This window comes from Bombina bombina, chromosome 6 (assembly GCF_027579735.1).
Source record: "Bombina bombina isolate aBomBom1 chromosome 6, aBomBom1.pri, whole genome shotgun sequence".
Taxonomy (NCBI): Eukaryota; Metazoa; Chordata; class Amphibia; order Anura; family Bombinatoridae; genus Bombina; species Bombina bombina.
The window spans coordinates 421,039,018-421,111,106 of NC_069504.1; positions in this window are offsets into that span (position 1 = coordinate 421,039,018).

Here is a 72,089-nt window from a genome sequence, read left to right on the forward strand (position 1 = left end):
AAACATATTCATTTTTTATCTTTCCTGATTTTTCTTAGAAACAAATCACATATTCTTCCTTTCCAGTGAGTCTGGAGTGTACCCTACTACAGGGTAGATTACACTATATATAAGTGGTGTGCTAACAGCAAGTGCAAAGTTGTTTATCCTGGCTCTTTGTGCGTATTACAAGTTAAAAGTAAATTTGTTCGCTTGAATTTAATTGAATTTAAAATGCATCGGGATAGTAAGACTTCAGCGCTCTGGTTAACTGTTACGCTCAACAAATAGGTTACAAAAATACATCAAGAATACATTTAAAAGTGCAGTTACACTCAGAATAACACTATCTAATAAAAAATATTTTAAAAAATGGCATAAAAAAAGTTATGAGGCATGGAAAGGGCTTTAACATAGAGATACATACATATACATGTCTAAATATGTATATGTATGTGTGTATCTGTATCTAGTGTCAGAGGAAGAGAGTGTTTGTGTCCCGAAACGTCACAATAAAGAACACAATTTTTGTCACAGTTAGCTGAAGTCCAGTGAGTGCTTATTTCAATATAATATTATGGAGTTTTACAGCACCCTGGCTGTTGTGGATTGATGGTGAGAGGGCACTATATTTATGTATGTATCTATGTATATGTGAAAAACATTAGAATGTGAAATACTTACAGTACAAACACAGTACTTACAGTACTTACAGTACAAACACTTTATTAAATACTGTATGAATATTGATAAATATGATATTTCATGTTTTCAGCTACTTGACTGCAAAGGGCTCCAATGCACTTATAGATGTATATATGTGTACACATATATATTTATGTATTTATATGTTTTTTTTTTTTGTTTGTTTTTTGTTTTTTTTTTAAATTATTTATTGAGGTTATTAAATGATACAGCGTTGAAAATTGCACATAGTTTGTAGGTCAAAAATTAAGAACAAATATAACAACATCCCAGATAAAGATGCTAAGGCACAGGTTACAGCACGTTATGCAAATCAAAAAATACAACATACTGAGGAATAGGAGAACTAACAATCTAAATTGAGTAACAATTCACTAATAATGAATCGTTCATATACCTGTAACAAACTTCATAGTTCTCCAATACACAAACAGCAGTAAGGCGTAAATAAGGACTATCTGTATATACAAAAAATAGGGAATCAGACCTGCTATATGATTATAAGTAACTAACTGAGAAAGGGATAATATTATCAGAAGGACTAAACAAACTCAATTGGAACCTCTTTTTCTCTTAGGGGGTATTGGGGGAGGAAAGCAGTGGGCAAAAGCCACTCGAGTAAGGGAGAAGAGGGGAAGATAAAGTAAAATGTTTTCAAATTGGGCTAGTGAGTAAACTATGACATGGAGGGGGAGCTGAGTATATTCATGTAGAGAGAGTAGTATATGCCTAGGATATGTATATATATGTATTCTTAAATAGGTCAGGGTACAGATGTAAAAAAAGGTCAATTGTAGACATAATGGATTATGCTAAAAGAGAGCTGGGAGTGGCTAAGGGCCTAAGTAACAAGAATTAAGACAAAAAATAAATAAAAATAAACAAATGTGAGGTGACTATAAGCTAGGAGTGGGTAAGGTAAAGACCCCAGCCCTCACAGCCAAGAAGGGAACCTTTAACGAAAGTTATAACAGTTATCTGCTTCAAGGAAATATTGCTCCTTGCATCTATCGCGTATTACTTAGCATATCTATCAAATAGGTGCAAAGGAGGGGAACATAATCCTAAGCATCTAGCAGCAACAGCTATTATGATATGTCATCACCTTCCAACTGTAATGCAGCATGTATCCTCTCTATATGCTAGACTGGAGATTCAACAATAAATGTTATACATTTTATACATCAACTTTAAGTGTAAAACAATTAGCAAAGTTATTCACTCTAAATCAAAACAATGGCTGGGGAGATAAATGAGCAATGTCAGCAGTTAGGAGTGTCAACATGAGCAATGAATGGAGCATTAAACTCGGAAGTGTAAAAACATGCATACAGATAGGAATTAGTATCAACAAGTATGGCTCAGAAGCATAAACATGTAAAAGAGGGGATTGCAAGTTAGAGCAATAATGTCCAGTACTTCACATGGGAAAGTGGGTCCTAATGATTAACCCACTCCACTCCTAAAGAATTGGTCTGGATCAGGACAGTTACTTCTGAACAGATCAGCATCCCCATTTGGAGGCCGAGTAAATGGCAAACTTGGATAGATCTGGACTTGAGATGTGAGAAATTGTGCGCTACTTGTGACGGTATTCACTTCATAACCCATTCCGCTGGGTCGCCACTCACCGCTCCGCTGCTTATTTGTTAAGGAGAACTGTGACCCTGAGGCCCCATCGTCCCTCCGGAGGCCGGCCGCACCATCCAAAGAGACGACTAAGGGGAGTCCGGTGGTATTCTTCGGCTGATAGCGATGAGTGCAGAAAACGGCTCCAGGCGAAAAGTCGAGCTCAATGTTACTCAGAGCCCGAATGTTCCCCGGTTTCTCCATACCGTCACCAGTCTGGAAGTCACAGTAAGCTGTAGCAAGAGGATAAGTACTGGCTCCGACCAGTAGCGGTATGTTTCCTCGTGTATAGAAGGCCCCCTGCGGGGCTATTAGCTCCTCCATTTTCTGACCAGGCTGAGGATCGGAAGTAAGATTTAGTGAGCGGTTTTGCCCATCTATGTTAGATGTCTCCTGCTGCATAGCGATCCCCATTACTTGTGTCGCTCCAGATGACTCGTGATCATTCTTACCCCTGGCAGATCGCAGGGTACGGTGTAAGTCCCCAAAGTTGCGGAGCATCTGTAGCTCCAGCCCCTCCAGCATTAGCTGTAGCTGCATCTTAATATCCCCCTCCATATCAAAATACGAGGTGTCGAAAGAAAGTTAAGGCACTCACTAGCATTAGGCTATTATACCCGGATGTTAACAAACCGGGGGGGGGATGGCTGAATATAAAATAAGTATGAGGCCGCAGCCGTCGCTCTTTGGAACCTCAGAGTATCTTTGCCGCCGATGGAAACAGGGAAATCTGTAGCCTCAAACAACTCCTTGGTTTTTCCTCTATTAAGTTCACAATTTATGTGAGGTTATAGCTGGTTAGCAAAGAAATAGCTGTCAAAATGTGGAGTTATAGAGGGAGCTTCTCCATCTTGCGACTTCTCCCGGCTGCGGCTAGGACACGCCCCCCTGTATTTATATGTTTAAATATGTATTTTACAAAAAAAAAAAACATTTTATATATATAGAAATATTTATTTTTGAATAAATAGAACATATTCTTCTATGTCAAGAATATTGGAATGTGAAATATTAATATTTCATGTCCGGTTAGTGCACTTGAAAAAATGCGATTGGGTTTGTGTAAGGGAGTTTTCTTTTTCACATTTTGTGCTCCATTGAAGTCTAGGGGGAATACGTTTAAAAAGTCTATGGGGGAATATGATCGCGATATTCGAAGTTCGGCTTTTAGCATGCAAGCAAAATCTTTTTACTATCAACTTGTAATATGTGCACTACCCGACAAGCGTAAAAAGCCTTTGTCTAGAAAAGTTAATGCAAGAGAAGGAGCGCAAACTACTGCTCAACTCTTAATCTAGCCCTATATATTACACAGTGAATGGTAGTCTCACAAACTCATTTACTTTTGAGGTTAATATTCCTTTAACTTGTTTATTATTCATCTTTATTAGAGACCACAGCTTCAATGAAAGCACTGGTCAAAAACACTTTATTTTCTGTTATTAATAGAGAAATAACACCAAAGGTAGAAGTTAAAAATAGGTAATCCATCTATGCATACATTATTAACTGCTGTGAGCAACAATATATCATGATTGCTCACTGCAGAAAATCAGTGACTGACTATTCAATACTTTGCTATACCCTACCCCAGAGGTTGAATAATCTGGAAAGTGCATATGAAGTATAAACAACAGGCTGTTTCACATTGAATGTAGCAAAAACATTTTTAATATGCATTTTTATTATAACATTTAGCTAGTACACTATTAAATATGACTACAGCACAGTACAACAATACATACACACACACAGAAAACACTTTTTCTTATAAATCACATTTTTTTCAAAGCTTTTGAATGTTTCACAAAGGGTTTCATTGTAAACATTTATGAGTTTGCTTTGCATATATAGGGCTAGATTATAAGTGGAATGCAAATTAGTGCTCCGGCTTGCACGTTAACTTTGCTAAACAGAGGCTTTTTTGCACGCATCGGGTTGCACTTTTATTACAAGTTGAAGTAAAAGGTTTTCAAGTGAGCTAAACCCTGACGTGTTATCGCATTAACTTCTCCCATAGAACTCAAGAAAACTCGAAAAATGGAAAAAAAAATAACACATACTCACGCACTAACCTGACTGCGTATATTGAAGAGCTCTAAACCCAATATAAAAAAATAATATTTCACATTCCAATGTTCTTCATAGCAGAATATATCATTTTTATTCTTATATATATATATATATATATATATATATATATATATATATATATATATATATACAGTATCTCAGTACAACCCTCACATTTTTGTAAATATTTTATTATATCTTTTCATGTGAAAACACTGAAGAAATGACACTTTGCTACAATGTAAACTAGTGAGTGTACAGCCTGTATGACAGTGTAAATTTGCTGCCCCCTCAAAATAACTCAACACACAGCCATTAATGTCTAAACCATTGACAACAACTTATACCTTTAAGTAGAAATGTCCAAATTGGGCCCAATTAGCCATTTTCCCTTCCCGCTGTCATGTGACTTGTTAGTGTTACAAGGTCTCAGGTGTGACTGGGGAGCAGGTGTGTTAAATTTGGTGTTATCACTCTCACACTCTCTCATACTGGTCACTGGAAGTTCAACATGGCACCTCATGGCAAAGAATTCTCTGAGGAACTCTGAGGATCTGAAAAAAATATTTGTTGCTCTACATAAAGATAGCCTAGGCTATAAGAAGATTGCCAAGACCCTGAAACTGAGCTGCAGCACAGTGGGCAAGACCATACAGTGGTTTCACAGGACAGGTTCCACTCAGAACAGGCCTTTCCATGGTCAACCAAAGAGGTTGACTGCACGTGCTTAGCGTCATATCCAGAGGTTGCCTTTGGGAAATAGACATATGAGTGCTGCCAGCATTGCTGCAGAAGTTGAAAGGGTCAGCCAGTCAGTGCTCAGATCATACGCTGCACACAGCATCAAATTGGTATGCATGGCTGTCGTCCAAGAAGGAAGCCTTTTCTAAAGATGATGCACAAGAAAGCCTGCAAATAGTTTGCTGAAGACAAGCAGACTAAGGACATGGATTACTGGAACCATGTCCTGTGGTCTGATGAAACCAAGATAAACTTTTTTGATTCAGATGGTGTCAAGCATGTGTGGTGGCAACCAGGTGAGGAGTACAAAGACAAGTGTGTCTTGCCTAAAGTCAAGCATGGTGGTGGGAGTGTCATGGTCTGGGCCTGCATGAGTGCTGCTGGCACTTGGGAGCTACAGTTCATTGAGTGAACCATGAATGCCAACATGTAATGTGACATTCTGAAGCAGAACATGATCCCCTCCCTTCAGAGACTGGGCCGCAGGGCAGTATTCCAACATGATAACAACCCCAAACACACCTCCAAGATGACCACTGCCTTGCTAAAGAAGCTAAGGGTAAAGGTGATGGACTGGCCAAGCATGTCTCCAGACCTAAATCCTATTAAGCATCTGTGGGGCATCCTCAAACAGAAGGTGGGGGAGCACAAGGTCTCTAACATCCACCAGCTCTGTGATGTTGTCATGGAGGAGGAGACTCTAGTGGCAACCTGTGAAGCTCTGGTGAATTCCATGCCCAAGGGTGTTAAGGCAGTGCTGGAAAATAATGTTGGCCACACAAAATATTGACACGTAGGGCCCAATTTGGACATTTCCACTTAGGGGTGTACTCACTTTTGTTGCCAACGATTTAGACATTAATGGCTGTGTGTTGAATTATTTTGAGGGGACAGCAAATTTACACTGTTAAAAAGGCTGTACACTCACTACTTTACATTGTAGCAAATTATCATTTCTTAAGTGTTGTCACATGAAAAGATATAAAATACATATTTACAAAAATGTGAAGGGTGTACTCACTTTTGTGAGATACTGTATATATACACATATATATGTATATATATATATATATATATATACTGTATATATATATATATATATATATATATAATAAAACTATTAACCCCTAAACCACCATCCCCCACATCGCAAAGTATCTAAATAAAACTATTAACCCCTAAACTGCCATCCCCCCACATCGCAAAGTATCTAAATAAAACTATTAACTTCTAAACTGCCATCTCCCCACAATGCAAAGTGTTAAACTAATAACTAAACCCCCCAACCTAACACCCGCTAACTTAACCCCAATTAAAATACACATAAATTAAGTTAAAATTATACTAACTTTAAAAAAAAACATGTGTAGAAGAAAATAAAAACCTAAGCTTAAGAATAAAAAACCTAACATTACTTAAAAAAAACTAATTACAAAAAATAAAAAACCTACATTACAAAAAAATAACCCATTACAAAAAATAAAAAACTGTACCCTTACAAAAAATAACAAACAAAACTATCCAAAATAAAAAAATATTCCTATTCTAAAACTAAAAAATACCCAACCCAAAATAAAAAAACATCTAGGCCTCCATTACATATGCAGTGTCGCCCGCAAAAGCCAGCGACGCCGGTTTTTGCGCTGTTTTGGTATCACATATACGGCATAGCATACAAGTTACGCCCGTATATTTCACCCGTCGCTCGCAATTTTTACTCCCATAGGCTAAACATGGGACCGCGTCGTAAATCGGTATCCAATATCCAGCGCAAGGCCTTACGTGGCAAAAATGGAGAAATCTTACTCCATTTTTACCTCACCGTAAAAGGCAGCCGTAGCAGGCCTTGCGCTGAGTATGGGAGCACCGTAACTCTCGAAAATGCCTGGAAAAATAAACTAACACCTAACGCATGCGCAATGTCTATCTACCTGTCCACCACAATGCCCCACCGCAATAACTAATAAAGTGTATTAACCCCTAAACCGCCATAGCCCACATAGCCTATTAAATGTATTAACCCCAAATCTGCTGCGGCCAACGTCGCCGCCACTATAATAAAGTTATTAACCCCTAAGTCTAACCCTAACCCTAATACCCCCATAACTTAAATATTATTTAAATAAATCTAAATAATATTACTATTATTAACTAAATTATTCCTATTTAAAACTAAATACTTACCTATAAAATAAACCCTAAGATAGCTACAATATAATTAATAATTACATTGAAGCTATTTTAGGATTTTGATGCAATCAGCCAATAGGATTGAGCTTGCATTCTATTGGCTGATTGGAACAGCCAATAGAATGCAAGGTCAATCCTATTGGCTGATTGTATCAGCCAATCGGATTGAACTTCAATCCGATTGGCTGATTGCATCAGCCAATAGGATTTTTCCATATGTTAATTCCGATTGGCTGATAGAATTCTATCAGTCAATCGGAATTGAAGGGACTCCATCTTGGATGACGTCATTTAATCGAACCTTCATTCGTCGTGTAGTCGTCGGCCAGGAAGGATGCTCTGCGTCGGATGTCTTCAAGATGGAGCCGCTCCTCCTCGGATGGAAGAAGATAGAAGATGCCGCTTGGATGAAGACTTCTGCCCAGCTGGAGGACCTCTTCTGCCCGGATCCGATGAAGACTTCTGCCCGGCTGGAGGACCTCTTCTGCCCGGATTGGATGAAGACTTCTGCCCGGCTGGGTAAAGAAGGCTCAAGGTAGGGTGATCTTCAAGGGGTTAGTGTTAGGTTTTTTTAAGGGGGGATTGGGTGGGTTTTAGAGTAAGGTTGGGTGTGTGGGTGGTGGGTTTTAATGTTGGGAGGGTTGTATTTCTTTTTTACAGGTAAAAGAGCTGATTACTTTGGGGCAATGCCCCGCAAAAAGCTCTTTTAAGGGCTATTTGTAATTTAGTGTAGGGTAGGGAATTTTATTATTTTGGGGGGCTTTTTTATTTTATTAGGGGGCTTAGATTAGGTGTAATTAGTTTAAAATTATTTTATTATTTTCTGTAATTTAGTGTGTTTTTTTTGTACTATATTTTATTTTATTTAATTGTATTTAATTTTAGGTAATTGTAGTTAATTAATTTAATTTATTTAATGATAGTGTAGTGTTAGGTGTAATTGTAACTTAGGTTAGGATTTATTTTACAGGTAAATTTGTATTTATTTTAACTAGGTAGCTATTAAATAGTTAACTATTTAATAGCTATTGTACCTAGTTAAAATAAATACAAACTTGCCTGTAAAATAAAAATAAACCCTAAAATAGCTACAATGTAATTGTTAATTATATTGAAGCTATCTTAGGGTTTATTTTATAGGTAAGTATTTAGTTTTAAATAGGAATAATTTAGTTAATAATAGTAATATTATTTAGATTTATTTAAATAATATTTAAGTTAGGGGGTGTTAGGGTTAGGGTTAGACTTAGGTTTAGGGGTTAATACTTGAATAGGTTAATTGCGTTGTGGGCTATGGTGGTTTAGGGGTTAATAATTTAGTTATTACTTGCGGTGTGGGTTTGATGGCGGATATAGGGGTTAATAGTTTAAATAGGCATATTGCGTTGTGGGGGTTGTCGGTCTAGGGGTTAATACATTTAATATTAGTAATGAGAGGGGGGGATTGCGGATATAGGGGTTTTACGTGTCAGGCTTATTTTTGGGAGATGTGTTAGACTTTTACGGGAGGTTTGTTATTTTCTTTACTTTTCTTAGGCGCCGGCAGTTTATAAAGTGCCGTAAGTCACTAGAGACTCCAGAAATTTGTATTTACGCTTATTGATCATGCCCCACATCTACAAATAAACTACCAATAGCCGGGGTCAGTCGTTCACGACGTAGTGTGACGTCAGTGTGGGAGTGCACGCCCTGTAGCAGTGGTGGAGATCGGATGAGTAGCAGCACAGATACAATGTGCAGACTTAGAGAGCCTCACCCGATGCCGGCATGGAGAATGCTAGGAGAACCACCACAGATGGCTGTAAGACTGCAGGACAGCAGTAAAGAGGCGGACGGTGGTGTGGGTGGTTAAAGTGCAGCGGCCACGCCACACACAGGCTTCGTAGTCTCTGTGGGAAACAGAGGCGGAAGAAACTCCTGTGAAAGGAGGAAAAGGCTCAAGTTATAAAGAGACCATTTTTTTTTTACCAGGACCCCCAGAAAGGCTAACAAGAAGGCACAAGTAATCAGATATTTAACTACACTTTACTGTACTTAGTGCCTTAGCCTGTAAGGAGGAAGAGATAGAAGAAGGAGGAGGGGGACGGAGGGAGCAAGTAAGATTTACCAGCTGTACTTGGGATATCTAACAGCAACTATAAAGGCAGAGTAACCCTCTCCTGCCATTTTTTATGCTCTCTTTCTTATTTTTTCTACTAACTCACTTGAATTTAAGTAAGCAGCTATAATTTTGAGGGGAGGACTATAAAAGCAAGCTAATTTAAGCACATAACACCCCCCTCTTTCTCAGTATATGGCACTTGTCACCCAGAGACAGAACTCATAAGAACTCATAAGAAGCTTCCCTTTTTTAATTAACCATCTTTCAAAATATACAAACACAAAGTGCAATATAAAAATTAAAGGACATAATCAAGGTACTTAAGCTGATATAGAGTTGATGTTTTTCCTTGTCACAACCCGTCTCTCCCTTATTTTATGCGGCCACATTCAAGCAGTAACATAAAAGTACCGAAAGGCCTTATAACAAAAGGAAAGGGTTAAAAACCCAATGGATAAATATCTAAGGCCTCAGAAAATGTTACCAAAAATTAAACTGAGTGAAAAGAAAAATGCTAAAAATACTAGTCTGATTGGAAACCCAGCTGAAGAAGGGACAGCAGGGGAAAAGTTGGAGGATAGAAGCGAAGCAAATCTCATAGCCTCCCAAGTTTGTGCCTTAATCTTACCCAAAATTGAGGAAATGAACCTAAGGCTGACCATAGTAATTGAGGAGCTCAAAATTCAGAGCACAAGGTTAACAGCCTTAGAGCAAAGATTGTCAGACTGTGAAGACACTCAGGCAGTTTTGGAACCCAAGCTGGAGTCTGTAATAAAATCAAATCTATTGCTAGTCAACAGAATGGAGTAGATAGAAAACAGGAGCAGGCGTAATAATTTAAGGGTGATTGGCTTACCAGAACTTGTAAAACCGGAAAATCTAATACAATATGCTGAAGAAAGCATGCCACAAATATTAAATATGGAAGGGAAAAGAGAACTATTCACCGTGGAAAGAGCCCACAGACTAGGAAGAGGATTCATCTACCTCAAAAGATAACAGACCACGTCCAGTGATTATTAAGTACCTGAACTATCGAGCCAAGATGGAGATATTAAGAGCATACAGGAAAAAACAACAACTATATTTCAAGGAATCCAAAATTCTGCTTTTCCAGGACTTTTCCTTTGAAACATCATCAAAAAGGAGACTTTTTTCGGGAATCTGTACAGATTTAATGAAAGAGGGCAGATTTTTTTTTCTCTGCTATATCCTGCTAAGCTGAAAATTAAATCAGGAAATGATTTTGTTGTTTTTGACTCACCCGAACAGGCTCGCAGTTTCTTAGAGAAAGAGAAAGAAGCGTAAATTAAATGAATAAGATGCTCCCTAGACCTATTTTTGATATCTCCTTGAGGGAGTAATTTTTTTTCTTTTTTTTTTCTTTATACTATAGCAATTTAGGAAATATTAATGTGCTTTAGAACTTAAGCTCAGTACTATCACGATTTATTTCTATGCTAAATAGACATTATAATAACTAATAGACATCAAAGTGTACTAGGTATTAAAAATAAACAATAACAATTAGCTTAATTTTAGAGGTGTTAGGATGGACACCATGGTGTTAAAGAGATTATTGATGTGTCACAGACACTATAGAATCTAGGTTTGGAATTAATATTGTTTTTGTACGGGGCAATAGAAGATATCAGTATACATATAGTTCAGAATTTATTAATGTGTTTTAGAATTTAGGCTCAGTACTATCACGATTCATCTATATGATAAATAGATATTATAAGAGTTAGTTGATCACGGAATTTGTATTTTTGGACACTAATGAGTTAAAGCAGTCATTAACATTTTAGAATTTGAGTTTGGAATCAACACTGTTTTGTTTTTGTATGGGGTGATAGAAGGTATTACTTTTCTTTTTTTTTTCTTTTTTTTTCTCTCTCTCTACTTTTTGTGTGATAGGTATTACAGCATATAGTGCATAAGGACATAGGACCTAATGACCTAAGTTTTGAGAAGCCATCAATCATGTGTGTCAATTATGTATTACAATATTGCTGATATGTACTAACCATGTACTATAACACAATTGGGTATTGTGATGGATGTCACTGTATCAATGATGGTATTAAGATGTTTTATATATGGAATGCACTTCCCTTTTTTTTTTCTTCACTTTATGTGTGATAGGTATTACAGCGTATAGTGCATAAGGACATAGGACCTAATGACTAAGGTTTGAGAAACCATCAATCATGTGTGTCAAATATGCATTATAATACTGCTGATGTGTACTAACCAGGTACTATAACACAATTAGGTATTTTTTTATTTTTTTTTCTTCACTTTATGTGTGATAAATATTACAGCGTATAGTACATAAGGACATAGGATTTAATGACTTAAATATTGAGAAACCATCAACCATGTGTGTCAACTATGCACTATAATAATGCCGATGCGTATTAACTATGCACTATAACACCATCAGTATTATGATGGATATCACTATATTAATGATGATATTGTATGACCTAAGGTTTGAGAAACCATCAATCATGTGTGTAAAATATGTATTAAAATATTACTGATGCATACTAACCATGTACTATAACACAATTAGGTAGTATTATTATTATTATTTTTTATTATTATTATTTTTTTTATTTTTTTTCCGCTCTCCCTCACCATTAAGAGGTAGAAATTGTAGTTATATAGGATAGAAGGAGCTCTTTTTTTTCTCTTTTCTGTGTTTCTTAAGAAGTAAGAAAGTAAGAAATGGTTTTGAATGAGTTTTTCTCAATAATATGTATGTAAGGAAAATAAAGGGGTTTTTACAATTGGCCAGGATTGCCAAGGATGGAAATTTTAATAAGTGTTATGTATTTTTTTTTTTGTTTGTTTCTTTCCTATCCTTCTCCTCTTTGCAGGTTCTGTTCTACCTTTTTTGCCCCCCCCCCACCCTCCCAATTGCCAAACCCAGGGGAGGAAATTATCCAGGATGTTAGCATGATCAATGGTTAGAATCATTTCCTGGAATGTAGGGGGGATACATTCTCCAATAAATAGGAAAGCCATATTAAATTATTTAAATAAAAAGAACCAAGATATAGCGTGTCTGCAGGAGACACACCTCTCTGAAATTGAACATCTTAAACTTAGAGCAAAATGGGTGGGGGAAGTTGTTTCAGTATCGTATACTAGAGCTGCAAGAGGGGTAGCTTTTTTACTTAATAAACATTTAGATTTCACATTAAAACAAATAATAAAAGATAAGGATGGTAGATTTCAATTTCTTAACATGACAATAAATGAGAAATATCTCCTGTTAGGGAATATTTATGGGCCTAACAACCAGGATTGTAAATTCTGGAGGAAGGTAAATAAAATACTGGCAAAACAACTAGAAATTGATACTATATTAGTGGATGACTTTAACGCCAATGGTTTCTTAGATAGGAGAAGGTTGCTCGCTAATAATAAATCCAGTAAAATAAGACAAGCACAAATCAAATATGAATCAAAAATATTCTCTACTCTACATTTCAAATTTGAACTGGTCGATGTCTGGAGACTGCTTAATTCAAACTCCTTGGAGTATACGTGCCTTTCTAAAACCCATGGTACACTATCCAGATTGGATCTATATTTACTGTCAGATCGAATGATCCAGAGAGTTAAAGATTCCAGGATTTTGGATTTCTCAATGTCGGACCACGCTCCGGTTGATAAACACATTAAAACCAATTATACTACCTTTTTTTCCCAAATATCTGCAACATTCAGCCAAATTTAAAGCTTATCTAGAAAATAGCTGGGAGGAATATTGTTCAAATAACAAAGAGCACCAGAATAAATCTATAACTTTCTAGGAGGCAGCGAAAGTTACTTTAAAGGCAGATATTAACATTTATGTTAAAAACTTTAAAAAGAGCAACAGGAGAGTGACAAAGAATGATCCCATAATTTATCATTAGCTGACTCTGCCTTTAGGAACACTCCAAATAGCAACAATAGAGATAAGTACTTTGCTTGCAAAAAAGAAAGGGAACTCTTTTTACTGAATCTAGCACAAGAAGATATTTACAAAAATACAACTTAATTCAGGAGATTTGGTAATAAAGTTGGTAACTACCTGTCGAGACTATTCAAAAAATGTAATAAAAGGAAACTAATTACAGTGCTAAAAAATGGAGACAGAATTACCAACAAGACTGAGGAAATTTTGGAGCTATTCCAACAATATTATAGGAGTTTATACACCTCTCAGAAACCATTAAGAACTGATACAATAGAATTTTTTAAAGATATGAATTTGGTGAACATATCAAAAGAAGATTTAAACTTCTTAAATGAACCTATTTCAAATCAAGAGATAATTAAAGTTATTAAATCTATGCCCAAAGGAAAAGCTCCTAGCCCAGATGGCCTACCAATAGAATTTTATGATATGTTGAAGGAGAAGATTATACCTTCCCTAAAAACTTTATACGATCAATATTACTGTCACAATACAAAAATCACAGAACAATTTAAGAGTGCAAATATAATATCAATTCCTAAGGAAGGAAAAGACCCAGAGGAAGTTACTTCTTTTAGGCCAATTTCATTATTGGACTTGGACTATAAGATTTTAATGAAGATAAAGGCAGACAGATTCAAAAATATTCTCCCTAAATTAGTCCATTTGGATCAAGTGGGCTTTGTTAAAGGGAGAGCGTCTGAAATCAACATTAGAAAAATCCAACATGTCATCTGCCATTATAACGAGATGATGACCAGGGGAGACACCGCTGCTTTGCCGGAGGCCTTTCTCTTGTCATTAGACACGGAGAAAGCCTTTGACAGAGTCGAATGGGATTTTTTGCAACAGACTTTGATAAATTTAGGATTTAGGGGCAACTTTTTAGATCCAATCTCTAATATATAGTCAGATGCTAAAGCAACTCTTTTGATAAATAACAACATTTCATCATCTTTCCCATTATTCAGAGGGACAAGGCAAGGATGCCCCATGTCACCATTATTCTTTGATTTAGTATTGGAACCACTAGCTTTGAAACTTAGGAGTAATTTGATGGGCTGCAAGATGGATAAGGACATTTTCCAGATGTCCCTATTTGCAGATGACCTCCTATTATGTGTATCGACGCCAAATACTCAGATCAAGGAGGTGGTCACCCAGCTAGAGTTATACGGGAAGGTCTCAGGGTACAAAATTAACTTCTCTAAATCAAGCATATTGTGGCTAAAGAAGTCCAAATTTAAAATAGCTCATCCATTCTCAGAAACAGGAACATTAAAATATCTAGGTATATACCTATCCTCCTCTCCAGAAAGTTGGTATAAAGATAATATAGTAAATACTTTAAATAAATGTATTGACAACTTAAAAAGCTGGTCTAACTTTCCACTTTCTCTTTCAGGTAGGGTAGCAGCCTATAAGATGTTTATCCTCCCAAAGATAATATACACTTTACGCATGTTTCCTTTACTAATTAAACATCAAGACCTTAAAAACTTTACGAAAGCTCTACGGCAATATATTTGGCAGGGAAGAAAACCTAGGATTAAGTTAAGTAAACTATATCTTCCCTACACTAGATGGGGTTTAGCATTAGCCAATCTACTACTTTACAACTATGCCACTTTATTGTGATTCTTGTTAGATTGGATATTCCACTTCTTTAAATATACAAAATGTTCTTTAGATGAAAGTCTGTGTAGACCTCTTGCACTAGAATTTGTTCTGTATGCATCTAATAGGGAAGGAAATATACCAACATCCTATGCTGAAAGATATTCTTAAGGCATGGGGAGCCTCCATGAGATTGTTATCAGTAAAAAAAAAAGCAAATTCTAAATGGTTACCTTTAGTAGGGAATACTCGATTCCCACCAGGCTTAAACTATAAAACATTTCAGCAATGGAGAGAACATAAGCTAATTCATTTAGGACACCTTTGTAATTGGAGAACTAAACAAATTTTTAAAGTTAAAGTTTTTACTTCACACAAGCGAAACGTTACTTAAAATCAGTCATTCAAGAGGATCCAGACTCATTTTTTCAAAACACCCATTTCTAGATCATCCTAAAATTAAGCTGAGATCATTATCAGCCATCTATGAAATACTTTTATCTACATTTGAGCAAAAGACAGTTAGAGGAACTATATAGTAAATGGGAAGACATAATTATACAAACCAGCTTGGGGAATATATATAAACTGGATAGATCAATGGCTATGAGAGAATCACATCTCAGGCTTATGCACCAAGATTATCTAACCCCCAAAATAGTTCAGAAATAGAACAAATACATAGAAAATAAGTGTATAAAATGTTCTAGATACAACCCGGATTTACTTCACATGATATATGAATGCCCCAAACAGTCACAGCTATGGTCAAGGGTAGGATTTTGGCTAACTTGCACTCTTAAAACAAAGATCTCAATATCAGCTGTAAATGTAGTATTCCTTACCAAATCTTCACTTTGGGGAGGGAATAATAGGTTTGTACAAGTAGTGATCCTGAAAACAAGATCACTGATCTTTAAAAACTGGATCAACAATAAACCCCCCAATGTTAGCCAGCTTAAAAAGGCATTGATGAGAGACGCAATACTGGAAGCATGTGACTATAAGAGGTTTAGTCTAAATAAAACTGACAGGTTTACTAATTTATGGGGGACCTTTATTAAATCTATGGGTGAAGAATATATAAAACAGATTAATCGAATCATAAAAATCTGAAAGACTTAAAAAACTTACCTTTGGGGAAGGGGGGGGGGGGTCCTGGAAGGAGGGTAGAACTAAAATTAAATATTTTCTTGGTTTTTTTTTCTGTTTGTTTTTTCTTGTTTAGTTTTGTACTACACTCCCCTTGTCAACAAAGAAAACTCATTAGGCAATATTAGGCCTAAGGTAAGAGATAAGTATATAAGGTGCTATTATCTTAGCCAATTCTTTGTAATTTATAAATGTTTACACGAAAATTTGTATTTATGGAATTTGTATTGTTGTAAACTAATAAAGATAATTAAAAAAATAAAAAACAAAAAAACAAACTACCAATAGCCATTAAAAGGGATTGCCCTAACTAACAGTTCTTTTGCATAAAAAATCAAACAATTATCCCCTAACATTACAACCCCCCACCCATCCAAAATAAAAAAATAGCTAAAAAAAAACCTTATCTACCCATTGCCCCAAAAAGGGCATTTGGATGGGCATTGCCCTTAAAAGGGCATTCAGCTCTTTTGCTGCCCATTAAAGATAAAAAAGCCCTAATTTAAAAAAAAAAATACAACCTAAAAAATATATATAAAAAAAAAACTAACACTAACCCCAAAATTGGTACTCACCAATTTTGAAGGGCGGCGCTCTAACTTAATCCCGGCGGGGCGCTCCATCGTCATCCATCGTGGGACCATTTTCTTCAATCTTCATCCCGGCCAGTGTCCATCTTCTATCTTCACCCTGGTGGCAGCGGTGAAGACATCGGCGATGGCAGCGGCAATGTCGGTCCTCATCTCAAGCCAGGTGACACAGAGGTCCTCTACATGCGGTCTCCAGCCGCACACTGAAGATTGAATGCAAGGTACCCCTTTTATATAGGGGTACCCTTGCATTCTTATTGGCTGATACAATAATTCCTAATATTTACTAAAGTAGAAGATCCTGAGTTTGGTGATGTTACTTTATTGTGAACTTTCAGGCAGAGGATCCACTCTAAACCATTTGAGATTTAAGATGGCAGCCTTACATCACCTTCTCAACCCCCCCCCCCCAGGTTAGGGTAGGTAGAGCAGTTGTAATCTTTTGTGTCTAGAGTACTACGTTATATTGTCTGAACTCCCATATACCAGAATTGAGCAAGGCGCTGACCTATGACTAAGGTAATGCAGGGGCAACAACCGATGAGTGAATTTAGATGTTGGTAGCGTTCATGGAACAGCACCCCACTCCCACCTTGTCAACAGGGAGCAGTTGCCCCCCCCCCCCTCGAGTGGACCATCACAGTTTTAGGAAATTTGTCAATGGGATGGATCAGATTGATGGGTTCTTAAGAGATTTTGAGACCCAGTGTCGAAGTAACTGTGTGCCACCCCGGGATTGGGTTTTGAGACTAGGCCCTTTGTTATCTGGGAAGGCTAAAAGGACTTTGCAGTCTATCCCTGGCACAAATGGGGATGATTATGGCCATGTGAAGGCTATGATCTTGGCACAGTATGCACTCACCCTATAAGCTTACAGGGGCAAGTTTAGGACTGAGGAAAAGTTACCCCAAGAGTCCTACATGGAATATGGGGCTCGCATGAACAACTTTCCCAGCAGTGCCCCTCGGACATGAAGGCATGGGTTTTTGACCATAAACCTGAAACCCATGTGGAAGCTGCTAAGCTGGTGGATGAGTTTGTGGTCAGTCGGGCAGTAATACACAAAAAATTGACTCCTAAACATGTGGCTGTAAAGGAATTACAAATACCGCTCCGTGGGCACCCAAGCCAGCTGAAGCAGGTGTCCCAAAAGCTGCAGAATTTAAGCACGAGTGGTGGTGTTACTATTGCATCAAAGTGGGTCACATCCAACCAGATTGTCCAGATAGGGACAACTACAGGGTACCCCGTCAGGGGCAATGTACTCCAGCTGCAAGGCCGGTCACTCATGTGCGGCTGGCACACACAGAGGAACCAAGTGCAACTGTGGCACCAACCCTGAGGGAGGCGGCGGAGGAGAGATCTGTACTTGACCCTCAGGGCCCCACAGCAGAGACGGAGGGGCATCAGGTTGCATCAGTCGGGATGCAGTCCAACGATATCCGGCAGAAACATCTGCGAACGGTGACTATTGGAGACCAAAAAGCAGCGAGTTTCTTGGACTCTGGTGCCACCGTGACCCTAGTCTGACCTGATATGGTCAAGCCAGAAAATGTACTCCCGGGGACCGGGATGCTAGTGACCATGGAGGACCGCGGTCCCTCCAAATTGCCAGGGTCTTTTTGGATTGGGGAGCTGGAAGAGGCATGAGGGAGGTGGGCGTATTACCTGGATTGGATGTGGAGGTTCTACTTGCCAATGATCTGGGGCATGTGACATGTGTATTTACCACGGAGTTGGCACCTTTTGCAGCGATCACCAGGAGTCAGTCAGCAAGAATTACCAATACAGAACCCATAGTCCCCCTGCATTTGGGACCAACAGTTCCAGAGGTCTCTGTGGAGACCAAGCAAGTAAGCCAGACTGAGTCATTAGAGCCCCCCCCCCGACTTACCTTCCCAGTTACCTGTCCCTATGTGCCCCAACTTAGAGACTAAGGGTGGGTGGCCAGAATTAGGAACACAGTTTAGGGATGTGGAGCGGTCTGATCCCAGTTTGGAGGGCAGGAGACTTTTGGCAATTGAGTCTGCCTCTGCCAGGGGGTCAGAACAGTTCTTATGGCGCAGTGGGCTTCTTTATAGGGAGCAGACAGATGTGGATCTAGATAGAGTCTGGACTGGTAGGCGACAGTTACTGGTCCCCATAAAGTATAGGCAATAGTTGTTACAAGTAGCCCACTCCATACCACTAGCGGGGCATCAGGGGGTGACTTGCACGAGAGCCCAGTTGTTGCAGCATTACTACTGGCCAGGGGCATCCCATCCTGTGATGCCTGCCAGCAAGTGGGTAAGACAGGCGATTGTGTAAAGGCACCCCTGGTCCTGTTACCGGTAATTGGGGAACCATTTCAGCGGGTAGCTATGGATTTAGTGGGACCCCTTATGATTCCCAGTTGGTCAGGCAAACGCAATATCCTCACGGTGGTGGATTTTGCCACCCGGTACCCTGAGGCTGTAGCACTTGCCTCCATAGATGCTAAGGCAGTGGCTAAGGCACTGAGTAGGTTTCCCTAGTGAGATCCTAACTGACCAAGGGCCGCAATTCATGAGTGAATTGCTACAGTGTCTCTGGGAGGCATGCGGGGAGAAGCACCAGTGCACAACCCCTTACCACCCCTAAACTAACGGGTTGTGTGTTAGCGGTTCAATGGTACCCTAAAGCAGATGCTGCAAGCTTTTATGGAGGCTGAAGGGAAGTACTGAGAGATTCACCTGCAGCATTTGCTGTTTGCGTACCTAGAAGTACCGCAAGAATCTACCGGGTTCTCTCCCTTTGAGCTGCTATATGGGTGAAGGCTGCTGGACTTATTCCGTGAGGGATGGGAAGGGAGACTACCACTACTGATGTGTCTGTGCTCCAGTATGCAGTTGATCTCAGAGACCGGTTGGAATCGCTTATGGGGTTTGCACAGGCTAATCTCAGGGAGGTTCAAACCAAGCAGAAAGCTTGGTATGACCAGCATGCCTGTAGCCCAAGTCAGCAAGTGCTTGTTATACAACCCACTAGGCAGAAGAAACTAATGGCGGCCTGGTCTGGACCATACCCAGTCCTCAGAGCAATGAATGAGTGCAACTATGTTGTACATTTAGATAGCGGGACAGGAAGGACAGGGACCTATCACATAAATATGCTTAAGGAGTATTTTGCACCGAGTGTGGAATCAGTGATGGCTATCTGTAGCCCACAGATGGGGGACCTGGGTGCAATGCTCTACCTGACCTCCTAGTGGAAGCTAGGCAGGGGGCACAGTGGCTCAGGTAGAGACAGGGACCCAGCTTAGTGTGCAGCAGTGTGTGCAAGCACAGGCTATGTTAGAACCGTATAGGGCTGTGTCCATGGACAAGCCAGGCAGGACACATATAACTGATCACCCAGTAGAGACTGGTGATCAGAAACCTCTGCCTAAGGGTACCTATCGGGTATCCACAAATGTGAAAGGCAGTATAGAGAGGGGAGTAGAGGAGATGCTGGCCCTAGAGATAATTATACCGTCATAGACTCCTTGGGCTAGCCCTGTAATCCTGGTACCTAAGAAAGATGGAACCATGCAGTTCTGTGTGGACTATCAGCAGCTCAATGCCTACCCCATGCCCCACATGGTTGAGCTGTTGGATGAGCATGCGGGGGCAAAGTATCTGACTGATATGAATCAGAGCAAAGGGTACTGGCAGATTCCGCTGACCACAGAGGCTAGGGAGAAGTCAGCATTTATCACTCCAAGTGGCCTCTATGAATTTGTAGTGATGCCATTTGGAATGAGGAATGCCCCAGCTACCTTCCAGCGCCTGGTCAATCGCTTACTAGAGGGGATGCAAGGTCGCTGAGGCATACTTGGATGACATTGCGGTTTTTAGTAGTTCGTAGGAGACCCATTTAGTACATGTAGCTGCAGTGCTTTAATGGATTCAAGAAGCAGGGCTTTCCCTGAAACCAACCAAGTGTCAAGTGGCTATGGCAAATGTATTGTACCTAGGACATCGGGTGGGGGGTGGGCACCTGATGCCAGAACCAGCTAAGGTGGAAGCCCTCATTCAGTGGCCAGTGCCCAAAACAAAAAAGAAAGTTATGGCTTTTCTAGGCACTGCAGGGTATTACAGTAAATTTGTGCCCCAGTATAGTGCCCTGGCCAAACCCATGACAGATCTGACCCAAAAGCGACGCCCCAGTCTGGTAGCCTGGTTTCCCGCATGTGAAAACTCCTTTGAGGTGTTGAAGACCGCGCTGGCTAGTGCTCCAATTCTAGCCACACCAGACTACAGCAAGAAATTCTTGGTGCAGACCGATGCCTCGGACTATGGCATAGGGGCTGTGCTCAGCCAGGTGGGGGAGAAGAGGAGTGAACAACCCGTGGTGTATTTGAGCAAAAAACTGCTACCCAGGGAAGTGGCTTATGCCACTACTGAGAAGGAATGTCTGGCCATAGTGTGGGTGCTACGCAAACTACAGCCCTATTTGTATGGCCGGACCTTTACAGTGATCATGGATCACAACCCCCTGAGCTGGCTGTAAAGGGTGTCTGGGGAGAATGGTAAATAGCTGCGCTGGAGTTTGGCATTACAAGAATTTAATTTTTCTATTCAGCATAAAAAAGGCAGTCAGCATAGAAATGCGGATGAACTCTCCAGACAGGACAGCCCCAATGAGCCAGTTGCCACACGCAGGGTCGGACGAGTTAAACCACCGGATGAAGTGGTCATAACATTGCCCTTATCTTAGGAGGGAGGTGTGACGTAAGAGTGGGTGCCCAGGCTCACTGATGGGGGCGTTAGGCTCACCTGGTTACCATTATTCTGTGTTCTGGGGCCTGCCTCTCATGCATGTACAGTATGTTAATAACAGTGGTGTATTGCTATTTGTACAAATTATGTCACAGGCCAGTGTAAAAAGAAAGATTTTCAAAGTCTCTGCTTAGAAGACTGATTTACATATCTGAGCAGGCTGCTTCAAAGCATATAGTTAATTACTCATATCAATAAATATTCTAGGGACAAAAGTGGTATCTAGTCCATCTATTACCCTTAGTTCTGGCACTTCTAAAGGTAAAGGAAATGCATTTGTACATTGTCAGATCAAAAGGGCCCAGCCAGCCAGACTCAGAAGGTGATCAGGGGGTGGGACTGACAGCTGTTAACAGTGATGCCCCTTTGGCCTCTAGTTATGAAGCTCCAGCACTCACACTATACTATACTGTTCTACCTCCTATACCGCCACCCCCGGAGCCCCCCGCAACTAAATAAAGTTATTAACCCCTAAACCGCCGCTCCTAGACTCCGCCGCAACTATAATAAATATATTAACACCTAAACCGCCGCTCTCGGACCCCGCCGCCACCTACATAATACCTATTAACCCCTATCCTGCCCCCCCTATACCGCTGCCACCTATAAAAAAGTTATTAACCCCTATCCTGCGGATCCCGGACCCCGCTGCAACTAAATAAATTGTTTAACCCCTAAATCGCCACTCCCGGACCCCGCCGCCACCTATATTAAACTTATTAACCCCTACACTGTCGCCACCTATAATAAATTTATTAACCCCTATCCTGCCCCCCCTACACCGCCGCAACCTATAATAAAATTATTAACCCCTAAACTTAAGTCTAACATTAACCCTAACACCCCCCTAACTTAAATCTTAATTAAATAAATCTAAATAAATATTTTATTCCTATTTAAAACTAAATACTTACCTATAAAATAAACCCTAATATAGCTACAATATTACTAATAATTATATTGTCGCTATTTTAGGATTTATTTTTATTTTACAGGCAAATTTAAATTTATTTTAACTAGGTACAATAGCTATTAAATAGTTATTAACTATTTAATAGCTACCTAGATAAAATAAAGTCAAATTTACCTGTAAAATAAAAACTAACCTAAGTTACAATTACACCTAACACTACACTATCATTAAATACATTATTCCTATTTAAAACTAAATACTTACCTGTAAAATAAACCCTAAGCTAGCTACAATGTAATTAATAATTACATTGTAGCTATTTTAGGATTTATATTTATTTTACAGGCAACTTTGTATTTATTTTAACTAGGTACAATAGTTATTAAATAGTTATTAACTATTTAATAACTACTTAGCTAAAATAAATACAAAATTACCTGTAAAATAAATCCTAACCTAAGTTACAATTAAACCTAACACTACACTATCATTAAATAAATTAAATTAATTAACTACAAGTAGCTAGTAGTACAAAAAAAACCCCACTAAATTACAGAAAATAAAAAAAGATTACAAGAATTTTAAACTAATTACACCTAATCTAAGCCCCCTAATAAAATAATAAAAAAAATAATAATAAAAGTCCCTACCCTATACTACATTACAAAGTAACCAGCTCTTTTACCAGCCCTTAAAAGGGCTTTTTGCGGGGCATGTCCCAAAGTAATCAGCTCTTTTGCCTGTAAAAAAAAATAATTTTATTATAGGTTGCGGCGGTGTAGGGAGGGCAGGATAGGGGTTAATAACTTTATTATAGGTGGCGGCGGTGTAGGGGGGCAGGATAGGGGTTAATAGGTATTATGTAGGTGGTGGCGAGGTCCGGGAGCGGTGGTTTAGGGGTTAATATAATTATTATAGTTGCGGTGGGGTACGGGAGCGGCGGTTTAGGGGTTATTAAGTTTATTAGAGTGGCGGTGGGCTCCAGGAGCAGCGGTTTAGGGGTTAATTTGTTTATTAGAGTGGCGGTGGGCTCCGGGAGCGGCGGTTTAGGGGTTAACATGTTTAATATAGGTGGCGGCGGTGTAGGGGGGCAGATTAGGGGTGTTTAGACTCGGGGTACATGTTAGGGTGTTAGGTGCAGACATCTCCCATAGGAATCAATGGGATGTCGGGCAGCAGCGAACATGAGCTTTCGCTATGGTCAGATTCTGATTGATTTCTATGGGATCTGCCGCCTCCAGGCCGGCGAATTGAAAACCAGGTACGCTGGGCCGGAAGAGTGCAGAGCGTACCTGGTAGTCATTTGATAGCTTCCAAAAGTAGTCAGATTGTGCCGAACTTGCTTTCGGAACATCTGTAGTGACATAAGAATCGATCTGTGTCGGACTGAGTCCGGTGGATCAAAGCTTACGTCACAAAATTCTACTTTTGCCGGTGTGTAGGGCTTGATAACTTAGGCAAATCAGCCTCGCCACAAATACGCTGCGGAATTCCAGCGTATTTGCAGTTGACGGCTTGATAACTAGAGGCCATTGTGTGCTGAGTTACGATTGATTGCTAAGAGCATCACTAGGGGACGTGTTGTGAGCTGACAAGAGAGATAAACAGTTTTCAAAACCGCTTTGCGTTGGAAAAAAGAGAGAGTTATTCCAAGTTGCCTGAACTATCCAGGGGTCGATTAACCAAGAGCTCTCTAAGGGGCTATAGCAAGAAAATCTGCAAAATGGCTATTTGTTTAACCTAGATTCTACTGACTGTGGCTGATAGAACAGGGTAGTTTTTCTCCTAGCCCAAAAGTGAGTGTGTTCTTTCTGTATTTTTTGTAATTTTGTGTGTTGGACTATTTTTTGTGAATAAAGTTCAATTTATTTAACCATTCATTTTGCTCATTGAAATGATCCTAGTAAAACAATGGTATAGAGTGCTGGTCTTCCATGACTAGTGCCTAATTTTTACTTCAGTATGTATGCATATTTGTATGTTTATGTAGATTGGTACTTGTGTGTATATATATATATATATATATATATATATATATATATATATATATATATATATATATAAATAAATATACTGTATATTTTTTAATTTTTTTCATTTGTACATGGCTAGGCAATCCAAGTTAGACATTGTAGAATGTAATATAGTCCTTCCACGCAGGATATAGTTACCCTATACATATTTTATATACTATGTTACAATATTCTTTTACCACTTAGTTATCACCATATTTTCCCTATCAGATGGAGCTCACGTAATGAGAAGCTCTTACTACCTTCAACTGCTAGGTTTAGAGGTTTTATATTGTCTGAATTTAGAGTTTGAAATACATTGCAAATAGTCATTCCTTTTCATTACAGATAGTGATAACTGGTGTCATTGCATCTTTCACCCACCTTTATATTCCTTTAGGAATAGTGATATATTCTACTAGGTTTAATATTGTTGTATTTATTAACCTTGTTCCTTACTTTATTCAATCGGGTGTTCCTCATTGGCAGATGTATACAGACATATTGCAAATCAGTTTTGTTTTAATTCACTGTGTGTAATTTTTACTTTTATGTTTGAGAAAAGATTCTAACCTAGCCTGACTGGGTTTAACTGCTTTTAGGGGGTCATTTCTCCTAGGGTGCTTGCTACTATCTGTTTTAAAACAAATGGGAGTTTTGGCTATTTTATTTACATAACTACTTTAGCAACTGCGATGACATACTTAAATGCTATTGTGACATGCCATTTAAGTGCAAGAATCTCCCTTTCTAGATTGAGTGTCATATTTTTTAGGCCCAAGAGAGGACACAGCAATTACTAGTTTACTTCCAGCAAATATTATGCTTTTACACAGGTCCAAGTTTGGCCTTTGCTTCACATAGGATGACTTTAAAACCTACAATAGAGTTTTCATCTATAAATGCCTATTTCTCAATCTATTTATTTTATAATGATGGCACTATTTTGTGTTGAAAAGTGTTTGTGAGAAATGCTCTCTATTTTTTTCTAAACACCTCAATAAAACATCATAAATAAAAAAAAAATAAAAAAAACAGAACAGTTGGTTAAATCTAAGCGCTGGTCATTCTGTGTGTTGTGTTAATACAGGGTGATGGATTCATGGAATTAACCTCCAATAGAGGTGGTAAACACAGGGAATGTAAAATAATTTAAAATTACCTGGGACAAGCATAAAGCTATCCTAAGAAAACAGTAACATTTAATATGGGTAGATGTGATGGGCTTCTTGGTTCTTATCTATATACTGTCAAATTCTATGTTTCAAGGTAAATATGTATTTACCTGGGAATTTACAAACGCCTAGATTTAGAGTTTTGCGGCTGAAGAGGTGTGTTAGCTACGCATGTTTTTTTTCTAGCGCTGCTTCTAAACAATGCTGGTATTTAGAGTTCTCTGAAGGGCTGCGTTAGGCTCCAAAAAGGGAGCGTACAGGCATATTTACCGCCACTTCAACCCTCAATACCAGCGTTGCTTATGGTAGTGGCTAGCTGTAAAAAAGTGCTTGTGCACGATTCCCCCATAGGAAACAATGGGGCAGTTTGGGCAGAAAAAAACCTAACACCTGAAAAAAACAGTGTTAAGCTCCTAACGCAGCCCAATTGTTTCCTATGGGGAAACAGTTTCTAAGTCTGCCCCTAACACCCTAACATGAACCCCGAGTCTAAACACCCCTAATCTTACACTTATTAACCCCTAATCTGCCGACTCTGCTATCGCTGACACCTGCATTACACAATTAACCCCTAATCTGCTGCTCTGGACACCGCCACAACCTACATTATACCTATGTACCCCTAATCTGCTGCTCCTAAAATCGCCGACACCTACATAATATTTGTTAACCCATAATCTGCCCCCCAACATCACTGCTACCTACCTACACTTTAACCCCTAAACCGCCGCACTCCCGCCTCACAAACCCTATAATAAATAGTATTAACCCCTAATCTGCCCTCCCTAACATCGCCGCCACCTAACTTCAAGTATTAACCCCTAATCTGCCGACCGGACCTCGCCGCTACTCTAATAAATGTAGTAACCCCTAAAGCTAAGTCTAACCCTAACACCCCCCTAAGTTAAATATAATTTTAATCTAACTAAATAAATTAAATCTTATTAACTAAAGTATTCCTATTTAAAACTAAATACTTACCTGTAAAATAAACCATAAAATAGCTACTATATAACGAATAATTACATTGTAGCTATTTTAGGATTTATATTTATTTTACAGGCAACTTTGTATTTATTTTAACTAGGTACAATAGCTATTAAATAGTTATTTACTATTTAATAGCTACCTAGTTAAAATAATTACAAAATTACAAAATTACCTGTAAAATAAATCCTAACCTAAGTTACAATTAAACCTAACACTACACTATCAATAAATTAATTAAATAAATTACCTACAATTACATACAATTAAATAAACTAAACTAAATTACAAAAAACAAACCACTAAATTACAAAAAATAAAAAAAGATTACAAGAATTTTAAGCTAATCACACCTATTCTAAGCCCCCTAATAAAATAACAAAGCCCTCCAAAATAAAAACATTTCCCTACCCTAATCTAAATTTCAAAAGTTAACAGCTCTATTACCAGCCCTTAAAAGGGCTTTTTGCGGGGCATGCCCCAAAGTAATCAGCTCTTTTGCCTGTAAAAAAAACAGAATACCACCCCCCAACATTACATCCCACCACCCACATACGCCTACTCTAACCCAAACCCCCCTTAAATAAACCTAACACTACCCCCCTGAAGATCTCCCTGCCTTGAGCCGTGTTCACCCAGCCAGGCATGGATGGACCAAAAGAGGACATCCGGAGCAGCAGAAGTCTTCGTCCAAGCGGCATCTTCTATCTTCATCCATCCGACGAGGAGCGGCTCCATCTTAAAGACCTCCGGCGCAGAACATCCTCTTCCTTCCGATGACTACCGACGAATGAAGGTTCCTTTAAGTGATGTCATCCAAGATGGCTTTCTATCAGCCAATCGGAATTAAGGTAGGAAAAATCTGATTGGCTGATTGAATCAGCCAATCAGATTCAAGTTCAATCCGATTGGCTGATCCAATAAGCCAATCAGATTGAGCTTGCATTCTATTGGCTGATTGGAACAGCCAATAGAATGCAAGCTCAATCTGATTGGCTCATTGGATCAGCCAATCGAATTGAACTTGAATCTGATTGGCTGATTCAATCAGCCAATCAGATTTTTCCTACCTTAATTCCAATCGGAATTCGAGGGACGCCATCTTGGATGACGTCACTTAAAGGAACCTTCATTCATCGTAGTCATCGGAAGGAAGAGGATGTTCCGCGCCGGAGGTCTTGAAGATGGAGCCGCTCTTCGTCGGATGGATGAAGATAGATGATTCCACTTGGATGAAGATGTCTGCCGGTCCGGATGTCCTCTTCTTCCCAGATAGGATGAAGACTTCTGCTGCTCCGGATGTCCTCTTTTGGTCCATCGGTGCCCGGCTGGGTGAACACGGCTCAAGGTAGGGAGATCTTCAGGGGGGGTAGTGTTAGTTTTATTTAAGGGGGGTTTGGGTTAGAGTAGGGGTATGTGGGTGGTGGGCTTTAATGTTGGGGGAGGGGTTGTATTTTTTTTTACAGGCAAAAGAGCTGTTGACTTTGGGGCATGCCCCGCAAAAAGCCCTTTTAAGGGCTGGTAAAAGAGCTGGTTACTTTTTAATTTAGAATAGGGTAGGGATATTTATTATTTTGGGGGGCTTTTTTATTTTATTAGGGGGCTTAGAGTAGGTGTAATTAGTTTAAAATTCTTGTAATATTTTTTTATTTTTTTTAATTTAGTGTTTGTTTGTTTTTGTAATTTAGTTTAGTATATTTAATTGTATGTAATTGTAGGTAATTTATTTAATTAATTTATTGATAGTGTAGTGTTAGGTTTAATTGTAACTTAGGTTAGGATTTATTTTACAGGTAATTTTGTAATTATTTTAACTAGGTAGCTATTAAATAGTTAATAACTATTTAATAGCTATTGTACCTAGTTAAAATAAATACAAAGTTGCCTGTAAAATAAATATAAATCCTAAAATAGCTACAATGTAATTATTTGTTATATTGTAGCTATATTAGGGTTTATTTTACAGGTAAGTATTTAGTTTTAAATAGGAATACTTTAGTTAATAAGAGTTAATTTATTTTGTTAGATTAAAATTATATTTAACTTAGGGGGGTGTTAGGGTTAGGGTTAGACTTAGCTTTAGGAGTTAATACATTTATTAGAGTAGCGGCGAGGTCAGGTCGGCAGATTAGGGGTTAATAAGTGTAGGTAGGTAGTGGCGACGTTGGGGGGGGCAGATTAGGGGTTAATAAATATAATGTAGGTGTTGGCGATGTTAGGGGCAGAAGATTAGGGGTTCATAGGGATAATGTAGGTGGCGGCAGTGTGCGGTCAGCAGATTAGAGGTTAAAAAAAATTATTATAGTGGCGGCGATGTGGGGGGACCTCAGTTTAGGAGTACATAGGTAGTTTATGGGTGTTAGTGTACTTTATAGCACAGTAGTTAAGAGCTTTATAAACTGGCGTTAGCCCAGAAAGCTCTTAACGACTGACTTTTTTCTGCGGCTGGAGTCTTGTCGGTAGAGGGTCTACTGCTCACTTCAGCCAAGACTCTAAATACCGGCGTTAGGAAGATCCCATTGAAAAGATAGGATACGCAATTGGCGTAAGGGGATCTGCGGTATGGAAAAGTCGCGACTTGAATGTGAGCATTAGACCCTTTCCTGGCTGACTCTAAATACCAGCAGGCGGCCAAAAGCAGCGTTAGGAGCCCTTAACGCTGCTTTTCACGGCTAACGCAGAAGTCTAAATCTAGGCGTTAGTAACTATGCTTTCATTTTCATTCATGGCTCCCACTTACCCAGTTTTATCCCTAGCCTCCAGCACATCATCATTATTTTTCAGGTCCAACAGATTATACCAAAGTTGTACTCTGTGATGGGTCTTTCCCTTAAACTGGCCACTGGCTAATAGGTGACAGGTGTAACTATGAAAGGCCTGCACATTTATCCAGTGTCATGAATCAACACAAAAAAAAATACATTTAATAACAATATCAAAATAACAGCAATCCTCTAAAATTATTCTATTATAGTGCAATTTCTTTCAAACACATTATGGGACTAAGAGGATAAAACAAGAGTGTTTGTTTTTAATTAAATATAGTAGCCATCCACCAGGGAATTGCACAAACTCAAACTTTTCAAGGATGGCTGAATGGCACAGGATATGAGTCATGAGCACTTCCTGAGAAGGCAGCAAACATATTCCCTATACACTTGTTAAAATTGAAGACTACTTGCACATTGACTGAATGAAAGTGTTTGTGGTTTCAATGTGGCTTTTCTGTTTTTTTTTTTTTGTATTGTTTTTTAAATCTATGGTTCCCAGGATATTGGGCAATGCTACCTATGTATTACAAAATATTGTAACATTGTTCAGCCCAATGGAGCATATATATTTATGTCAGTCAGGAAACAGCACAGCCTTTAGAGACAGTGGACTGGGTATTCCTTTGAATAGACTCTATACAGATTCATTTTGCCATGTCAAGAGATACATGTTTACTGTTTCCTCTTTCCCCCTGACCTGAAGAACATTCTGATGGATCAAACATGATGCTTTGCTTGTAAGGGTTCAGGAATAATATGGACCCATTAATAGTCTCTTTAATTTTGTCCACCTTTAATCTCTTTCACCATCAATCTTTTCTACACCAACCTTGCCCTTTTTGCCTTGTTTCCTTCTCAATCTTACTAACGCTCTCCTCACCAAAAAATCCTAAAAAATGAAGACTGGTAGTATGTTTGAATTCTACACATCTAAGTGCACAATAATGATGTATTACCAAAAACATAATTTGTGTAAATATGTACTTTTAATGTTTTTGTAAAATGTCTGCAAACCCAAATTTCAACAATGTATTTTGCAGCTATTCTAAATAAGATTTACAGGGAATGCAAAAGAACATATTTTTTGGACTCAAAAGATATAGCAGTTTCAAACGGGAAGAAAATGCGAGTGTACTTAGGTTACATTTGCCTATGGGTGCCTGAGATAGAATTCTGCATCTGTTAGCAGGGTATATTTTCAGAATATCCCTGCCAGACCACAGGCTCTGTCACTGGAATCCATACAACTGTTCTGTTAGGTCTGGCAAAAAGAATTGTTGTTTTACAGTATTGATCCACAGCTTGTATCACAACGTTGTTTATTGTAAAATGTTCTGTCTTAAAAAATAATTGTATTGGACAAATGAAAAATCAAATCATTGTCAAATATTATTTGAAGGTTCTATACTGGAATTCATAGATTTGTGGAGTCCCTGCAGAGATACAAGACAATCTTTTTAAGTGTAAATCAATAATATAACCATAGCCTGATAATAGATATGTTATATTGATGGATATATCAGTGATGTTACTATATATGCTTTGTCCTTTTTTATTGTTATTTGGTTGTTTTTGTGCTTTTTATTGTTACTTTTATCATGTGTAGCCATTTCAGAATTTTATATCAAACCACTTTTAGTAGTTTTGAAACCCTTTATTTCTGAAAAATGTTAACCTTTGTAAAAAAAACAAAACAAAAAAAAAACATGAAACATCATAAGATATTTCAGCAATGAATGAAACAGTAGAATATTCCATCTAATATTAAAAGCAAAATATTGTCTTCATCTCACCTGTTTTGTCATTAGGTCTAGTAGCTTTTTGATGTATAAACTGCCTACAAATGCAGTGACAGATTGATATTGATACATTTTTTGCAACACACAGCTCTCTCCACTCCTTGCTGAAAGCTATTTTACCTCATGCTAACAAAAGCAGCCAGCATTAGGTCTAAACACGTAAACAGCATCAAGGTCTCATTTTTCCTACCCGAGAATGACACACTGAAAATCTATTTCTACTGTTCTTGATGGGAATATTTTGTAAATACCATGTCCTGCTAATCATACTTCTGTATTCATCCTGAGTTAATCACGGGAACAGTAATTATTCTTGCTGCTAGCACAGCACTGTGTAATGACCTCCTGACGTGCCAGAGACAGATTGCACAATAAACAAGTTTTTAAATATGCTGGTTGTCACCTTTAATGTTGCTCTTTATATGAAACTACTTAAGACTTCTACTGATAAAACATGAACCCTTAAACATAACCTTTTCTGGAAGTACATAGCCAGAATCACAAAATAATATTTCATTTCCCACTAGCTTTATAAAAATGTTTAAACTATGACATGTATGATGTGTATAATTTGCCTTAGTTCATATTCTGTGTTTTCTTGTGGTTTTTAAATAATCTTGTTTCTAGTTTGTGGTTTTACATGCAGCATACTAATTTAATGGAGTTAGGAATCAGTTGTTAATTGAGCATTAATTCCATAGTCTTGGTAGAAAACTTTGATTTGATGTTACTTCACTCTGAATGCAGTTTGTCATCTATATATTACATTTTGATATATTTCTATGCAGACTGTTGCCTTTCTTGGAAAAAATACCTGCCCTGCTAATTGGAATTAATAGTAATAATATCATTATAAAGTGAAGACATATTCAGCAGGACTACTGAAATAGGCACAATGATTTTGCTATTACATACAAATGTACATACAAATAACACAGAATATAAAGGGCCCTGCACCTGGTACTGGCTTTATTCCTGTTCATTATTTTACTATTAATTTACTATAATAATAATAATAATAATATTAATAATAATACAAAATATAATAATAATGTGAAATATTCTTTAAAGAATCAAGGCAATATAACAAGATGCGTGGGAGCAAATGTGAAGCAACAGAATATGTGATACATTCATCTTTTAAGAAACATGCTTTTATTGAAGTCTGGAATCTTAAGGCAAATTTACAAATAGAAGAATATCTTTCCATACTAAGGACATTGTACCAGAAAAGTCTTATAAATAAAAATGTAAGAAAATAAAGAAGCATATACTTTGATGGTGGATTCAAACCAAAAGGCTCATCAAATCAAATATTAATTTCCCAAGTATAAAAGGATATAAAGAGACAAGAAGATAATATTATAGGCACAGCAAAGTACGTGGTTTGGGAGAATATTTGTAGATAATTATTGAGGTCCTTGAATGTTAGGGTCAACATCTTAAACTTTATTCTGAAAAATAAGGAAACAATATAGAGCCAAATAAAGCAATGCCACAGAAAGGGAGAGATAGGAACGGAAGTCTGCCTGTTGCTTTATGAACTAAAAACAGATATTAGATTTGAGACCAGAAAGGATAGATTTGCAGTACTCAAGAAAGGAGCTGATGTGTGAATGTGTGTTATATATGCACCAGTGTTATAGTGATTTGGGTTGAAACCTCCCTGATGGTTGGTTTATATGGCCAGATACCAAGTGGTGCTACTATTTGGTGAGCACAAGGGGCAAATAATTACTAAATAGTAGCATCTGAGTATAATCTGGTCACTAAAATGTAACTGATGCCCATCAAATGGTAGCACAATTTTTTGTGTGTAAAATCCTAATTTTGAAACATTGCATGTGATCCCTCAATATCTCATCCTTCCAAGTTTGATAAAATGTGGTACTGTTAAGTCTTCAAATATCACCTTACCTATAACCCCCAACAATGTCATCCCATCAATAATCTCTAACCAAGGGCCTGATATTTAAAACCTTGGCACTCAGGCAAGATATTCTAAGAAGTCTTGTTAATACAGCAAAGCCCTTAAAAAAATGTAGAAACACAAATGGTCTGTTGAGGAATGCTTATGTTGCTATGTAGTGTTCTTTATAAGAAACAGACGGCTAGATTTAGAGTTTGGCGGCCAAAGGGGTGCGTTAGCTACGCATGCTTTTTTCCCCCCGCACCTTTTAAATACCGCTGGTATTTAGAGTTCACAGAATGGCTGGGTTTTCAGTGCGTTAGGCTCCAAAAAGGGAGCGTAGAGCATAATTTAACGCCACTGCAACTCTAAATTTCAGCGCTGCTTACGGACGCGGCTAGCTTCAAAAACGTGCTCGTGCACGATTCCCCCATGGAAAACAATGGGGCCATTTGAGCTGAAAAAAACCTAACACCTGCAAAAAAGCAGCGTTCAGCTCCTAACGCAGCCCCATTGTTTTCTATGGGGAAACACTTCCTAAGTCTGCACCTAACACTCTAACATGTACCCCGAGTCTAAACACCCCTAACCTTACACTTATTAACCCCTAATCTGCCGCCCCCACTATCGCTGACACCTGCATATTTTTTTTAACCCATAATCTGCCGCTCCGTAAACCGCTGCTACCTACATTATCCCTGTGTACCCCTAATCTGCTGCCCCTAACACCGCCGACCCCTATATTATATTTATTAACCCCTAATCTGCCCCCCACAACGTCGCCTCCACCTGCCTACACTTATTAACCCCTAATCTGCCGAGCGGACCGCACCGCTACTATAATAAAGTTATTAACCCCTAATCCGCCTCACTCCCGCCTCAATAACCCTATAATAAATAGTATTAACCCCTAATCTGCCCTCCCTAACATCGCTGACACCTAACTTCAATTATTAACCCCTAATCTGCCGACCGAATCTCGCCGCTACTTTAATAAATGGATTAACCCCTAAAGCTAAGTCTAACCCTAACACTAACACCCCCCTAAGTTAAATATAATTGTTATCTAACAAAATAAATTAACTCTTATTAAATAAATTATTCCTATTTAAAGCTAAATACTTACCTGTAAAATAAACCCTAATATAGCTACAATATAAATTATAATTATATTGTAGCTATTTTAGGGTTTATATTTATTTTACAGGCAACTTTGTATTTATTTTAACCAGGTACAATAGCTATTAAATAGTTAATAACTATTTAATAGCTAAAATAGTTAAAATAATTACAAAATTACCTGTTAAATAAATCCTAACCTAAGTTACAATTAAACCTAACACTACACTATCAATAAATTAATTAAATACAATACCTACAATTATCTACAATTAAACCTAACACTACACTATCAATAAATTAATTAAATAAAATACCTACAATTATCTACAATTAAACCTAACACTACACTATCAATAAATTAATTAAATAAAATACCTACAAATAAATACAATGAAATAAACTAACTAAAGTACAAAAAATAAAAAAGAACTAAGTTACAAAAAATAAAAAAATATTTACAAACATTAGAAAAATATTACAACAATTTTAAACTAATTACACCTACTCTAAGCCCCCTAATAAAATAACAAAGCCCCCCAAAATAAAAAAATGCCCTTTGCGGGGCATGCCCCAAAGAATTCAGCTCTTTTGCCTGGAAAAAACCCACATACAATACCCCCCCCCAACATTACAACCCACCACCCACATACCCCTAATCTAACCCAAACCCCCCTTAAATAAACCTAACACTAAGCCCCTGAAGATCTCCCTACCTTGTCTTCACCTCACCGGGTCCCGATCTGTCCAGAAGAGGGTCCGAAGTCTTTATCCAAGCCCAAGCGGGGGGCTGAAGAGTGACGTCCATCCTCGGGCTAAAGTCTGGATCCAAGCGGCGGCTGAAGAAATCCATCATCGGGCTGAAGTCGGAAGTCCATCATCGGGATGAAGTCTTCTATCAAGCAGCATCTTCAATCTTCTTTCTTCCAGAGCGGAGCGGAGCCATCTTCTTCCCAGCCGACGTGGATCCATCCTCTTCAACCGACGCCTACTCGCCGAATGATGGTTCCTTTAAATGACGTCATCCAAGATGGCGTTCCTCGAATTCCGATTGGCTGATAGGATTCTATCAGCCAATTGGAATTAAGGTAGGAATATTCTGATTGGCTGATGGAATCAGCCATTCAGATTCAAGTTCAATCCGATTGGCTGATCCAATCAGCCAATCAGATTGAGCTTGCATTCTATTGGCTGATCGGAACAGCCAATAGAATGCGAGCTCAATCTGATTGGCTGATCCAATCAGCCAATCGGATTGAACTTGAATCTGATTGGCTGATTCCATCAGCCAATCAGAATATTCCTACCATAATTCCGATTGACTGATAGAATCCTATCAGCCAATCAGAATTCGAGGGATGCCATCTTGGATGACGTCATTTAAAGGAACCATCATTCGGCGAGTAGGCGTCGGTCGAAGAGGATGTTCCACGTCGGCTTGGAAGAAGATGGCTCCGCTCCGGAAGAAAGAAGATTGAAGATGCGGCTTGATAGAAGACTTCATCCCGATGATGGACTTCTGACTTCAGCCCGATGATGGAGTTCTTCAGCCGCTGCTTGGATCAAGACTTCGGACCCTCTTCTGGACCGATCGCTGAACCCGGTGAGGTGAAGACAAGGTAGGAAGATATTCAGGGGCTTAATGTTAGGTTTATTTAAGGGGGGTTTGGGTTAGATTAGGGGTATGTGGGTGGTGGGTTGTAATGTTGGGGGGGGGGTATTGTATGTTTTTTTTTACAGGCAAAAGAGCTGAATTATTTGGGGCATGCCCCGCAAAGGGCCCTTTTCAGGGCTGGTAAGGTAAAAGAGCTTTGAACTTTTTTAATTTAGAATAGGGTAGGGCATTTTTATTATTTTGGGGGGCTTTGTTATTTTATTAGGGGGCTTAGAGTAGGTGTAATTAGTTTAAAATTGTTGTAATATTTTTCTAATGTTTGTAAATATTTTTTTATTTTTTGTAACTTAGTTCTTTTTTATTTTTTGTACTTTAGTTAGTTTATTTAATTGTATTTATTTGTAGGTATTTTATTTAATTTATTTATTGATAGTGTAGTGTTAGGTTTAATTGTAACTTAGGTTAGGATTTATTTTACAGGTAATTTTGTAATTATTTTAACTAGGTAACTATTAAATAGTTCTTAACTATTTAATAGCTATTGTACCTGGTTAAAATAAATACAAAGTTGCCTGTAAAATAAATATTAATCCTAAAATAGCTACAATATAATTATAATTTATATTGTAGCTATATTAGGGTTTATTTTACAGATAAGTATTTAGCTTTAAATAGGAATAATTTATTTAATAAGAGTTAATTTATTTAGTTAGAATAAAATTATATTTAACTTAGTGGGGTGTTAGAGTTAGGGTTAGAATTAGCTTTAGGGGTTAAAAAATGTATTAGAGTAGCGGTGAGCTCCGATCGGCAGATTAGGGGTTAATACTTGAAGTTAGGTGTCGGCGATGTTAGCGAGGGCAGATTAGGGGTTAATACTATTTATTATAGGGTTATTGAGGCGGGAGTGAGGCGGATTAGGGGTTAATAACTTTATTATAGTAGCGGTGCGGTCCGCTCGGCAGATTAGGGGTTAATAAGTGTAGGCAGGTGGAGGCGACGGTGAGGGGGCAGATTAGGGGTTAATAAATATAATATAGGGGTCGGCGGTTTTAGGGGCAGCAGATTAGGGGTTCATAGGGAAAACGTAGGTGGCAGCGGCGTGCGGTCGGCAGATTAGGGGTTAAAAAAATTTAATTGAGTGGCGGCGATGTGGGGGGTTCTCGGTTTAGGGGTAAATAGGTAGTTTATGGGTGTTAGTGTACTTTAGAGCACAGTAGTTAAGAGCTTTATAAACTGGCGTTAGCCCAGAAAGCTCTTAACTACTGACTTTTTTCTGCGGCTGGAGTTTTGTCGTTAGATTTCTAATGCTCACTTCAGCCACGACTCTAAATACCGGCGTTAGAAAGATCCCATTGAAAAGATAGGATACGCAATTGACGTAAGGGGATCTGCGGTATGGAAAAGTCGCGGCTGGAAAGTGAGCGTTAGACCCTTTAATGACTGGCTCCAAATACCAGAGGGCGGTAAAATCCAGCGTTAGGAGCCTCTAACGCTGGTTTTGACGGCTACCGCCCAACTCTAAATCTAGGCCAGAGACTCCTACATTACAATATAAGGTCTAAAAAAATCCTAAAGATTTTGTGTGATTTCCTTCCATGTCGGCAAGGTTTTGAATATCAGACCCTCAGCTGATGGTCGAAAGTACCACGAGGTGGGGAGGTATTCAAAGGGGATCTGTCTCCATGTCAAGAGAAAGCCAGTGAAATATTCAAAAGGACTGACAGTACTGTTTAAAGGCAGCATCGCAGAGAGGCATCTTACCATACATTTCAGTGGGTGTTGATGCTGCCTTGATACTGGTGGTATAGTTAAAGCAGCATTGCCACCTACATTGAAGGTGTAATGTAAAACATCCCTTAAAACAGTTCTCTATGACACAATTTACATGTGTCAATAGAAACTCAAACCCTGTTTGTACAATTTAATAGTGAATTAAAAATATCAATAATAAACCTATAGGAGCAGGGGGTATGTGGATATATGATATATGTATATACATTATTCACTGTATATGTATTGTATAGAATAATATTAAAATATGTATGCAAACTGTAAACAAGATTGTACTAGTCTTCTATTGTGTTCTTTTTTTACTATGTATTTTTACTTATTTTAAGATTGTGATTGCATGTTCTCAATATTCATATTTACATTACATTGAGAACTCGCATTTGCATTTTTACATTTTCTTATTTCACAATATTACACTTGCATTTTTGCATTTGTAATATTCATATTTTATAATATTACTATTGCAATTGCGCAATTGTGTGTTACGTATACTATTGTGATTGCACTGCAGCAAATGTGTTCTATATTAATATATATCTATATAGATGTAAAAGGTAGTGGAGAGGGTACGTAGCAGAGATCGGATGACAAGTGCTTCTTAAAGTTGCGGAAAGCAGGCTTGCATGTACATTGAGCCCAATTTGTATAAAAAAGGGTGAATAATGAAAAACTATTTTATCATGCTAATTTTGCTCCTTGCATGCACAGATACAATGCAATATTCTTTAAAAAGTTTTTGGTGTAAAAATTGTTATTATATGTATTGTTATATTTCAACAATGTTATACTATTTATTACCACAATTTGTGATGGATTAATTTTTAAATTCACGTTATTTATTCTGTAATCTTATTAATTTACCTTGGTAAATATTCCTGTTAATGCTTTTTTATTGGATGCAATAATAAAGCACACCTGGGCATTTTTATTTCAGCATATAGACACCAAGTTAGTTAATAAAATGTTAAATGTTTAAAAGATAGGGCCAGATAAAAAGTGGAGCGCTATTTAAAGCTCCTTCTCGAACATTAACTGCGCTAGAAGTAATACATTTGCACATGTCGTGTTTGTGTTGTGAGTAGAAAGTAAACTGTTTTTGCTTGTGCGCTAACCTGATGCAAGTAAAAAGCTGAACTTAGGATATTGCGTGCAAGATAACATATTCTCCTATAGTAGTCAATGGAGCAAAGAAAGTGGAAAAAAACCCTACTTGCACGCAAACCCAATTGCATATTCTCAAGGGCGCTAACCCGAAATGAAAATATGAATATTTCATACATATATATATATATGATGGTGTTTTGGTAAAATAAACAAAAGCAATTTAAATAGCTCAACACAATGAATGCTTCAAGTTGTTCCCCAAATTCAACTGAAAATGCAACTTTTAATGAATTCTGAAGTCTCAAAATTATTCAACCACCTGAATAGAATCCCTCACAACAGCATAAATATGCAAAACATGTGTACTAATCAAGTGCTTCATTGGTTGCACCAGGTGTGCTTGAGCTTGAACACATGAAATACCTGAACTGGTTATGGGTTTGTTAATTGTCATGTTTGACTACATGTTAGAAATATGGCTAAGTCAACAGAATGGTCCAAAAAGTTAAGAGAAGAGATCATCACCCTTCACAAAATAGGAACAGGATACAAAAAGATAGCGAAGACACTGAATGTCCCTAGAGACACAGTTGAAAGCATAGTTTGCAAGTTCAAATATAAAGGAACAGTGGTTATACTACCTGGACTTGGCAGATAAAGGAATTTATCAACGGCTGCAACCAGATTTCTGTGAAGGCAGGTTGAGAAAAAACCCTTGAGTTACTGCAAAAGACCTGCATCAAGACTTGGTGGCAACAGGCACTGAGGTTTCAGTTTGCACAGTAAGGAAAGTACTAAACACAAAAAGGTTTCCATGCCAGAACACCAAGATGTACACAACTACTGTCCCAAAAGCACAAGGAAAGTCGGCTCCAATATGCTCAAAATCATATAAATAAACCACAGAATTTTTGGGATTCTGTTCTGTGTAGCGACTAAACAAAACTGTAACATTTTGGTCTGATGGATCAGCGTAATGTCTGGAGGAAGAAGAATGAAGTGTACGCTAAAAAGAACACTCTGCCTACAGTTAAGCATGGTGGTTGCTCGGTGATGCTCTGGGGCTGCATTGCATTCTCTGGCACTCGAAACCGGCAGTGAGTGGAAGACAAGATGGATTAATTGAAGTATCAGGAAATCCAAGGAGAAAATGTCAAGCCATCTGTGAGGAAGCTGAAGCTTGGGTGTCATTGGACATTCCAACAGGACAATGATCCCAAGCATACCTCAAATTCCACCAAGGCTTGCTTGAAGAAGAAGTCCTGGAAGATTCTATAGTGGCCATCACAGTAACCTAACTTGAACCCCATATAAAATCTCTGGTGGGATTTATAGAAGGCGGTTGCAGAACCAAGAATATTACTGAACTGGAGGCCATTGCTAATTAGGAATGGGCTAAGATTCCTCAGCAACACTGCCAGAAGCTGATGTCTGGCTATGCATCTCATTTGAAGCAGGTCATAACATCAGAAGGGTGCTCTACTAAGTACTATAGATGCTTGCCATGAAGGGGTTAAATAATTTTGAGGCCGTAGAATTCAATGCATTTTTTTTTATTTTGGGGAAACCACTAGAAGCATTTGTTGTGTTGAGCTATTTCACTTGCTTTTGTTTGATTTGTTCATTGCAAACAGCTGAAAGTCTGTACTTTGTAATTGTGTTTTGTGACTCTTTTTTGTTTTTCGAAGTAGTTAACCAGAGCTCTGAGGATGCAGTAATCATTCTAGCTTAAATTGTTATTGAACTCAAGCCATTGGGGCCTATTTAAGAAAGTGCAAGTGGACATGATCCAATATTGCTGATCATGTCCGCTGCACATCGATAAATGCCGACAGCATATACATTATCATTGCACCAGCAGTTCTGGTGGACAGCTGGTGCAATGCGGCCCCCTGCAGATTTGCGGCCAATCGGCTGCTAGCAGGGGGTGTCAATCAATCATATTGTATCGGGTTGATTTCCAGCATTATCTGTCCGCCACCTCAGAGCAGGCGGACAGGTTATGGAGCTTTTTCAGGTCTTTAGACCTGAAGGCTCGTCAGAAACATGGGGCATCAAGCTCCAAGCTCAGGTTATGTATATAAACTCCCGTATACAGCTTCAAAGACATACATATATTTATTTAAAAACAAAATTGGACAATTGATCACTGAGGGCTTGCAGCAACTTGCAGCTTATAACACTTTGGTGTAACAAAATCCTAAAAGATAGGACTGTATATTTAACACATTGAATACAAAGCCATTGCTCCTCCCTGGAAGCTGTATCCGGGAGGTTTTAAACATAATCTGTGCTTTTATGTGAATAGAACGACTCTGGTATTGAACTTGTGCTTATATATCTATAGTTATGCTATAGATGTCCTTTTCTTCTTCTTTTTGGGGAATTCTTCTGTTGATCATTTGCAATAAAGACTGCCTTTTTGACTAATACAGAGGATTCTTTTGACTAGATGTTATCTCATGGTCTGTATAGCATTGTTTGTATTTCAGATTAGCACATTTTTATTATACACATTATCATGTTTTGTGTTACTTTGTATTATTGTGATATATTTTTATAGGATATATGACTATCAGTTTGGTTGTAAAGCTAAGCAGATATAAAAAATGCATAACACTTTAATTTGGTGGAAAATTGCAGACAAGGTGATTTTTCAGGGACCTTACAAGAAGAATGTTGAACATTGTAAAAAACATTTCTATTAAATTAAGGACATTACCGGGGACAAAATTGCTTTTGAGAAGAAATCGGCATAGGGTACCATTGGAGATCCAGCTTATGTGGAAGATTTATTAGATTATGATCAACAAATGTTTCAATGTCTTGGTATCAAAGTCATCAAGGGTATATTCTCAACATAAAATATATATATTCAATATGTGTTCATTTTTTCATTTCGTTGATGATAAAAAAAAGTTTAGTTTGGCACTAAAAACCAGTTTTTTTTCACATATATATATATATATATATATATATATATATATATATATATATATATATATATTAATGTCTCTTTTTTAAACACTAAAGAACCAGTAAATACAGTAGATTTGCATAATCAACAAATGCATGATAAAAAGACAATGCAATAGCACTTAGTATTAACTTAGAAATGATTAGTAGATTTCTTTCTGACAAATTTCAAAGTTATGGGGGATATTTATCAAAGCGTTAAACTCAGGGCATTCGCCGGCGTCAATTTGCTTGCCAGACATCGCTGATGCGGATCCACATACGATGCCCTCATATATAAAAAAAAAACGTAAAAAACACGCGCGTCAAGTACGGCGCAATGAGCATCGGACTGTTATTAACTAACAGTCATCAATGTTGCGGTTATTTGGGTTTTCCCAAATTTATTTATACCATTTCATTACTCTCTAAAGCTAATCTTTTATTTTTCATCTGTTAATGTCCAATAAATATCTACATTTATACCTCAACAAACAATATCTCATAGAAAGTTATTTTTATATTTATTTGTTATATTACACTTTCACATAAATTAATGTGTATTTGTATTTCCAGAAGTCATGTTATGCTTTTATCTCATGTTTTTTATTTATAAATGATTATTATTGCTAGAATTTGTACATATATCTTTGCACATATATATAAATATATATATATATATATATATATATATATATATATATATATATATATATATATATATACACACAGTTTGCGCTCGATGAGCCAGAGGAAAGATCAAGGTGAAGAAAGCCCAGGCAGATGGTTAAATAAAAACCAAACTTTATTAGAAAAATGTTAAAAGGACCATTATGTCATGTGGTTTTAGGTAGCCAATCAGGTTTAGTAATCGCTAATTGTGTGTTAATTTTAGCCTCTAAATAGGAGCCTGAACTGATCCTCAGGTGTGCAGTGAACAAGTGCGCAAGCGCACGAAACATGTCTGCAGGAGGATCAGTTCACTAACCTGACTGCTCTGAGTCACTGCTGGCTTTTTTACAGGACTTTTGTCTTTGGTCCTTTTAACATTTTTCTAATAAAGTTTGGTTTTTATTTAACCATCTGCCTGGGCTTTCTTCACCTTGATCTTTCCTCAGGCTCATCGAGCGCAAACCCCTCTTTGATTTTCTATACTTGTTTGTATGCGTGTGTGGCAGACACGCTTGGAGTTGCAGCCAATGAAAAGGATCCACACAGGGGGTGTGTCCCCCGCCCACTCTCCATAGTGCCGGGTACGTGAGATTGAGAGGACGCTCAGGGAGAGCGCAACTTCCAGCGAAACTTCTTTGAACCAGTATATATATATATATATATATATATATATATATATATATATATATATATATATACAGGGAGTGCAGAATTATTAGGCAAGTTGTATTTTTGAGGATTAATTTTATTATTGAACAACAACCATGTTCTCAATGAACCCAAAAAACTCATTAATATCAAAGCTGAATATTTTTGGAAGTAGTTTTTAGTTTGCTTTTAGTTTTAGCTATTTTAGGGGGATATCTGTGTGTGCAGGTGACTATTACTGTGCATAATTATTAGGCAACTTAACAAAAAACAAATATATACCCATTTCAATTATTTATTTTTACCAGTGAAAACAATATAACATCTCAACATTCACAAATATACATTTCTGACATTCAAAAACAAAACAAAAACAAATCAGTGACCAATATAGCCACCTTTCTTTGCAAGGACACTCAAAAGCCTGCCATCCATGGATTCTGTCAGTGTTTTGATCTGTTCACCATCAAAATTGCGTGCAGCAGCAACCACAGCCTCCCAGACACTGTTCAGAGAGGTGTACTGTTTTCCCTCCTTGTAAATCTCACATTTGATGATGGACCACAGGTTCTCAAAGGGGTTCAGATCAGGTGAACAAGGAGGCCATGTCATTAGATTTTCTTCTTTTATACCCTTTCTTGCCAGCCACGCTGTGGAGTACTTGGACGCATGTGATGGAGCATTGTCCTGCATGAAAATCATGTTTTTCTTGAAGGATGCAGACTTCTTCCTGTACCACTGCTTGAAGAAGGTGTCTTCCAGAAACTGGCAGTAGGACTGGGAGTTGAGCTTGACTCCATCCTCAACCCGAAAAGGCCCCACAAGCTCATCTTTGATGATACCAGCCCAAACCAGTACTCCACCTCCACCTTGCTGGCGTCTGAGTTGGACTGGAGCTCTCTGCCCTTTACCAATCCAGCCACGGGCCCATCCATCTGGCCCATCAAGACTCACTCTCATTTCATCAGTCCATAAAACCTTAGAAAAATCAGTCTTGAGATATTTCTTGGCCCAGTCTTGACGTTTCAGCTTGTGTGTCTTGTTCAGTGGTGGTCGTCTTTCAGCCTTTCTTACCTTGGCCATGTCTCTGAGTATTGCACACCTTGTGCTTTTGGGCACTCCAGTGATTTTGCAGCTCTGAAATATGGCCAAACTGGTGGCAAGTGGCATCTTGGCAGCTGCACGCTTGACTTTTCTCAGTTCATGGGCAGTTATTTTGCGCCTTGGTTTTTCCACACGCTTCTTGCGACCCTGTTGACTATTTTGAATGAAACGCTTGATTGTTCGATGATCACGCTTCAGAAGCTTTGCAATTTTAAGAGTGCTGCATCCCTCTGCAAGATATCTCACTATTTTTGACTTTTCTGAGCCTGTCAAGTCCTTCTTTTGACCCATTTTGCCAAAGGAAAGGAAGTTGCCTAATAATTATGCACACCTGATATAGGGTGTTGATGTCATTAGACCACACCCCTTCTCATTACAGAGATGCACATCACCTAATATGCTTAATTGGTAGTAGGCTTCCGAGCCTATACAGCTTGGAGTAAGACAAAAAGCATAAAGAGGATGATGTGGTCAAAATACTCATTTGCCTAATAATTCTGCACTCCCTGTATATATATATATATATATAAAATTCATTAAAATTATGGGGGGAGATAAAAAACTGAAATTAAAATCCTCCATGTCTCAAAATTAAATCAATGTAAATTTTTGCATAGGAAATTAGTACATCTAGGCAAGTATCCCCGCTTGCTTTTCCCCAGAAATTCTTAATATAAAATGTTTCCAATGCACAAGAGAATTGTGGGTAACATATGCAAATTAGATATGCAAATTCTCCGTTTTTTTGCTTCAAAAATACTGTTTTGACACAGCGATCCTTTTAAACAGGATTATGACAGCAAAGTGAGTGAGTGATTTCTGGTTTGCTGTCATAATCCTGTTTAAAAGGAGTCCAAACAGTATTTTTGAAGCAAAAAAACTGAGAATTTGCATATCTAATTTGCATATGTTACCCACGTATATATATATATATATATATATATATATATATACAGGGAGTGCAGAATTATTAGGCAAGTTGTATTTTTGAGGATTAATTTTATTATTGAACAACAACCATGTTCTCAATGAACCCAAAAAACTCATTAATATCAAAGCTGAATAGTTTTGGAAGTAGTTTTTAGTTTGTTTTTAGTTATAGCTATTTTAGGGGGATATCTGTGTGTGCAGGTGACTATTACTGTGCATAATTATTAGGCAACTTAACAAAAAACAAATATATACCCATTTCAATAATTTATTTTTACCAGTGAAACCAATATAACATCTCAACATTCACAAATATACATTTCTGACATTCAAAAACAAAACAAAAACAAATCAGTGACCAATATAGCCACCTTTCTTTGCAAGGACACTCAGAAGCCTGCCATCCATGGATTCTGTCAGTGTTTTGATCTGTTCACCATCAACATTGCGTGCAGCAGCAACCACAGACTCCCAGACACTGTTCAGAGAGGTGTACTGTTTTCCCTCCTTGTAAATCTCACATTTGATGATGGACCATAGGTTCTCAATGGGGTTCAGATCAGGTGAACAAGGAGGCCATGTCATTAGATTTTCTTCTTTTATAACCTTTCTTGCCAGCCACGCTGTGGAGTACTTGGACGCGTGTGATGGAGCATTGTCCTGCATGAAAATCATGTTTTTCTTGAAGGATGCAGACTTCTTCCTGTACTACTGCTTGAAGAAGGTGTCTTCCAGAAACTGGCAGTAGGACTGGGAGTTGAGCTTGACTCCATCCTCAACCCGAAAAGGCCCCACAAGCTCATCTTTGATGATACCAGCCCAAACCAGTACTCCACCTCCACCTTGCTGGCGTCTGAGTCGGACTGGAGCTCTCTGCCCTTTACCAATCCAGCCACGGGCCCATCCATCTGGCCCATCAAGACTCACTCTCATTTCATCAGTCCATAAAACCTTAGAAAAATCAGTCTTGAGATATTTCTTGGCCCAGTCTTGACGTTTCAGCTTGTGTGTCTTGTTCAGTGGTGGTCGTCTTTCAGCCTTTCTTACCTTGGCCATGTCTCTGAGTATTGCACACCTTGTGCTTTTGGGCACTCCAGTGATGTTGCAGCTCTGAAATATGGCCAAACTGGTGGCAAGTGGCATCTTGGCAGCTGCACGCTTGACTTTTCTCAGTTCATGGGCAGTTATTTTGCGCCTTGGTTTTTCCACACGCTTCTTGCGACCCTGTTGACTATTTTGAATGAAACGCTTGATTGTTCGATGATCACGCTTCAGAAGCTTTGCAATTTTAAGAGTGCTGCATCCCTCTGCAAGATATCTCACTATTTTTTACTTTTCTGAGCCTGTCAAGTCCTTCTTTTGACCCATTTTGCCAAAGGAAAGGAAGTTGCCTAATAATTATGCACACCTGATATAGGGTGTTGATGTCATTAGACCACACCCCTTCTCATTACAGAGATGCACATCACCTAATATGCTTAATTGGTAGTAGGCTTTCGAGCCTATACAGCTTGGAGTAAGACAACATGCATAAAGAGGATGATGTGGTCAAAATACTCATTTGCCTAATAATTCTGCACACAATGTATATATATATATATATATATATATATATATATATATATATGAGTGTGTTATGTCAGAAATCTTTTCATATTTACATGTCCCTAAGTTCCTTTTTTTGTTCTAAACAATGTTGTCTGTCATATCTCTGTGTTTATTTATAGCACTATATGTATATAGTGTAAATTTATTATTATTCTGAGCAGGAATAATAGCGAATATAGCATGTAATCAGGGTATCATATGTATTTATTTGCAATCAATGGATATTTTAAAAGCTGGGCCAGTTTTCTCTTTGTACCTGTGTAACCCCTCCTGATTGCAATCTAGTTTTAAAATCCACCCCTACACAGGTGTTATAAAATGGGCTGGCATATAAGATGACATTTCTTACTGAAAAAGAAATTCAAGAGAAGGAAGAAAAACACTGAAAATAGCATGACAGTAAAGAGGTGATTTTAATTTCTGCTGTATCTGAATCATGACAGTTTAATGTTAGGTGGGCTATTTCTTTGAGCTATCAGTTTAGGATTATATTGAATCAAACATCAATTCGAATTTTAAAATCATTGTCTAAAATATTATACTGTGTGTACTAATGTCAGCATCAATGTTTATCTTTAATACTAATTTCACATATACATACTTTCAAAGAATAATACACAATGTAACAAATGGCACTTACAAGTTCTGATGAGTGATCAATGACACAAGTATTGAGCAATTTGATTAGTTAGTGATAGTTTAAAATGTATATTTGAATCAGATTGGCTGATGTCATAAAGCATGTAATTATGCATATTCCAATCAAAAGTGGTTGAAAAATTCACTAGTGTGTGGGTTGTTTAGGAGTTTGCGTCATAATTGGTACGAAAAGTGTTGCGTCAAATTTAGTGCGAAGTAGAGAGTGGGACTTGTATTACCTGGCTTAAACATGATGCAAATATATATTTTTAAAAAAAAATAAAAAGGAAGTTAACTATATTATGTTGTGTATTTATTTAATTTTTACCTCTATATCTATTATTATCTATTTTGGGACAAAACTTTTCAAAAAAATTTGGAGAAATAATATTGTCCCCATGCTTTGTAATGAGATACAAAGTTGTTACATAATCCATAAGTTGTAATGTATTTTTCATTTTTATCCCTATATCTATTAGAGCAAATGTGGAGCAATAATATTGTTTGATTTAGAAAGGGTGTACATATTTAATAAAGTTTTTAATTTACTTTTATTATGTAATATACTTTATTCTCTTGCAGCATCGAACATAAGCTTCCTGTGTTTTCAGACTCCCAATGATTTCTATGGCATCCACGGCTTCAAGGGTGGCGGATTGAAAACTAGGTACACTTCGTCGGAATAGACCAGGGCGTACCTGTTAAATGTTTGATAAATTTGTAAAAGGGTCAAATAGAGTCGAATGTGAATTTGAAACATCTGTTATGACACAAGCATCGATCTGCGTTGGATTGAGATCGCAGGAGCGTATATATTTAGTCACACATTTTAACATTTGATGATCTTGGTGCTTTGATAGCTACGGCGGATCAATCTCGTTACAAATACGACGCGGGATTCAAGCGTATTTTCAGTTGACACTTTGATAAATATCCCCCTATGTCTCTTTCCTCTCATCCTGTATTATGTGGCAGCAATCAGCCAATCACAAATGCATATACCTATATTCTGTGAACCCCTGCGCATGCTCAGTAGGATCTGATGATTTAAAAAGTGTAAATATAAGAGACTGTACATATTTTGTTAAAGGAAGTAAATTGGAAAGTTGTTTAAAATTGCATGATCTATTTGAATCATGAAAGTTTCATTTTGACTTAGTGTCCCTTTAAAATAGAAATATACTTTGCATCATATTTTACTTATTATAAGAAAGAGATTTTAAGTCAACTTTATGGCATCATTTTAATGTTACGCCATCCCAATGACATATTTCTCTATCTATCTCTCTCTCTGTAAAATTAACTCTCTCGTTCTATTAATATCTGTAGTTTTGAAAAATACCTGTCCAATGTGCATTTTAAATTAAAATAACACTTTTTTTTTTTTCTAAAGAAACAAAAGAGTAGTTTTTAAAATAAGCTTTTGGAATATGGAATAATACAACATGTCAAAAAAGAAAAGGTGCAGACACATCTGTGTTGCAATTTAAAAGTCAAATATTTATTGTATACAAAGAGTATTCATATTCATAATATCCAATTATTAGTCATACCCACAGGTAAAATCTGACGCATTTCCTGTGCCACCTGGCACACTTCCTCAGAGATTTTTTTTTTTTTAAGAACCAAAAGTGTAGTTTTTAAAATTAGCTTTTGGAATAATATATGCCTTATATATAAACGTATATTTCAAAACATGTATGTATTGATATGTATATGTCAGAGGAGGAGGACGGCCCAGGGAGAAAATGCAACACATATTGATGTTCGTATGTATGTGTGTATATGTGTTTATATGTATATATGTAAATATATATATATATATATATATATATATATGTATATAATGTATATACTATAATAAAGTCAAAGCACTCATGGGATTTGAAAACAAAAGCATGTTTAATAGTGAAGTTTCAAGGATGTACTGAATCCCCTTCCTCAGTCAAAGAACATTATGCTTAATGTGTTTAAATACCCTGTGACTTACCCCTCTTCCTGTGTGTGAGCATATGAACTGATAGTCACCATTGTGGGGCAGATCTGTACAGTGACATGTGTGTAAACTCGTCTGTAATCTTGCTAGATTAATTCACTTGAATCTCCAGTCACTGCTATCAGGAAAATGTTGACTATGTAACATTTATAAAAGTTTATGTTCTGTTGATTGAATAGCCAAACATATGTATCCTCAAAGAGGGCACTGCACATATTGACATATGTAGGTGCCATGTTTGACCCCATTGCCATACTAGTTATCAGCAGGGAATGTTTGTTTTTGAAATAAAAAATAGTTGGTTGTTAAACGGAGTTCTATAAGGAACATCAGATAATCCACAGGATTACCCCTGCAGGTGGATGAGAGTTATACAAATTGTTTAATTGCCTCCATACCTTGTGTTTGTGGTATGATAATGTACAAACTGTTAACGTCCATAGTAACTAGTATGGTACCTGGTTCTACTTTTAATGTTCTTAATTAGATTAATAGGTCTGTGGTGTCTTGTACATATGCTTTGGTTACTTGAACCGTTGATTGTAATTGCAAGTCAATGTACTGGCAATTGGTTGAAGTAGCGACCCATGGGCAGAAACTATGGGTCTGCCCGGTGGATGGATGAGAGTTTTATGTATCTTTGGTACATTATATAAAATTGTTACCCTTGGCTATGATGTTATCATGTATTCCTTGGTGGTTTCATCAATGAAGCCTTACTCAAAGCCCAAATGAATTAATACATCAATCCATTGTTTGAATTTTAAATAAGGATCATATGATAGTGCCATGTATGTGTTATGGTCTTCAAGCTGTTTGAGAATGTCCTGGCGACGTGTTTAGTTGGTACATATGACAAGCCATTATTCAAAAGAGATGATTCCTCAGGAGTTAGTATATGATCACTCAGGTTGAATATAGTGGGGGGGTTGTGGTTATCTCATTCGTAGGTGTCTTAGGTTTAGTACCCACCCTCCTGATGTGGGTTCTGTTTCCCCGCCCCCTCTGAAGTGGAAGGTAACCCCTAAAAAATGGGACAAAGAGGTTCTACCTGTATAGCTATTAACCAAATATTCAGGTCTGGGAGGTAGGGTTGGAATTTCCTGTCAAGGGAAAATCTCTCTGCCTGTGTCTAAAGAATCACCTCTGCTTGTGTTAACTGTGTCCATTCTTACATTGTGGTGTGGGCTTCTTCGTCTAGTCAGTCTTGGCCTCTCTCATAGATAGATTTTACTGTCTCGAATTTCTGTTTTTGAAATTGATTCATTCTGTTTCACATTGTGCTATTTGATTATTCAACTTGTGAGCGAATTCTCTGTTTTATTTTGTATCAATATGTGTTAAGGTATTTGGTCAAATTTAGTTGTTTTGGTCTCTAATTTTTGGATAAGATCTGATTTTTTTTTTAATCACTAACAATACTAAGTCCAAGGAACATGTGTTAAGAATGTGACACCATTTCTTTTTAAATATAGGATTATCTCTCCCTATTGTAGGTATGTTCCTTATATGAAACCCTTGAAGTATATAGTTAAGTCTATGATATTCTGAAAGATAACTTCCATGTAGGAATATACCCTTATGGGTTTATTTTCAATTTCCTTTAGGAATAGTATAAATTAATAGGGGTCTCACCTGTGGGCTTCTGAATAGGAGCAAAGCGTATTCTAGCTGCCTCCTCATCTGTCTAAACCATGGTGCCTGTTTGTGTCTGCTGTGCTTGTGAATGTTCAGTTTCTGGTATATTGGTGGTATCAGTCTCTGGGAAATCCATTTCTTTTTGACTCATGTTAAATTCAATCTTATGGTGTAAGGAGGAGTTCTTAGTAAGATGATATATTGTTGATAAATCTGTTCCATTATAAAGTGTGAACACTGAAAGGAAGTGTAGTAGATCTCTGGGAGGGTTCTTCACTCTTAGGTATACAATCACAAAAGCTGTGAATCTGCCTTATATATGGACATTAGATTTTCCATTAGAAATATACAAAGCAAACATATAGGTAGGTATAAAAAAACACATGTATCAACAGTTGGTGACTGAAATAACTGAATTTAAAATGGTAACTAAGACTCTATAAATCTTAGTGTCTGTTTGCTATACTCAGTAGCAAAAGGCTAATAAATATTAACACACAATCACAAGCTTAATTAAACTACCTGCAAGAATATCACTCGCAAAGTCTTATTTCAGGAGTACAAAAACTTTTATTACAATGAGGCTACATAAACAGTTACAATATGCAGATTAAATATAGATTACACATATGCATATCACTTTATAAATACACAGCAGTGAACTATACATCAATATTACACTAATACATTTGCCCAGTCTATGTGAAAGTATGGTGTGCTGTAAGTATATTTGTCAGCAAGAAGTACTTACTTGATGTTAACTGGTCATCATCCGAAAGATTAAAGAGAAAGAAGCATGGGTGTTGATGGGTTTTATTGTAAATCTTTCAACCCTCCCACAATGATGATGTCACTCATATGCAAGCCCCCTTGGCCATGTGGGGGAGGGAAGGCCTCTGGCCACACACAAAAGGGTCTATATAGCTCTTTACTTAAACCAGCTGGTCATCCTTATCAGATGGGGCCTGGTAATGTGATCTTTCTACATTCCAAAGTGACCCAGTATCTGAATGAGGAGTTAACCCCTTCCTGAATACACAGCTGAGTTCTTACAGTATTATGCCATAATATCCCTTCTGGACAATATCTGAGTTCTTACAGATTTATGCCCTTATTACATTCCCCCCCCCCCTTTGGCAATGGAGGTTACTGGTACCCCTACATTCCAATGGTTGTTTTATATGAGTGAATCTGTTAGAACATTCTTAACCCCACCTATGTGTGATGGCTATATTAGTGTACTAAGGATGCTTCCATTCGCATACCATAATATAAGTGATATACACGTGCAATTAGTGATTTTAAATAACAACACATACAAATTTGAATAATTATACATAATATAGAAATAAATGATATGATTATAAAAGGATGTATAAACAGATTTCCCAATGCAGAACCCCATGATGACTGTTTCTAAAAGGAATTTGCTAATTTCTGCCACCAGGTAGAACTTGACATCTCTGTAAAAGTATGTTCAATCCTTTGTAGTTCTTGTTCCTGATGGTAGAAATTTACATGAACACGTTCCCCCAAATGTTTAAGATGTTCTAGTAACACAGAGTCTTTTTGCAATAAGGTTACCCATTTTTGCCAAGGTGCATCATCTACTAATATTGGGGTTATGAGTGGAGCCCCCAAGGTAGCGTTATATGTGAGTAACTGTGGGACAGTGAGGTTAAACTGTAGTGAACTTATCCTCACAGGGTACCTAGTAATACAATAAATCCCTGGTGTGATTTGTTCCCTTGAATTACACTTGTCAAACCATATATGCACTTCATCTTTAGGCTTCAACTCAACAAAACACACCTTTCCTTGTCCTAATGGAAAAAATCATATCTTGGGGATTAACTTTCTCCACAAAACCATTGCAATATGAGTGATTATGCCAGCAGGAATAAAAAAATATTCTTGCCTGGCTGGGTAGGCATAAAACTTTAGAAGGAAACCTTATGCAGCCAGACATGTCTACCTGTTCCATATGGGAACCATTCCATATAAAATTTGGGAACTCTAACTCATGATGTAAAACATGAGATTCTGTGACAGGTGTTCCTAGTGAAAACAAATTATAAACATTCTGATAGGTAGCACTATTGGGCAAAAGTGAAGTAGCCCTGCAAATATTTTCTCTGCAGCCCAACCAACTGTTTAACCATAATTCTTTGTGTTTTGATGCAAAACTGTTAACAACAGACTGTTCCCACCCTCCTAAAGGTGTATGGTCATTTTCCATAGCATGTGCTATTAATTTAAAGTCAGTTGATAATTCTGTTTGCATGGAAATACACACAAAATCCCAGGATACTTCCCTTACTAATTACTCCTATCAGTATTTCCTCTATATGTTGAATGGCAGGACCCTGAACCTGAATGACTGTCTGTGTCTCTAGCAGGGTGTTTATCATTTGTTGTTTATGAATCCCTTTTGTATTTAACATCCCCTGAGACTGTAAGGTTGCTGTTAAGCTGGATATGTCAATGGAATTTACCACCCCTAACCCTGTTCCCACACCTCCCAAAACTGTATCCACAATATCCCTCCTAGTCCTTCTCCTAGTACCTTCTGTCCACTTAACTAATGCTTTTTCCATAGTGGCAGTAATTCTGGAACAATTTTGGTAATGTGTGGAAACTAGCCAATCTATTATTTTAATCTTAAACGTGATAAATTGGAATTTGGCATCCCTCAATACTGGAGTTGGCTTGATTGTACTTGTTTGAAATGGACCGCTGGAAACAACCCTTTTCCCCTCACACATTGGAGTATTGTCATAATGTTTCATCTTTGGTGTAGTGATTAAAGTTGAATAGATCAAAGGTGCAAAAGTAGTTGTTTCCTTTTTTTGATCTATTTTTAAGTATACTTCAATCCCTCCACCAAAGTTGGAAGCTGTAACTCTCCAATTAATCCCTTCTCCAATTTGTTGTTCAAATATAACCTTGGTTATATTAGAGTTATCACCATTTATAGTGTGAATAGGATTTGTAAATGTAGACACAGAAATACCTTCTCCCACCAGACAAGCCACCCACTTACATTCCCATTCAACTTTATTACCCTCAATGACCCTCCAAAAAACAATTAAATTGTCTTGATGTTTTTCAGCAAATATTTCAATCTTCCCACCCGCATTAAAAGTCAATTTTCCCAAACAATCTTTGTTAAGGTCTTGAGAGCTCCAGAAGCCTGTCCATCCTCTGATGATGCTGCTTGAGCTCCATCTACGACTCCTTGTGAGGTTGGTGATTGAAAGTTCATTACAGTCACAGACTGGAAGTTTTTGCAATAACACCCACACAAATACAAATAGGTTTGTGGCGATCATTCCTCTCAGGTTCCACATAATGAAATCTGTCAAAAAGATTAAGAGAATATCAGTTCTTAGCAGAAATATCTACATCTGGGACAACTGTCCCTCTATACACTTTACATTGGTCAACATGGACCCATTTGTAACCAGGCTGCCTTCTGGTTTTCCCAGGGGTTGATCTTTCTATTTTAATTACAGCATTACCCAATTTGTCCAAAATTCTATAAGGTCCTTCCCAATTTGCATCCCAGGGAGAATTTTTGCGAAAATTTTTAATCATGATCAATCCCCCCTTCTCAAACAGAGATGTTTGAGGTGTAGATGAAAATGTACAGTCTGTTGAGGCAGCAAAAATTAGCAGTGATCTCAACTGCTCCTGAATTTGGGAGAGATATTGATCTCTAGACACAGATTCTCTCAAGGGGGTAGACAATTGTGGTTCACCTGGGTGGCCTAATGCCATCTTTCTCCCTGTCATGAGCTCATAGGGAGAACATTTGGTAGTATTTGATGGTGTAACTCTAATAGCAATTAGAACTGCTGGAAGATGTGTGACCCATGATTTACCATACTGGGAAAGCATTTTGGACAATTTTGTTTTTAATGTGCGATTCATGCGCTCAACTATACCAGAGGATTGTGAATGATATGGTACATGAAATCTTGTCTGTATTCCCAGTAGGGCACAGAGATTTTGCATTACCTGACCTGTAAAATGTGTACCCCTGTCTGATTCAATTGAGTGTTGGAAACGCCCATCTTGAGAAAACATGTTCCCACAGTGCTCTGGCAGTAGCCTGTGCAGTTTCACAACGAAGTGGAATAGCCTCAACCCATTTTGAAAAAAATATCTACAATTACTAGGGCATACCTGAGACCCCCCTTTGATAGTGAAAGTGGGCCTATAAAATCAATTTGGATAGCTTTCCAGGGGCCATCTGCTACTGATATTCTCTGGAGAATGGGTCTCTGACCTTTAGGACGTGGATTAATTTGAGCACAATTTAAACACTCTTGTACACATTTTAAACAGGTTTCTGCTAAATCTGGCCAATGAAATGTTTGCCTTAAATGGTACTCTAATGCACTTTGGCCAATATGCCAAAGAAGAGAATGTGTTTGCTGTGTTATTAGTCCCTGCAAATGACTTGGGACCACAAAAAACAATTTATCCTGTGGATCAGTGGGATTGGAGTAACATATTTACCCATTACAAATTGAATAACCATTTGGGAGTATTTGCTGTTCCTGTAACAGAGGGAAAAGGTTAGGATCTTTAGCTTGTTCTGTTTTCAAATCAGGTACCTCTGAATCTACCATTGTAATCTTTGCTATGTGTGCTATTGTATTTTTAGATGCAACATGCTCTCTCCATGCGTCTCACTGTCATTCTCATCTGATTGCCATGGTTCCCCATCTAAAGCTGCCTGTTTGGCTAACATGTCCACATGTGCATTCCCTTGTGAATGTTCATCTGTGAAATGTGTGTGTGCCTTAACTTTAACAATAGCTGACTGCAATGGGTGCTGTGTTCCCCAATCCATGAATTTCTTAAGGGCTTGAACATGTGACAATGGTTTGCCTGCTGAGTCTACCATTCCCCTTAGATTTCAAATTGGTAAGTACTCTGTCAGTGATCTAGTCACATAGGCACTGTCACTGTATATACAAATGTTTTGTGTCAAACCTGTGGCAAGCCATAGAAATGGCTTCTAATTCTGCTCTCTGTGCTGAGAATGATCTTGGTAGCATAAATTTAAGAGCTAATTGTTGAGAGGGGACCCAAATAGCAAAACCAGTATTAAATTGACCATTCTGACAAAATCTTGAACCATCTACATACATTTGTAAATCCTGGGGAGAAGTTTTGTCCTTGAACAATTTATGAGGTGATTCCCTGTGCGTGAATGTCTCTGTGCAGTCATGGGGTTCGCCCTGAGTGTGCATTAGTTGGGGTAATGTGTATTTTGCATTGTGTTGTACAGTGATGTCACAATGTTGCAAATCTATTAACCACCTAGTCACTCTTTGTGTTGAAACCCCACTTAATGATTTTTCCAACAACAGTTTTATAGGGGTATGTGGTGTTTGGAGGATGAGCTTCCCAAATCCCACTATATGCTCAGTAGCCTGCACTGACCAATGCACCCCTAACAAATCCTTGATACATGAGTCATAACCTTTCTCTACTGGAGTAAGAAGCCTGGAAAAATAGCCAACAGGCCTCCATTTTTCAGCCTTCTCAGTGTCAGATGTGTATGTAAAGCAAAAGGGGCCTCCCTCTCCACTGTGGCAAGGGCAGGGGCTGATGCTAAACCTTCCTTTAACACTTTAAATGCTTCCTCATGTTCTGCACTCCAAGGAATTTTCCCAACATCCTCCCCTTTCAAAAGATCATAGAGAGGTTTTGCTTTTTCAGCAAACCCTTCAATGAAATCACGAGAAATATTTACCAAGCCTAAGAATTGTCTTAAGGACTGCCTATGCAAAGGTCTGGGCACCTAAAGTATGGCTGTAATTCGTTCTCTAGTAGGGCATCTGTACCCCTTTGGATTGATACTCCCAAAAATGTCACCTTTTGTCTCATTAATTGTACTTTTGAAGTGTTTAACTTAAGGCCAGATTCAGCAATCAAGTCAAACAGTACATTCAGCTGCTCCAAATGTTCCTCTACCATCTCTGTTTGTAACAAAATATCATCTACATACTGTATGATACTTTCTGGGACTGAGAATGTTTTTAATACCTCCGCTAATGCTTGGTGAAAGTATGTTGGCGAGCTATGGAAGTCCTGAGGAAGCGAATTGAAGCAATATTGGGTGTTAGAAAAGCAAAAAGCAAACTTATATTGGCACTCTGGGGCTAGTCTGACACTCCAAAAACCATTACTTATATCCAGAACAGAATACCACCTACATGTGGCACTCAATTTGGATACCACTTCAGGAGTAGAAGCAACTAGATTTGTAACAGGTGGGGTAACTTTATTCACCATACGAAAATCAGCAGTTAACCTCCAAGTATTATTTGCTTTCTTTAATGGCCACAAAGTAGAATTATTAGAGGGGGAACATTTCCTAATTATCCCTTGGCTTTCAAGCTGACTAATAATTTGCCTCACAGGTTCAATAGCTTCTGCTGGAAAACGATACTGTCTTTGTAGAGGGGGGGTCAGGGTCTACAATATTGATTTCAATGCCTTTTAATATGCCACAATCATTCTTATGTTGAGCCCATATGTCAGGGAAATCCATGACCAATCTCTTCAAATCAGGGTGACTTTCAGTATCCGGCCACACCCTTTCTGAAGGAATTGATGCAATGGATGCTATATGACTGATGTAAGAGTCATCTAATATTACAGGTTTTCTCCCTCTAGTATCCCTCCACAAAACATTGTTACACAGGTCCACTATCATCCCTTCTGATCTCATTATATCAGCACCAAGTATTGTACCCTCTGTGTTTTTGCTCTGCCAAATGGGAATTTCCTTAGTCCACTGATTGCCTAGTGTCATAGTCACATTTGGGATAAGGGATGCTTGGGACTGGGATCCCCCAAGTCCCACAAGAAATGTCTGTCTTGTCCCTTGTGGGGGACTTAATGGTAAATCAGTCAAAGTTACTGAAGCTCCTGTGTCTATGAGGAGTTTTGTGCGATGGCCCTCAATCACACCATAGACACAGGGACGTCCACACAGGGACGTCCAGAATGATCCCTAAAGGTGTTACATATAGGGACCATGTCATCCAGGGTCTGAGGTAGTCAGTCAGAGCAGGATATCAGAGGAGAATTAATTTCATAATTCTTTTCATGATATCCCATTTCCCCTCCCCCCACAGTAATCACTCTCAAAGCCTCATGCGCTGAGCCATACAGATTAGTACCAGGCCTAAGCTTTGAGGTGTATTCCTGTCCTGTTTTATCTGGGGGCTTAATCTTGTTATTTTTCCCTACCCAATTCTGTGCATAGCTTTCTTTTGGAGGTGCAGAGGGATGTAATATTTCCTGCCCTCCCTCAGTTTCCTTCTGAATTCTCTTTAACCTCTTAAGGACATATGACGGAATTTTTCCGTCATAAAACAATTGAGCAAACAGAAAGCTGTGTCCTTAAAGGGTTAAGAATCTGCAATCTACTTGTCTGTGCCCATTTTATTGCAGTAATGGCAAGTACCTTTAAAGGGACCCTCTGAATATTTTTGTTTCCCTTCATTAGTGGTTACCATAGCAATTCTGTGTTGCCCTGTGTTCCTTTTCTTTAAAATGTTTTGCCTAGCCTTACCTATAATAGATAACACACTCTCTAGTGTACTCTTTTCCTCAGCCATCATTTGTATGCTAGGGTCCAAATATGTGAATTCTTTAATTAAATACTGCAACATATCATGAGGTGTCTGAAATTCTGTGTGTCAATCTATATAATTGTTCAAATTTAGCTGCAAATACCCATGGACCATCATTTAATGATACTTGCATTTCTGCAAGAGAGTGACTGTCTAAATCTCTACTCCCTGTCACTAGTTTACAAACAGCTTTTAGTCTGTCCCCATCTGAACCCCATTTATCCTCCTTAAACCAATCTGTGTTCAAATTAACTGGGCCTGCAACTGGTGATTGTAATCTAGCTGCAATGCTGCCTGGAAGCCAGATTTTTAACATTATACACACCTCTTTAGGAGGCAGCATGTATTGTTTTATTGCAGACTTTGGACATGTTAGAAAATACATCTGCTTTAACATCATACACTGGAAAGATAGGGTTTAACTTTACCAGTTGTCTCATTACTTTATCTCTATCTTGGTTTTTAATGGTAGTTGATACCAGGGATGATGTTTCAGCAGAGGTGTTAGGAAAAAGTAAATTTTGGATCTTACACTGGGTGTTAGTGATAAAGTATCTGTTTGATGTTCTGGATTTAATGTTCTTGGCTTAGTTATCTATGGGGTTAGTATGGGAATGTGTGTGCTCTCTGTATTTTGTGTGTGATCCAATCTTTCCTCACTGTGTGAAATATGCACCCTCCCCCCATCAACATGTGGACTTTGCACCCTTCCCCCATCAACATGTGCCCCATCTTCCTCCGACATAAATGCATTCTCCTTGTTTAATACTGCAACAGGGGTTAAGTTTGCAAGCCCATATCTCAATGAAGCTATAAGTTGGCCTCTTGCGTCATAATTTTATTCTAAAGTATTAATATATTCTGAATTTACACCACCTGTGGGGCCATTCTCATCCAATGTGTTCCAATTGATCTCTGTTAACATGGCTATTGGGGGAGAATGTTCAAAGATTGCTCTATTCATTTGGGCTTTGATTGTTAACAACAGTTTCATGCAATTCTGTAATTTAGATTTTTCTTTTGTTAAACAAAACCTCTTTTTATCAATAAGCTTATTCTCATTCTCCCCTTGCAACCACACATCTTTCAGTCTTTTAACTATGTCAGTATTCTCATCAATAACAGGCTCAAATGTGCTACATTCTGCATATTTAACAATTAATTCCATACTCACACTTTTAAGTGTCTTCAGACTGCCAGCAAATCAGATTCACGTCCTGCGCGATATGATTTTTTCTGCGTCTGGTTCGACTGATCCTTAGGTATTCTCCAAAATGCCTTTTGGATCTGTAGTCCTTGCCAAGGACCTTACTGCTGAAACGTTCAACTCAAAGACAGTATAGCAAAAACTAGGTTTAAAAATCACACTTGTATTATAAAAAGAACATGGATTTGTCCCCCCTTTAAACAAGTGTAGTTGGTAAGAAAATTATCGCTGGTTCGGCTCGCCAATGAAATGACTAAATTTAAAATGGTAACTAAGACTCTATAAATCTTAGTGTCTGTTTGCTATACTCTTTAGCAAAAGGCTAATAAATATTAACACACAATCACTAGCTTAATTAAACTACTTGTAAGGTCATTAACTCACAAAGTCGTGCTCCAGCAATAATACAAAACTCTTATTACAATGAGGCTACATAAACAGTTACAATATGCAGATTAAATATAAATTACACATATGCATATCACTTTATAAATACACAGCAGTGAACTATACATCAATATTACACTAATACATTTGCCCAGTCTATGTGAAAGTATGGTGTGCTGTAAGTATATGTGTCAGCAAGAAGTACTTACTTGATGTTAACTGGTCATCATCCCAAAGATTAAAGAGAAAGAAGCATGGGTGTTGATGGGTTTTATTGTAAGTCTTTCAACCCTCCCACAATGATGATGTCACTCATATGCAAGCCCCCTTGGTAATGTTAAAAGTATATGGTTACAACCATGCCATGTGGGGGAGGGAAGGCCTCTTTCTAAATTCCAAAGTGACCCAGTATCTGAATGAGGAGTTAACCCCTTCCTGAATACACAGCTGAGTCCTTCTGGACAATATCTGATATATTTATGCCCTTATTACAGTGACTACAAAGGAGCTAGCCTACATACGAAATTTTTAACATATATAATGTGAGGGGAAAGCGGTTTAGGGGTTAATAGTTTATTTAAGTACTTTGTGATGTGGGGGGATGGCAGTTTAGGGGTTAAAAGTTTATTTAGGTACTTTGCGATGTGGGGGTGGCAGTTTAGGAGTTAATAGTTTATTTATGAGTGTAAGTGTACTTTAAAATGTATTTTTGACGTGTTTTGTGCAACTTTTTAGTTTTGAACCAGTTAACCACAGCTAAAAACCATCAAGAATAATATACTTTCATCATCTGAAAGCATGATGGTCCAGTTATCACCGAACATTCCCATGTACATGATACGTTTCATATTGAAAGACACATTTTATGATTTTCTATTTATAATTTAATGAAAATACTAACTTTAGACTTTTTAGCATAAACAAAATAGTTTTAAATGTATTATGTTGTTATTTGTATACAGTATGCATTTATACAGCTTTCAAACAAATGTTATCTATTTAACAAAAATAAATGATAAATTAAACGTACACATGCTTGATACGTTCCTATACATTGTTAAATGTTTATTGAAGGTAATGTAAAGGCTTAGTTTATAATTTTACTTTATTCTATGTTAATGTTAAATTTACTTTAAGTGAAATGCGCTTGCAATGTATATATACATATTAATGAGGATAATAGTAATGCAATTTATATGTATCTATCTTGCAATGTACAACTTTGTATATTTTTAAAGAGAGATGTTTGTGGACATTATAACCTTTAAGAAACAGCTATTTATAAACCTAAATGTAAATGAAATGTGAATATAAATACACATAGATTAAGTAAATTATAATTAATAATAAGAAAAAATAGAATTCTGGAGTAGACTGTGCCTTTAATACACTTTTACCTCTCTGATGTCCATGCATCTAAGCTTCTGCAGACTGCCCTCTTATCTCAGTTCTTTTGACAGACTTGCATTTTAGCTAGTCAGTGCTGACTCATAAATAACTCTATGGGAGTGAGCACATTGTTATCTATATAGTACACATGAACAAGCGCTGTTTAGCTGTGAAAAGTGTCAAATGCACTAAGATAAGAGGTGGCTTTCAAGGGATTGGAAATTAGCATATAAATCCACCTAAGTTTAACTTTTAACAAAGAATACCAATCGAACAAAGCAAATTTGATGACAGGAGTAAATTGGTAAGTTGTTTAAAATTGCATGTCCTATCTGAATAATGCAAGTTTAATTTTGACTAGACTCTCCCTTTAAGCATAAATGTTTGCAAAAATTTTAATGTGTCAATATTGTTTATTTTAAAGTTTTTATGGAAGGCTTTATTTGAATGGATGCCAATTTTTTGTTGGTTATGAATAATTTTAATAAGGTTAAATTAAAGTGTTATTATAAAATAAATGTGCATTACTAATGTATGAAATTAATATAAACTGTACAAAGATTACATGTTTTATTTTTTGATTTATGAATTTTAAAAGCGTTTAGCTTTTTTAAAATTCCAAAGGTTCTTTCAATTACTTTTTGTGCACTCCTATGAGCATCATTGTATCTTAATTCTGCAGCTGTGTTTGGATTCTGCAATGGTGTCAGTAATTAAGCTGAACACGCATATCCAGCATCTCCTAAAGTTTTTATATATATATTATATTCTCTATCTGAATCATAAAAGAAAATGTTTGGGTTTCATGTCTCTTTAAGCTGCTAAGCCAGCTTAGGAGCCCCAGTGATTCAGGCTTGCACCTCCTCGCCCACGGCATTGCAATAGCAAACTTCGTCCACCCAGCTCTTGATAAATGGAGCACTCTTAGCATGCACATTTCTATACCAGACTATAACATTGTTTCTAATATTCTTGCAAACTCTGTTGCCTGATGGCTTAAGGCACTTGCTCACTTATGAAGTCAAATTGGATTTAGTTGTATAACAAGAAAACTAAGAAAATTAAGAATATAAGAAAATTTAAATTGTTATTAAAGGTGAGGCTCTATACAATCAATTACAGTTTAGTTTTTTAATTTAATGTCAATTCAATGTAATCCTTTAATGTAATGAGAAATCATAAATGGAACATTTGTATACAATTTTTTAAAATCTAAAAAATAATAAACAGTGTTCTGACAATATATTTTATCTTAGAAAATACATCTAGGCATCTGTCAATTTAACTTGTATCTATGTCTTTTCTTTCTATCGTTCTTTCCTTCTTTCCATCTAACTATGAATCCAATAAAAAAAAGCTATGGTCTAGATTACAAGTGAAGCGCTATTTATCGCTCCTGCTCACACACATAGGGCCCGATTATCACAGCTGTTTGAGCCTGTCGGAAGGAGCGCTCGTAAATTGAAAAAAATGTGCACGCTTGAGCGCAATCGTGATTTATGCTAGAATGATTACTGTGCCCTCAGTGCACTGATTAAATGTTGCGCAAAACAAAAAAGTGTCACACATAATTTTTTTTATTCAAGAGAACAGTTACACTCATAATAACAATACTGAATAAAAATAATAATATAAAAAATCTCACTAAAAAGTTACAATGGCTCAAAGATATGACGTTTTAGGTGTTAGAAAAAAAGGCAGGCAAAGGGCTTTAACATAGAGATACATAAATACACATGTCTAAAAATGTCTATATACACATATATATATATATATATATATATATATATATATCAAAGATTTTCTATAATAAAAGGGACAGGATACATCATGATAAGCGTTCCTTAAAGTAGATAGGGAATGAAGCACTCTTTTGAAAGTTTTTTTTAGGAATTATAGGGTATGCACCACATAGAAGAAGTATGCGTCCCTAAATATTTTGTACAACTAATTGCATGTATATACTGTATATATATATCAGCCATTTTATTATCTTGGCCATTTGTTATATATATATATATATATATAATATATATATATATATTATATATATACTGTATGTGTGTACAGATGTATTTATGTATTTATATGTGTATTTATGTATTAACAGGCATTTAAATACATCCGCACACATATATAGACATATTGGAGCCCTTTGCAGAATTTTGCAGTTAAGTAGATGAAAAACATGGAAAATCTAATTTATGCAATATTCATATTTAACAAAGTGTTATACTGTGCATTTACTGTAAATATTCCAATGTTCTTCACCTAGGCGAATATGTTCTATGTATTTTTAAATAGATATTCTATATATATATATATATATATATATATATATATATATATATATATATATATATATCTGTATACAGCTATACCTATATAGGTATAGATATATATTTTACCAAAAAACATCAGAAATATATAGAAAAAATGTATTTATGAATAAATAAAACATATTCTTCTACGTGAAGAACACTGGAATGTGAAATATTCATACTTTAATGTCGGGTTACAGTTGAGAAAATGTGATCGGGTTTGTGCACGAGTAGAGTGTCTGTGGGGGAATATGTTAATGCGGTCGCGATATTAGAAGTTCCGCTTTTTGCGAGCGTCAGGTTAGCCTGCAAGGAAAAAGTTTTTACTTTCAACTTGTAATATGAGCGCTACCTGACGAGTGCAAAAACCTTGTATTCTGGCCCTATATGTCTGGCAATCCATGTATCTAAAGTGAAAATACAAAATTGCATCATTTAAGATTTATTGATTTAAGAACTTATTTTTAAAAATAAGGTAATATACCTAAGAGGCCATCTCTCTGACATTTGTCCTTTTTTCTGTACAATTCAGACCGCTACAATATAATAAATGATGACATGACCCAAAAAAGTTGATACATTAAAGATCTTCATCATGGGGTCACACACCATCTGAACGTTCAGCGAATGGTTGTGGTTTCTATTCCGATATATTTCCTCCCTTTCACAAGCTGGTTGAACAGCTATATGAATGCAATCAATTGCACCAAGCACTTTGGGAACACCTGTAAATTCTATAAAAATAAGATTTGACAGAATGCCATTTCTCCTGTGTGCTTGGCAAGCATACATAGCATGGTAAGATTACAAAAAAGTGCTTTAACACTGTCTTTAGATGATAAGGGAATGTTGGCTGGAACCTTCTAATAACCACACTGGATACAAACTGGAAATATAATATTTATGTTTGGGTTTTATTTCACTCACATGGCTTTTTATCTAATAACTATTATTCAGTTTTATATCTCTTAAACCACTGGACATATTTTGTTATTTAGGGCAATAAGCGTATTCTACCCTTGTATATTCAATAAAGCTTTCTGTATCACTGATAAATGTGATCACTCCATGTGGGGAAATGTATTTTTTTTATATATAGGCTATACATTCAACAACTGTTAAAACCAATGTGCTTCAAAATTGCAGTGTGTGTTGACTGGAAATCTTAAAATTCTACAATTGTCACTTACTGTGTTGCTGCTTTTTAAGGATTATAAGAATTTTAAAACTAACAAAGCTTGCACAACTAGAATGGATTTTTGACATGAATAAATATTTTTTGTTACAAAGGCTAGTAAAACACCTAATGGAAGAAGCTGTTGGAAATTTTGTTTCTAAGCAACGAAAATTGCAAATTTTATGCCATTCAATGACCCCTGGAAATAATTGATTATCAATAACTAGGAATAAGATAAAATACATTTGCCCATTTCAGTCAGTTATAAAATACCAATTAAGCCATTTAAAGGCAATTCAGCATCCACTGATATTAATAGTAGAAAAATAACGAAGAAACCATCTAGCTTTGATGAACATTCTAAGAATATTGGCAGCTCCCCAGCTAGCTGTATAATCAAGGCAATATCTGACCATCAATTTGCCAAATTTTCCATTGCCAATTGAACAAAGGAGTTGTAACGCTTGTGGGATACTCCTCTATCAGACCGAACTCGGCCAGTAGTCTTGTTATCCTGGCGTCGAGCTGGAATGATAGGGAATATCCCAGAACAGAGAAAGTTAGTGAGATGAGGAAGGTGGCACTCACCACCGGCAGGACAGTCCCCAGCGGCAACAGCAGAGCAGTCCAAGGATGAACCACTAGAATGGTCAGGCAGGCAGGGTCTGGCAACATCAAAGCAGTCCAAGGATAAACCACTAAAATGGTCAGGCAGACAGGGTCTGGCAACAGTAAAGCAGTCCAAGGATAAACCACTAGAATGGTCAGGCAGGCAGGGGTTTGGCAAAAGTAAGCATTCCAAGGGCACACCAACTAGAATGGTCAGGCAGGCAGGGTTTGGAAAAAAGCAAAGCAGTCCAGCAGATTAATGGTTAAGGCAGGTAAAGTAGTCAGAAAGGCAGGTTCAGCAACAGAGATCAATAATAGGCAATTAGAAAGAATGATCTGTCACAGCTAGGAGCACACGAAGTAAGACCTATACTTGGGCAGTGACAGATCGTTAGGGAAAAAATTTAAATAGGTGCAGGATTCGCGCCACTGAGCTCCGACCGGCATCAGGAGCATGCAGTGATGACGTCAGCACCGCCATGCATCCTGAGCCGACACTGCCACTGGCAATGAGCAGGGAAGGAGACGCTGCGCCCCTAGCAACGGCTAGAGCGGGCGCGGCATGACAGGAGTTTTACTTTGGATGTTATTACATTTATTTAAAGTACAATTAAACTTTATATTTAGGCCATTTCTATCCTGAGATAAAGGGCACCGTCATGGGAATCAGTTATGCCAAACTATAGATCTTTTTAGACAACAATATATTTACATCTTCTGATCCATTTTATGGCCATTATACTGGCGGACCTGTTCTTTATATGGAAAAGCTGTAAAGAATGTCCTTAAATGTGCGGATAATTGAAACTCAAATAGTATAGGAATTAGTTTCTGTGTGAACCTTAATGCAAATTAAATAGATTTTTGGCAGCTGGGTTTGTCATGGGATGGAAATGGTAAATGTTTTAAAACCTTTGTTGACCGTACAAGGGGCGGAGCCGGCCTCACCTAGGATGGCTGCAAAACACCAGAGCTCCGATTACCAGCTCCATAGCATTGCCTCAAATACTCGCAATTTGTGCTAAAACACCATCTCATTATGAGCCAGTGACTGACATTTGCATGAAGACTCTAAAGATTATAAAACCGATAGCTTAAACAACCGATTAATAACGGAATTGTCAGTTAAACCACTGCCTCCCTGTATGTGACGCACGCTGAAATCACCACGCTGAGAAGTGCTCTGGGAAGCTGAGGAACCTAGATGGCGACGAGCAGAGGAATCTTAAAATACAGAAGGTAACCCCTTTCTATATAGCTTCGGCTGGCAGAGGGTAATAGACGCCTTAGAGTGGGCAAGGAACAAAGGTACATCGTAATAGAAAAAAAGCACACGCAAACTAAAGCTGCTAGCAGACTGTTGTACAAGTAAACAGTGATACGCCATACTCTCACTTCTGCTACCGCTGTAAGAGACTTCAGGGGAATGTCATAGATTTAAATGCACAAAGAATATATACCTAGGTACACCCAGTAACACACTTCAAGTTTAATTAACCTAAATCCGGTGCAGGAAAAGTCAGAGGGAAGAAGGACAATTATTGTATAGAAGTCACAGATATCCACACACATGTTGGAGTATAATGCAGAAGGGTGCTGCAGTTAATGCCCCATTCAAATGAACAAACCTCTCTATTATATGATACATGATATCTGTTACATGCTGTGAGACATTTAGCTACTGTTAATTGAGATAGCTTAGCCTGGCAACAGCAACCAACTATAGACTGTGATTTTTTTTTCCTATAGCCTGCTCCAGGAGTAAAAGCAAGAGTAAAACTGTACCTAAAACATAAGTGTACTATGAATACCAAACACTCCACAAAACCTAACAAACCATCTAAAATAGTCAGCCAGAAAGATAATTCAGTAGAGCAGTTTTTTCCCCCATCAAACTCAAGAGTTAAGCTTGACAAGGAAGCAAGTACATCACCAAAGAATAGAGAGAACATACCACAAAAAAATATGGACTATATGGAAGAGAGTAGGTCAGTGCCAAATACGCTTCTCTCCACATTGCATCCCAAACAGGGTATAGCAGACATCATCTCGATCCTGCATAAGGGAAGAAATAGCGGAGATCAACAGGACCTTCATCCATAGGCACCAGAGCAGAGGCGCTAGAGGAATTTACTGATCATCTTGCAAGATGAAATTAATTTGGTACAAGACTCCGCCAATCATCACACAACCATCATAACTGAGCTGTACGATAAAATTGAGGATCTCGAAAACCGGAGCCGCATGAAAATCCTAAAAATATGTGGCATTCCGGAGTCCGTACTTCCTAAAGATTTTCCATACCTTCCAGCTCTTTTTGCGCACCTGAGGAATTCCAAACCAACCACTGATATCCCCTGGGTCATGGGCCCACAGGGTCCTCAGGCCAAAACCACCCGACACAGCACCCCCAAGGGATGTAATCATGAAGTTTAAGGGAGTTCATGGAAAAGGAAGAACTTTTAAATCTTTCACGTAAAAACCAGCCGGGTGAAATTTAGGGGTGTTGTGCTCCAATTCTTCCAGGACTTATCACAGAGGACACTCCAGAGAAGAAGAGAATTTACACCCTTGACATCTCTCCTCCGCCAAAAGAGAATACTCTATATATGGGGGATTCCCCTTTCATCTCTATGTTTTACATGGTAATAGAAAATTAATTTCAGGACCACAGAGGACATTAGAGACTGTGTGGCATTAGAAATCGAGGCCCCCGACAATTTCAGACATAGAAAAACCTCAAGAACCACCTTGGAAGAGAACAGCTAAGGCAGACCCCAAAACATGGCGACGTGTAGTATCTAAACCAAGGACTCAATTAATAAACCTGGACTCCCAACTCCCCACCAAGAGACCACAGCATAGGGAAAATATACCCATGAGTGAATTTCTTAACAATAATCGGAGAGATACCGCTGTATTGTTTGCACAAGAAGGAAGTGTTTCTGGGTAATGTATAGATATGGATAGTCAGGTCTTGCAGGAGAATAGGTTCCTAAGCCATTAAAATGTTGTTGTTTAGTCACTTCAGTTTAGAGTAGAAATTTGAAATGTTAAATATAATGGTAGATTTAGCCCAGAGTTTAGAATGATGTTCAGATATACAGAAGGTATAAAAGGCAACAGTAGAATAAACAAAACAGGAAGAGGTGGAGCTGGTATACACCTCCTCTTTAACATTTAAACGTCATATGACATTAAGAGAATTAAGATGATTACCAATAGGGTACAAGAATATATTGCTCATTATTAAATCTTGTATTAAAGTAAATTTTGTTTATTGTTACGTATCAGACTCACAGGTTCAGAGACACACAAAGAATAGGTTACATTTATAGATGGAATATCCAAGAGAAGCCCGAGCGTAGGCTCCCATATATCGCTATAGACACAAATATACTGTTGCAAAAAGGAATCTAACAATAGAGGTTTTCATTACACTGATAAGCCAGATTGCTAGAGGCCTAAATTCACACAGAAATGCTCTATCGCTCTGCAAGAATCTCAGAAGGAAAAAGAGTGACATACTCCTTCCTGCAAGGAGACTCATTTTTTAAAATCCAAGGAACCTAAGTACTTAGGAAGCCACTAAACACAGCACTTCCATAGCTCATTTGACCATAAACGAAATGGTGTAAGCATTCTATAAGCAGACATATCCCCTTAACTCCGCATACACAACGTACACGGATACTGAGGGTAGGTTTCTATGAGTGACTGGCCTACTGTATGGTACCCCCAGTGGACTTTGGTTAATTTATGCGTACCAAACACAAAACAGCTTCCCTTTTTTAAAAATACTTTGCCCAGATTCTTGACAGCACGAAGAGTGCACTCTATATAGGAGGGGATTTCAAGTATCCCAATCCAACCGAACCTAGACACCACCAAATCCAAAACCCTCCACACCTAGACATACAGTTAAAGCAGGTAGGGAAACTAATGTATGACCAGACACTGTTCGATATCTGGAGATTTAAGCACCCCACGCAAAGGGACTATACATTCTTCTCCTCCCCACACAGATCCTATAGCAGAATTGATTATCAACTCACTAACCAAAAAGGGCCTGACTAATGTCCTGTCCTCTAGGCATGTCACACACGGTATGGTCAGACCACTCTGCAGTACTCACACAACTCAATTGGCCGTCGGGCACCAAAAAAGCCCTTTTCTATGGAAAATGGAGGAGAACTTATTAACCTCTCCAGATTTCAAAAATAAGATAGAAAAACTTCTTCCAGAATATTTTTGGCATAACTCACTTCCCAATACAGACCCTTTTGGGGTATGGGAAGCCCACAAGAGCTATATCAGGGGGGAGTTTATCAAGCAGCAGGCATACATCAGAAAGAAGGAGCGTACACTATATAAGACGTCGACAGATTCATTGTCTAAATTAGAATATGAGTATAAGCTAAATCCCTCAGACCCCCATACTCTTGCCGAATTAGAGAAAGCCAGGAAATTGGTGCATGACCAATTAATAAAAGAAGCTAACATATTAGCATTAAAAACTAAGCAAAAAATCTATTTTGACAATAATAGAGCAGGAAAATTTCTAGCACGCGCTCTCAAGTTAAGAAAACTTAAAACCTTTGTCCATGAATTAAAAACACCTATGAACAAAAAGGTAAATACTACCCCAGAAATTATCTCCCAGTTCCTCGCATATTACACAAAACTTTATAGTCTCACTAAAGACAACCCCCCAGCTGATATGGGAAACGCTGTTAAAAAGTATTTGTCAGAAACTCCCCTACCCCAATTAACAGATCCACAAGCAGAAGAATTGGAAGCACCTTTCCCAACAGCAGAAATTCTATTGGCCCTTAAACAACTGCCCGCAGGTAAGAGTCCAGGCCCGGATGGGTTTACAGTCTAATATTATAAGAAATTTGCACCTATTTTACTCCCCCATCAATGCTTTCTTTTTAATAAAGTAGACCAACAACACCCTTTTCTCTCCACTATGCTGGAAGCCCACATTTCAGTAATTCCTAAGCCAGGAAAACAGACAGACATTCCTGCTAACTTCCAGCCCATCTCGCTATTGAACGTTGACATCAAACTTTATGCAAAAATCATAGCTTCCAGACTTAATAGATTTCTACCACAACTTATTCATCTTAATCAAGTGGGTTTCATGCCTCATAGGGAGGCGAGAGATAACACCATTAAGGTTTTAAATTTACTTGAGTATTCCCAAACCCACGATATCCCCTCAATCTTCCTGGCCATCGATACTGAAAAGGCCTTCGATAGATTAGACTGGTTATTTTTAAAATCTACTTTAACTCGATTTGGCATAGGTGATAGGCTCATAGGAAAAATGTTTGCATTATATCACACACCAAAGGCCCGCATTAAATTAAATTACACTTTATCAGACCCCTTCCCCATTCTCAATGGAACCAGACAGGACTGACCTCTCTCCCCATTATTATTTGTATTAGCCATGGAGGTCCTAGCTTCCAATATCAGGGAAAACAAAGAGATACACGGGATCCAAATAGGAGACACTCAATATAAAACAACGTTATATGCTGATGATATTCTATTTACTCTAACCTCCCCTCAACAGTCCCTTTCGTCGTTAAAGCCGGTAATAGAAACATATATTATCCTTTCTAACTTCAAAATAAATATAATTAAATTGGAATTCTTAGGAGTGGGATTAACAGATCAAATGAGCAATCAGATTACAACACTATATCAGTATCCACAAAAACACGACTCCATAAAATACTTGGGAATACAGTTAACTAAATCAAGAGATTCCCTGTATAAATTGAACTATCAAAATCTCCTTGAAGCTGTTCGAGCAGATTTGAAGACCTGGCAAAATAAATTCCTCTCATGGCTAGGTAGGATACAAGCCTTTAAAATGAGCATATTACCCCGTTTTCTCTATATGTTTCAGACGGTGCCAATTCAATTACCTTCACAATACATATGTACGACACAGGCATTAGCCAACACATTCATATGGTCACACAGGAAACCCAGAATAGCAAAACCTACGTTGTACAGAAATAGAGAAAGAGGAGGACTTGGTGTTCCCAACCTCGACTTCTATAAACAAGCGGCACAACTAACTAGAGTAGTAGACTGGTGCAAAAATGCACAAAATAAAGAATGGGTGAAACTGGAACACGATTTAGTCAATTCAAAGAGCTTAGGGGCCATATGCTGGACATATGACAACAAAGGAATATATCATCACCTATCCCTACGCTAGTTAGAGACACTTTGTCAACCTGGGATTACCTTAATAGACCTCGGAAGGGTATATCTACTATTCCTTAGCCACTTACTCCTTTGCTTCACAACATTGAATTTCCTTCCCATCAACATATATGGGCGGATAGCCCATATGGCATAACAACAGGCTTGCCATGTCACTCAGTGATAGA